The sequence below is a fragment of the Dipteris shenzhenensis genome, chromosome 14 (assembly GCF_047967505.1).
Source record: "Dipteris shenzhenensis isolate YYH24624 ecotype China chromosome 14, Dip_SZ_1.0, whole genome shotgun sequence".
Lineage (NCBI taxonomy): Eukaryota > Viridiplantae > Streptophyta > Polypodiopsida > Gleicheniales > Dipteridaceae > Dipteris > Dipteris shenzhenensis.
In genome coordinates this window covers 47,665,344-47,737,432 of record NC_141609.1, presented here as the reverse complement: position 1 = coordinate 47,737,432, position 72,089 = coordinate 47,665,344, and the positions used below count along the sequence as shown (strand labels likewise).

General features: G+C 39.5%; 2 protein-coding genes across 2 annotated transcripts; both read right to left on the bottom strand.

The window, feature by feature from the left end:
* Positions 1-39,745: 39,745 nt before the first annotated feature.
* LOC147894741 (uncharacterized) lies at positions 39,746-41,136 on the bottom strand. The gene is made up of 5 exons (XM_087385162.1): positions 40,877-41,136; positions 40,505-40,785; positions 40,314-40,424; positions 40,055-40,222; positions 39,746-39,968 (listed from the first exon to the last, which is right to left on the bottom strand). The coding sequence occupies exons 1-5, from the start codon at positions 41,118-41,120 to the stop codon at positions 39,900-39,902; spliced, it is 873 nt and encodes a 290-aa protein (XP_087241288.1). The 5' UTR covers positions 41,121-41,136; the 3' UTR covers positions 39,746-39,899.
* A 1,307-nt stretch (positions 41,137-42,443) lies between these two features.
* On the bottom strand, positions 42,444-50,107 carry LOC147894740 (uncharacterized). The gene is made up of 5 exons (XM_087385362.1): positions 50,034-50,107; positions 48,634-48,777; positions 43,147-43,221; positions 42,893-42,955; positions 42,444-42,491 (listed from the first exon to the last, which is right to left on the bottom strand). Exons 2-5 carry the CDS (start codon positions 48,772-48,774, stop codon positions 42,444-42,446), a joined length of 327 nt encoding a protein of 108 aa, XP_087241488.1. The 5' UTR covers positions 48,775-48,777; positions 50,034-50,107.
* Between the last annotated feature and the right edge of the window lie 21,982 nt (positions 50,108-72,089).

Genomic DNA, 72,089 nt, shown 5'->3' with positions numbered 1-72,089 from the left:
TGAGCGTGAACTGTCAACATAGGTAGAATAGGTGGCATAGTATGCATTGGTGCTCACCTACATAAAAACTCAAAAATACTTAGAAATCACAAAATTCTATTAGCAACATAGCCAAATTGTGAGTCATTGCTTTAAGGATAACATAGTGGTATTAGTTGCACTACGCTTTATCACGCAACAGCCTAATACATGGACTGCCGGTTGGCCACCCACCCCTACCCACCTCACCTCACAACATGTGACATTTAATGAACTCACAATCATCACTTTAGAGGTGAATCCTTGCTTTAAGATTAATGCAATGAATCACAACCAATTTAACCCCTTGCACAAAGCATTCTGCTGCTTTACCAATCATCACCGGTATACCAATCATTGCTTTAATCACCTACTACATTAATTAGTCACTACTATAAGGAACCATCTTATTAAGACTCATTGTTATATTTCTAACGGAGTGACGCTAACAATGTAGTGACTTAGTGAATCACTGCTTTAAGGCTAATGCAGGCCAAAAACACACAATGAATAATTTTGACTAGGAAGCTAGGTTGAGTGGGCAACACATGCACCTGAGGTCTAGGAGGGTGATATTTATTGAACCTAAACCAAAAGATAGCACTTCAAACAATGTCCTAATTAATCCATTTAATGCTGTATTGTCCTTAAGTTCATATTGGATACACAGTCCCATGCACTTGGAGTCCTTGAGCTCAGAGGATGCCATGAGCTTTGATGCTAAAATGGGGGAAAACCTAAACTCAATTCTTGGGCCCGCCATGGCTCCTAATTCTAGCTCTATGAGGCCCCAATCCCCTACCTCTCTTCCACTACATCCTCGTGTTTGAGGGAGTCATTCTTCAATTTTATGGGATAGTTTGGCTTGTCCTAACCCCGACCTAGTCAATCCCTTTCCCAGAAAAACTAGAGTGGCTAAAGAATAACAAGACCCCCCCCCCCCCACCAACTTTCATACCAAGTAATGCTTAAAGCAATCCCTTGCTTGGTCTCAATAGCGAAGGAACATACATGGCTATGTGTTTAGTTCTATGAGGGTGAACCATCCTTCACAAGGATGTCTAAGTCATGGGTACCCAGGTTCTAGCCACCAAGTCTTGATGGGCAGAGGAATGATCAAATGGACTTTGGGGAAATACCTTACCACATTCATTGTCCCCTTATCTTAATTTGTATGCAACTTGGGGAGGGGCTCTAGAAGGTACTCCCTTCCCCATGGTCACATCTTATAGGCCCATGCCTAATGTAATATACTTATGTCAAGGCCCATACTAGTGAGGCCACTAGACCCAATCCCATCATGCATGCCAACCTTAGGTCCCACGAGGCTAGGACTAGCAAAAGCAATAGCCCTAGCAAACTTTTATAATCCACCCCAAGGACCACCCAACAATGGTACTGTGCCAGCCCCTCAAGCACCTCCACCTGCACCACAAACAACACTGATTGATGAGGCAATGATGATCCTAGTGCAAGCATTGGGAAGGGGGGCTGTGCCAAAAGTCATCATGAGAAGAGACACTAATGCTTCACAAAGTTGTCCAATCATAATCTCGAAGATTATTACCAAGTTCTTAGGAGAAGGATATCCCGTCTCGCACATTGAAAGGTTCGAGCATATTTGTGAGACCTTTGGAGATATCGGTGATGTGGATAAAGTGAATGCATTTGGGCTAAACCTTGATGCAAGACAAGCCAATGGTACAGAGCCTTAGGAGCTAAGGAAACATTAAGGAAGGCCTTAATAGTGGGATTCACTCCCACTCGGTCGAAATGCAATGTGATCAACCAGTTTTAAGGCAAGGTAAGACAATGGTACAGAGCCTTAGGAGCTAAGGAAACATTAAGGAAGGCCTTTATAGTGGGATTCACTCCCACTCGGTCGAAATGCAATGTGATCAACCAGTTTTAAGCAAAAGGAGAATGAAACCCTACATGAATACATTGATAAACATCTAAATTTGCACCGTGAACGACATGAGAGGATGAGCGATAAATGTCTTTTGCCTCAATTCCTCATTGGATTAAGGGATGCCATGTTGCATGATCTATTGTTCACCTTGAATCCAACACCCTTCAAACTGTATAGCAAGACTACCATGCTCTTGGATGACAATATAAAGCTCAACCAAAAAAATCACCTATTACTCCTTTTATAGTGTTTCATATTGGCAAGACAATTAGCACCATCAAGGCCAAGGATGCCATTCATGTGGCTAAGGGCACAAACATAGAGGAGGTAGCCATGGATTGCTAAATTGAGTGGCTCAATAGATCAAGGGTGGGTTGAGCAGAGAAGGCCCTAGCAATCCACACTTTTTTCCAAGATGAGACAATGTGTGGTGTGAATATGCATGGGAACCCACCCTACAAATGCATGCCCTCGCCTATGGGCAAGGCCAGCACTTTACTGTGCCCATTGTGCTAGATGGGGAAACCATGAGACTTCAGCATGTAGATACCCCAAGTCAATGCCTCTGCCAATGTACCAACAAAAGCCATTGTTGTCTCTACTTGCATAACCAAATTGATATAATCAAGGTCAGCTAGCCATACAAGGAGCCCCTCTGGCCAACCAAGGGCCTTTATGGGTACAAAACCTACCATTGTCATTGTCGATTCTAGTCCACAACCCTCATTGCCACAAATCACTCCCATAAACTAGGTGATCATTGAAGAGCCACCGAGCGAGTGGGAGGAACCTAGCTATGCCTTATTGGCACCCGATCCTTCCTCCTATGAAAGTCATATGTATTAAATAAGCTAGATAAGTCATTACATCATGTAGGATGAAAAATATGTTGTAGTGTATAAGATGGCTCCCACAATGCAACGAGCTAGGGACATGAACACAATGTGACATCTGCCTAATGACCCTCAGTCATGGTAGCCTCGATCCTGATTGTTTGTTCTTCCTAAGATGAAGGTCTAAAGGGAATGGCTCAGCATGTGCTAAGCTTTGAAGAAGAGCCAAAGGAGGTGGAGGTAGAGTAGTACTAGCCAATGTTGAACCACTTTTCTATTTCTCAATCTTTTGCAAAGGCTCAGCATCACCTTGTTCTACTTGAACTTTCGTCTTCTCTTGAGGTGTGACTTCTTTCTACTGCTTGATCATCCCATTGCACTTTGTGCCTTTGGTTGCTTCCATTTTTGCATCCCCGAAGGTGCCTTTCGGGCTGTTCCCCTCTGATTTTTTCTACTTTGGGTCATTGGAGGTACCCGCAGCACTGTTTCCCTGTGACACTTTATCTGGGGCCTTCTCACCCTCATCTTGCCATGTGGATTTCTCTTCTTGCTCTTGTCTAGCCTTGTCCTAGGCCTTGTGTGTATTCTGCTCGGTACCCTGGTCAGCATGTTTTGCTACACCTCCATGGTCACTCGGTCTTTGCCTGTGTTGGGACAAATTCATGTAATGGGACTATACCAAGGGTTACAAGGTGTATGTGTGCTTGTGTGTGACCACATGGTATGTATGTGCAGCTGGTATGACTAGGTTAGGTAGTAGAAGGTCCCAATGGGTGTGATTGAGAGAATCATGGACCTGATTGAGAAACCAGTGGTGGAGAGATTAGTGGATTTGGAAATGTTGTCTCTCTTAAGCACATGCATTGTACAACTTGCCTACTTAAGGAAACCTCTACTCATGAATAGATTACTATTATTCCATTATGCTTCCATTGAGTTTCCTTCATGTGGTATCAGAGCCTCATCACCCTCCTTGAGCCTTCATCCCTCACTATGCCATGTCATCATCTTCTTCCCTACCTCTGTTGTATCCATTCTTTCTTTCCCTTTGCCTGATTTTTCCTTAAGCTTGTTCTCCATCTCTATAGCACCATTCTCCAAGCACTTTGAGCTGAAGACTCCACTTGACTAGGCAAATCTCTAGTCTATAGAAATTAGGGAATGATCTCATCTACTGCCCATGCCCTCACTTTTACAAGTCATTGATATTTTACATAATTTTTCTAGCTAGAGTCACCATTCCAAAATTGGTTCAAGATACTATTGGGCAACACTATGAGGAGGTTGCTAATGAATTTTGAGCACCAATGCTCTAGTATTTGAGGCAAAATTGATGAAATAATAGTCAAAAGTGGCACAATTCATCCAAGCGATCTGACATGGCATTGCAAAAATCCTTGCTAGGGGGACCTTATTTGGCAATATATCTTCCAAATTGCTAAAAATGCCCTCTAATTGCTTCTCTCTATTGGTTGAATTTCACTCTCCAGGTATTTCTCTCATCTTTTGGTCTTTGACACTTGACCAGTCCAGCATAAATTTGGGGCTCTTGACCTTGACTACAAGTTTACTTTATCTTGACTGAGCTTGAGCATTGTAACTTAGTCATTGAGCTCATGGATGTCATACTTGTTTGAATTTATGGGGGTGATGTGCTCATTGCATATGGTACTTAATTGTGATCATTAATTTGCTTGCCTAAATGACTGCCTCTCGTGAGTCATCCAATCTTAAGTATATCAAAGTCAACAAGCCCATCAAGAAAAAGTCAAAGTTTGTTAATAGGAAGGTTACAAATCTTCAAGCCAAACCTCAAGTTCCCTACTACTATCAGTGTGCAAAGAACCTTGGATTCTTAGATTTTCTTTCTTGTAATATGCATTTGTATGGTGATGGTTCTTTCTAGGCTTTGTAAAGGGATTAGACACTACCATTATTGGTAAGACCTTCCTTATGGCTACTAAAACAAAGATAGACAAGTTTGAAGGTGAGGCGTTTCACACATGGAAAACAAAATTCAAGTTTGTTCTCATGAAAAAGGGGATTTGGAAAATTGCTAATGGGAAAGAGAAGAAGGCTACCACTAGGGAAGGAGAAGCATTATGGTTACCTAAGATGAAAAGACATTGGCTATAATTGAACTCTAGGTTTGAGTGATTCCTTCATTGATCACATTGGTGGATGTGAAACTGCACATCCTACATGGAAGCATCTTGAGATTGTCTTTGGAGAATAGGGGAAATGTTCCAAGTATAGTCTAGTCATTAAGTTCCTTGACCTGAAACTTGACAAGGGAGAGTCACTATCCTGTCACCTAAAAAAAAGTATACTAACTAAAAAGCATCAAATTTGACCTTGATGATGATATTGTGATTGTTATATTGCTTAAGAGTCTACCTGATATAATACCATTATGACTACTCTTACAAATGTACCATAATCTAGTTTGGTAGATATAGAGGCATCTCTCTTGGAAGAAGAAAGAAAGATCAAGAAAATGTTGAGAGACCACTCTCAACATCATGTGATTACATGTGCATAGCACACTATATAGAGTGCTATAAAGGAAAGGGTTAGATGTCCTAACCCTAACCCTAAATGGGTATATATATATTCTACATTTTCAACTAGATATAGTTTACAATTAGTCATTTGTGGTGTGCTCTCTAGCTATGCCCTCTCTCCTCATCTCCACTTTTCTCCCCTCCCCTCTTCATATTTTGTAATGGTATCAAAGCATGGTTCTGCCTTCCACTGAGGCGCCATCCTTGTGTGAGAGATCGAGAGATCGAGTGATTGAGTTTCCATTCTTTCATTTTGTTGATGAAAGATATCCATGTTGGCTACCACATTTCAGCCCAAGGAAGCGTTGGGTGTGGGGGTCCCAATCCCTACCCCATAGCCACGCAAGCCTCTACCACATCCACCAAAAGAGCCAGCTAGGATATGAGAGAGGGGCTATCTTCTTTTATTATATGCCAAGTACCACAGGTGAATGCTTATGGGATAATCTTATACACGTGTACATTGTGCATCAAGGGCCTCCTTGCCCCCCTTTTTAATTTCCATACTACCAAGGTACCATGAGGGAGTTAGGGCCACACCAAGTCCCTTTATAAGCCAATATTGCTAACCCCCCCATGGGCCTAACCCACAAATCGAATCAAATCAAGAACTACCAGTCATCAACAAATGTTGTCCACCCACATAGGGCCCGAATAGCCAATCATGAGGTCTCCCACAAAGAGCCCTCAAATCAAGTAATGGTAGTTCCCACTGACACAAGCCATTAATCCATGCACTAGCCACCACTCTAAGAGATGTGTCGCATGTCGCCTTTGCACACACAATAGTCATAACATTCCAGAGCACACAGGGTCGCCACTCCCCACATGCAATTGCTTTCAACATAGCCACCGCCGCACAATCCACATATTTCCATTGCACAATCCATAGGCAATCGGCCTACTCTTATACCATATGTTGTCTACTACATGGTAGCCCAAGGAAGCATTGGGTGTAGGGGTCCCAATCCCTGCCCCATAACCACACAAGCCTCTCCCACATCCACCAAAAGAGTCGGCTAGGATATGAGATAGTTTGCAACAAATATCTTGTAGGAGCCTACATTATGCATGGCAGTTGTCTTCACTATTGGCAAAATAATTGCATCATTCATGACAAGATGGATTAAATGATGACTTGCATTCCAAGGCTATAGCCTATACTAAAATCATTGAATCGTATAATGCAACTTCTTGTAACCTTAATACAGATGGTCAATCATAGGCATGGAAAATTGGCATATGGAAACTTCTCTTTTCAGTATTGGAAGAAAGACCTTGACTTCTAATTCATTGTCACTATGTTTGCAAAATCTTGAGAGGTTAGACAAGCACATGTATGGTGATATTTCTAATAAGCACGGTACAAAAAGGTAGGATTTATTCTTTGCATTAATGTCAAGGGATGTATTACATTACCAGGTGTGTGAAGATGGACTTGTGAAAGGAGAACTAAATAAATTTGACAATGAGGCCACAATAAGCTCATGGTGGAGAGCTTCATTGAGTAGAGAGTAAAAGCAACTTTGATGAGTGTTGGTCTAACAAGTAGACCAATGGTTCTAGGGAATAAAATTTAGATACTTGTTTGCATTAATTATACTTTCTTGTTGCACCTAGAGTCTTTCAAATGATCCAACTAGGGTTCTTGCTGGTGGGACATACAGCTTTGAGGACATCGATGCATTGTTTAGTAGATTCTTAGAGAAATTAGAAGGAGTTGTACTTTCATATATTTTGATTTGATGTTATCCTTGAATGAATGCCAAAGCTCTCACCCATCTTTGTTTGGAATTCATAAGGTTTGTGATTTCAAAAAATATGTGAAGTGATACTTATGCAAAGGAAAAGAAGCATTAGTGATGAGTCATTAAAAATCATTGCAATTTTGATATGCAAATTGCTAGAATAGAAAATGATGATATATGGGGGATGAGGACCAGAGCATGTGGATTCAATAGTATGGAATTGGGTACAAATAAAAGAATAAAGGTTAGAATACCACAAAATCCACTCTTGAAAGCACAATATGGTGGAGAACAAGAGTGGGAAGATATCGATGACTTTTTGGATGATTAGTGAAAGAAAAAGTCTATTTGAGCAAAAGGCCAAATATTATATGCGAAGACAATTTGTAAGTATTAGATTATCTCTTTCTTTATAGTCCAAGTGTAATCAATCTTCATTCATGAATGTTAATTTAGACTCATCTTTGGCATTTTTATTTTTTGTGTTTGTTCATTCAAACTTAGTATTTTTTGATCATGCAAATTTGAAATAATATGTTATTTAAACGAAAATTTTTAGCTATCTTTATTAATAATACCGATGTTAATTAATCATAATTATTATTAATTACCTTTATTAAGAAAATCAATATACAATGTGCTCTCTAATCAACTATAGTAATGAAGTTGCTTACAAAGCTAAAACTCATTGTCTAAGTAAATAAATTCAAATTCGTGATTTAAAAAATGCGAGAAATTCACAGGAATGATTCAAAGGGAGAAAAAATTTGAGCAAAAATCAATAACACGTCATGTTTTTTCCATAAATTGACATGTCATCCATTAATTTTCGTACGAATAAACCTGTAGTAGGACAATTATGTGGCTCTGCTCTTGTATTTAAGCTCATAGTTTGCCAATTTCTCTTATCTCACGCTTGGTTCCCTAGTCGAGCATAAGAGATCAAACAAGGAAAACAAAGAAGAAAGGTCCTTGAAGGTTGCGAAAGTAATCTAGAAGGTTTGAAATAAGATGGATTTTGTTTATGAGAGCTTTAGGATCTCTTCTTTGGGTCCCTGAGATCTCTTGTGAGAATTTTGGTTTTGGTCTTTGTGTCTTTATTTGTGGGAGTTCTAGGTTCTCTTTGTTGAGTGCCTTTGATCTCTTGTGAGAAATGTGTTTGGTGTTTTTGTGTCTATGAAATTTGTTTGTGGGAGTTCTAGGATCTCCTTGTTGAGTTCCTTAGATCTCTTGTGAGAAATATGATTTTGTTTTGTGTTTGTCTATGATGTTAAAGTGAATTTATTTCTTTGTGTCTTAGTTTAATAGAACACCTAGAGTCTCATTCTCACACTTTCTTTGAATGAATATTTAATATTCTTTGAATAGAATGTGAAAATACAAAGATTTTCAAAGGTGTATATGAATTTAAAGTTTTAAAGGTTATTAGAACACTTGTCTCATTCTTACAAATCAATCCATGTCTCTCAATTTTCATTACTCATTCTTACACTTTCTTTTGAATGAATATTTAAGATTCTTTCAATAGAATGTGAATGAATGATTTACAATTCGAGTATATTCTTTGAATAGAAATGAATCCATGTCTCTCAATTTTTATTACTCATTATTACACTTTCTTTTGAATGAATATTTAATATTCTTTCAATAGAATGTGAATGAATGATTTACAGTTTGAGTATATTATTTCAATAGAAATGGATCCATGTCTCTCAATTTTCATTACTCATTCTTACACTTTCTTTTGAATGAATATTTAATCTTATTTCAATAGAATGTGAATGAATGATTTAAAGTTTGAGTATATTCTTTCAATAGAAATGAATCCATGTCTCTCAATTTTCAATACTCATTCTTACTTTTTCTTTTGAATGAATATTTAATATTCTTTCAATAGAATGTGAATGAAGAATGTGAATGAATGATTTATAGTTTGAATATATTCTTTCAAAAGAATATGAGTCGATGTTTGTGAATGAATGAAATACAATTTGCATTTACATTTTTTTTGAAAGAATATTTTATATTCTTTTAAAAAAATATTTAAAATGAATTATCATATTCTAGTGAGGATATAATATAATGTGAATGAAATATAACAACTTGATGAATGAAAATAATCTTGTTTCTTTATGAATGACAATTAATATATTGCATTCTTGAAAGTGTTTTTTAAAGTATATGTGTTGCTTTCGACAAAATGTGTATTGCAGTATATGTTTCTATTGCATACACAAATTAATATTTTTGGATTTTTTTTAAAGGCAACTTCAAAAGCATGGTACATGGCAAGATTTGGTCATATGTGACAGAGATATGAAAAGTGCATGCCTCAGTCTCTTTCGTGCAATGTAAATATTGTGGACACAAGATCAGGGTTCTACTCGCATCAAGCAACATTTTCTCAAGATTGGCAATGATGTTGAAGCTTGCTCATGCACTCCATGCACTCCATCTGTTGTTATTCCATTATGCAATTCATATTTAGAGAAAGTGAAAAAAGTGCTTAATACGACCCTGATAAGGAATCATCCAAGTCCTAATGTGAGCGATGAGGTTGATGAGACTGTTGAAGGAGAAGTACCAATAAATGTGAGGGATGTATCAATACATGAAGGTGATATAGATTTGCTAGCAAGTGGGTCGCAGTTAAGTTTTGATGTAACTAATGTCTGTCCAGGAAAGCATAAAAAAAAGGGAGAACAATCATCTATGGAGGATGGTTTTCTTCGACAACAAGTGCATGAAGAGCACTTAAGATGGATGGAAGCATTTGTAAAAAATGGTATACCATTCAATGTCATGAGAGATGAGACGTTTTGTAATGCCTTGAAGTCATGTGCTAGACCAGGATTTGTTTTGTTGGATTATTATAAAATGCATATAGATCATCTTGATAGATTTAAGCAAACTATGGTGGGCTGCTTGAAAAAAAGATAGTGGATTTTATTCCTACATATGGGTGCACTCTTGCTTTTGATGGATGGACTAGCAAGTAGGCTAGACCCTTGATAAATGTAATGTGCATTACTCCCAAGAAAAGAATGTGTTTGGAGAGTATTGATATGTCTCTAAACGAAAAAACTTCAGCATATTATAAAAATATGCAAAATAGCAATTCATGAAGTTGGTGGCAGTGAAAATTTTACTGCATTAGTAATAGATAATACATTGAATTCTAAGACCGCGGGTGAGATGATCATGGGGAAAAGTATCCCACTCTGACGTGGCACTCATACTCTCAACTTATTGTTGAAAGATTGGACAGTTTTCATTTTGCACAACTAGTGCTACAAGATGCTAACGTTGTCATGAGTTTTATAAAGATCCATCAACACTTGCATGCAGTATTCAAAGAGCACTCTATGAAGCAACTAAGGCAATTTTGTCAAATTAGATTTGCCACTTCTTTCTTATTTCTAGCTAGATTGTTGAAAGTGCGCCAAGCTTTAGTTGAGACTCTTACTGTGATAGAAAATGGGTGAATTGGCTCGAGAAAAAGATGCAATATGCAATACCATGTAGTAAATGTTGTGTACATCTTGTACAATCATCAAAATGCTAGAAAAATGTAGAAATAATAAAAGAAGGTGTGGAGCCATTGGTGATAGTGTTGAGGATGGTCAACACTGATGCCTTTGTTAGGGTAAAGTGTATTGGAAGATGTCCAAAGCAATGGGCTCTATGTTCTCTATTGTTGCTTGCTTGTGCTCTGCAGGATGTCCCTTTCCTGTTCTTGATGAGTGATGCTTGTCATTCTAATCCACACATCGATGCAAGACGTTGCAGACACACCTGCTAAATGAAGAACATGGGTATCTGTTGGTTGTTGGGGATACTTCCTTCCACCTCTATGAATCACTGGAGAAGGATATGGGTAAGGTTTTTGTGCTGCAAGTCTGACAACTTAGGCTATGCGTATTTGTTTCTGGCATTTTTGGATCGAAGAAAAAAGGTGTTTCTTTATGAACTCTGATGGACAAAGCCTTTGTACTTGTCGAGTCGCCTTGCATGGTGTCGACATCCATTGGACCAGTGGCAAAAATACCCAGTCCCTCCCTTCCCAGCATCTCTGTTTGCACCTACAACATAGCTTGAGCCTCGGCGTGATTTAGCTGGTTCGATAAATCAGCCTCTTGACGCACAAAAGCGGCTTTTGGACCCTCATGAAGTAAAGGTTCCTTTGGTTGGGGAGGATCCTGTGGGAGAACGTTCTCTCCCTCCGTGCTCATACTTAACCTAAAAAATGACAACAAGATAGAATTATTTTATAACCCTAAACAATTAAATTCAACATGGATACTTATTGCATAATTCACTTATACAAACAATATTTAAACATTTATTATTGTATCATTTATCATCTCATGACATTGTACCAATTAAACTTGAATCATGTAGTGGAGACTTGGATGATATATAAAAATAGCAATGTTACAAGTATTCATGTTCAAAAATTCATATTACACCGCAAGAAGCAACACAAAAACCAACCCCTAGAAAGGGGATAGTTACACAAGAACCTTCCTCAAGGCTCATATGCATGCCATCAACGGATGTCTTACTCACGAGGTCACCTACAGTGCTACCAGGACATAACCCACCTACTACAATAAGGGTCGCAGTACCACAAGAACCTGTTTTCGCATCGGTTATAGCCACAGAGGAACCTGCATACCCTACCTCAAAGGAGTTCCATCCGAGTGAATGCCACGGTGCACCCCTACCAACCAGGATGAGGAACAAACTCAGCACGTGCTGGGAGGTATCAAGCTAAGGGTATCCACTTCTGGACCACTTTCAGGTGAGTGTGACACCCGCTCAAGTGAAAATACAAAGGTTTTGCTTCGGTCTGCAATACCTCGATCGAGGTATTATCTCCAATGAAAATCACACACGAGGACAACTGAGCCAAGCCAATACCTCGATCGAGGTCCTAGACTTTTTTCACCGAACCGAGCCTATACCTTGATCGAGGTCTCGTGGCATGCCACCTATACCTCATTCGAGGTATCGTGGCAATCCTGCTATACCTCGATCGAGGTATTGTGGCAAGTCCACATACCTCGATCGAGGTATCGTGGATAGATGTCTACGATCATGTCAAATACCTCGATCGAGGTATGTGCCATCCGACAGGGCAGTTGACATACCTCGATCGAGGTATGCTAGACCGATGACTTGGCCGCAAGTCCGATACCACGATCGAGGTATGTGGTATCTGGCTGGCAGCTGACATACCTCGATCGAGGTATCGTGGCAGGTCCATACCTCAATCGAGGTAGATGGACCGATGTGTATGGGGCATGTCAAATACCTCGATCGAGGTATGCTGGACCGATGACTTGGCCGCAAGTCCGATACCACGATCGAGGTATGTGGCATCCGGCTAGCAGTTGACATACCTCGATCGAGGTATCGTGGCAGGTCCATACCTCAATCGAGGTAGATGGACCGATGTGTATGGGGCATGTCCAATACCTCGATCGAGGTATCAAGGTATGACGGAGCAATGTATATGTGGCATGTAAAATACCTCGATCGAGGTATCATGGCATGTCTATACCTCGATCGAGGTATGATGGATCGATATGTTTGTGGCATGTGAAATACCTCGATCGAGGTAGCGAAACCCTAAATTTTCGTATATAAAGAGAGGGACCCCCCTCATTCTTCATACCTTGATCGAGCTCCTCCTCATCGAAATCGACGGATTTGCGGGAGCTCGACGGAATTACGGCAGCGACGGAGAACGACCGACGGACAACGACGGAGATGGACAGAGCGAGAGATTCCAGGTAAGGTTTTTTTTATGTAGCATTTTTTTTTTCGAAAATTTATTTAAATTTTAGTTTATAGGAATAATTATAAAATATTTCTAAATTTCAAATGCATTTTAAAGTTTTTTAAAATTATTTTTTGAATTACATAATTTTTTATTCAAAATGTGAAAATGTATATATTTTGTTTTTAAAAATCATCTTTAAAAAAAAAGAGATTAAAGTTATTTTTTAAATTAGTGCTATTTTTATTTAAATAAAAAAACATTTAAATTTTATTTTTAAAAATCATCTTTAAAAAAAAAAAGAAAATAAGAGTTTAAGGTAGCTTTTATGTTATTTAAGTTAGTGAAGTTTTTATTTAAATGTCAAAAAGTATATAATTTATTTTTTAAAATCATCTATTAAAATATATATATATAACTGAAATTTTTAAATTACTGAAGTTTTGAATTAAATATAACGTTTAATTTTGTTTTTAGAAATCATCTATTTAAAAAAAGAAAATAAGAGTTTAAAGTAGCTTTTATATTATTTTAGTTTATAGGAATATGTAATTTAATTATAAAATATTTCAAAATTTCAAATGCATTTTAAAGTTTTTTAAAATAAATTTTTTAAATTACTTAATTTTTTATTTAAAATGTGAATTGTTAATAGATTATATAGTTGGTTAAGAGTTGTTTCATAATTTAGGTAGAGTAAGTAGGCTGAGTTAACAAGCTAGAGCAAGATGATCTAGTTAAGGCCTAGTCAAAAAGTTGTTTAGGGCTAGCTATTCCCAACTAGCTAGGAGCCAGTCATGCCAACCAATCATTCAATAGATGCTCCAAGTCAAGCAGTATAACCAGGGTTATCTCAATGACCATAACCTATCTCTATCCTATAAATATTGTCATTTCCTATATATTCTATACATTTCAAAATGCTATTCTACTTTAGTTTGGCATATGTTTAGAGGTGCAATTTGACTTCCACTTGCAATTATTGAGAGGTGCATTTGTCCACCTTCATGTGGAATATTCTAGTATGCAGGTCTTGTCATGGACATCCGTAAAAAAACATGCTGCTAGGTATGTTATCCGATCAAGCACTTATGGGATGGGCGTGCCACCTTGCATGTAAGTCAATTCCACCTAGTTGAAGGTGTGTGCAAAGTATTGTACCCATCGGATATGCTTTGCATTGTCGATCAAGCATAAAACACCATTTTTGCCTTAGTGTCATGCACAATCATTAAAAAACACGGTCCTAGGTGTGTTATTCAAATAAGTACTTATCGGATGGGGGATCCACTTTGCATGCAAGTCCTTTTAACTAGGTTGAGGTGCATGCAAAGTATTGTCACCATCGGATATGCTTTGCATGGTCAATAATGCATTATACAACATTTTTCCGATAGTGATATGCACATCCGCAAAACAACACACCCTTAGGTATGTTATCTGACCAAGTACTTATTGGATGGGTGTGCCTCTTTGAGAACATTTCAATACCACCTAGGTTAAGGTGTAGGAAAAGTATTCTGCCCATCGGATATGCTTTGCATGGTCGATCGAGCATTAAATACCATTTTTGCCTTAGTGTCATGCACATCTGTAAAAAAACACACTGCTAGGTGTGTTATCCGATCAAGTACTTATGTGATGGGAATGCCACTTTGCATGTAAGTCAATTCCACCTAGTTGAAGGTGTGTGCAAAACCATAAAGAAAACCATTGTATTGTGCCCATCGGATATGCTTTGCATGGTCGATCGAGCATTAAATACCATTTTTGCCTTAGTGTCATGCACAACCATAAAAAAACACAGTGCTAGGTGTGTTATTCGTACTTATCGGATGGGGGCTCCACTTTGTATGCAAGTCCTTTTCAACTAGATTGAGGTGCGTGCAAAGTATTATCACCATCGGATATGCTTTGCATGGTCGATCACACATTATACAACGTTTTTCCTGTAGTGATATGCACATCCGTAAAAAAACACGCCCTTAGGTATGTTATTTGACCAAGTACTTATAAGATGGGTGTGCCCCTTTGAGAACATTTCAATACCACCCAGGTTAAGTGTAGGAAAAGTATTATGCCCATCGGATATCCTTTGCATGGTCGATCGAGCATTAAATACCATTTTTGCCTTAGTGTCATGCACATCTGTAAAAAAACACCATGCTAGGTGTGTTATCCGATCAAGTACTTATGGGATGGGAATGACACTTTGCATGTAAGTCAATTCCACCTAGTTGAAGGTGTGTGCAAAGTATTTTGCCCATCGGATATGCTTTGCATTGTTGATCAAGCATAAAACACTGTTTTTGCCTTAGTGTCATGCACAACCATAAAAAAACACGGTCCCAAATTATGCGTGGATGTACGTCTAGGGTATCCTAAGAGCCGTGCAAAGTTTAATCCCCAACTGATAAGTCCACATGCGTATTTCATTAGTACGTGCGCCATTTTTCATACGTAGTCATGCTAGTAGGGATTGTAAAAATGTACACATTATACCTTCCACGTGGCGCATACCAAATCAGTTGGAGACCAAATCTTGCGTGGATGTACGTATAGGGTAGCCTAAGAGCCTTGCAAATTTTAATCTCCAACAGATAAGTCCACATGCATATTTCATTAGTACGTGCGCCATTTTTCATACGTAGTCGTGCTAGTAGGGATTGTAAAAATGTACGCATTATACCTTCCACGTGGCGCATACCAAATCGGTTGGAGACCGAATCTTGCATGAATGTACGTCTAGGGTAGCCTAAGAGCCGTGCGAAGTTTCATCCCCAACAGATAAGTCCACATGCATATTTCGTTAGTACGTGCACCATTTTTCATACGGAGTCATGCTAGTAGGGACCAACAGATAAGTCCACATGCATATTTCGTTAGTACGTGCGTGAATTTTCTTAGTCACATTTTTAAAATGTCCTAAAGCACAAAACACAATTACAACATTACTACTAATAAACAATTTTTTGTTTTATAGACATAACAAATCCCATTGAGAAGACAACAGACATCATGTATAAAATAGAATCTAATACAATGATGTGTATGAACGTGTATACAACCATCATAGTGAAATACAAAATATGAGTCCATGGAAATTACAATGGTACGGTCACACAGTGAGCCTATACATATCGAATACAAAAATATGTAATCAACTAGTGATACCCAATAAAAATCAATCTGATCAACTGATGATCCCAAAAAATATGATATGTAATGTGCTACTCCTCAGGATCAGCTCTCATGCCAATAGTTGCAAGTATGCTCTTGTGATCTGCCACTGCAAGGTGCCATCATGGAGTGGATGTCGCCTTGCGAGTGCGAACACGACTCAAAGTAATCTTGATCGCAACAACAAGATGAGAATACATGTATGCCTCCTGATCCGCCATGTACTCCTGGAACTCAATATAGCGACCACGCCTCTGTATCTGCTGAAAATAGTGGCCACCTACGATCATGCTATGAGCATTGAAGTGCATCCCATGCCCATCCACTGTATCCTCATTCAGCACTCTTCACCATAGAGCATTGCAACAAGTAGTAATCCACACCCTCCTCATTGCCCTCAGAAGCAATAACTGCGAAGATATCACCAATACGCAACATATCTGTAAGCTGGTCATAATCTCTAGAGGAACTGAATCCCGCATCCTGATCATCATGTACCTCCTCCCAAGGCTGGAAGGGAGAAAGCACTCATCGTACCCATGGATCGGCCCATGGTATCATGGAGCACCCTCCCCAATCATCATCAATGCATGCAGAGCAAAAACATGCAAACCGTCGAGAAAAGATTGCGGGGTGAGACTCACCTATGCTCCTGATGAAATGGAAATCAAGAGTGCCAGACACTGAACGACAATCAAAAGGCCTAGACCGATCAAGACTCCCAATGTCCATGCACCAAAAATACCGGCTCACCACCCTATCATCACACGACTCAAATGAGGAGATAGCACTAGTGGCTGCACCACCGCACCACATCATGTGCATCCTTGAAGTGATTGGCACTATGACGCAACTGATATCGACGCAAAGCATGCTTCATGCAAGCACCTGCACCATCGTGCTCTCCCTTACCATGCCCTGTCTCGAAGTAGCTCCATGTGATTGGAATGCCTGTCTCACGGTACCATCTGTAGAACCAATAAAACTGTCTAGCAGATTTGAACTAACCCACCACAGCCATCTAACCAGATCCAGTGCCGTTGCCATGTGACACATGATCCCTCAAGAAACTATCATGCAAAGTGAAGCAATGCTACACAAAATGGGCATCATGCAATCGATCATCACTAATGTAGAAGTGATACTCTCGCACAATGACGCGTGAGTCCATGGTGCTATCAATGCCATCCACATCAGCCTGTGCATGACGATAGCTAATGTGCACAAATATAGCAACCTGCAATATGGCATTGAAAAAAAATATGACTATTGAAATAATTCAATAGAATGAGGCCATAAAAAAACCAATAACTCAATCACACATCACCTGTTCAGAGAAATAATACTCCGATTGGATCTCATGCTGTGGTGCAAAGGTATAATTCTCTGCAAAGTCCACCATTGAGACAACCACCCCTATAGGAAATGTCCTCAAACATGCATGGAACTGATGATCCTCCCATTTCACAGTGTGTGAGTGGCGTATGTAGCGGTACAGCTTCCCTCGAAAACTGTCAATGAATACAACACGTGGTGTCTCCTTCCCCACAAGCTGCAACCTCCTCAACTGTGCACCACCATCTAATGTCAAGGTACTATACTCATACTACTGCCAACGAACCATTTGCACATCACAAGTATCTAGTGCAACTCGTGGCACTCTAGCAAAGTCACCACATCAAGTACACCTGCCTTTCACACAATCAAGGGAGTGGAATAAAGCATCACCATCTCGTGTACACAATATGGAATGAATGAAGTCACGAGGGCTAGTAGGAACCACTCCCCTATGACCATCAAGGGAACGGAATACATCATACATCAATCCAAAATCCACATGGTAGCGACAACAGCATGTGTCACGCTCCTGAGAGCATCACACAAACCATGGCTTGCATCGCTCAAATGACCTCTGCCCAATCCTAAACTCCGGGTGTGTCTCTACAAACTGAGTGTACAACTCAGTCTAGGTACACTCCAAAAAACATGCACCATGCTCAATGTACACACCGCGTGACACCCTCTTCCATAATGCCTTCTTGAACACCGGGGATGCTCTGCAATGCTCTTCCCAAAATTGTTGTATGAAGGACCTAGTGGAATCATCCAACAATCGATCACTGTGATGTGCATGACCACTCAAAGCCCAAAGAGCATCAGTCTCACTATCCTCTAGACTCTGCCTCCTAATCATGCCTACTCGCAATGTGCGCGGTGCAATCTGAAGAAGATGTGAATTGGTATGCACATGGCCTATCATATGAGGTCTACTAATGGCAGCCACAATAGCACGACGTGCTGCCAAGGCATCACTGGAGTTCCTATGCTTAATACAAGCATAGGAACGTCGAACACTACTAAGGACCTCGCTACATACAACCCTATCTCTACGTGCACCAAGACCAGCAAGCCTTCTACACTCTACCAAGTCAGGGTGATCAATAAGGGACGTGAGAAGAGCAGACTACGAAGTTGGCGTGAGGTCACTAAAAAAATACTGCACAATCTTGCTAGTATGACGATGGATAGTGGACTTCGGCAAGTCACGTCGTGAAGCAACACTGCTGCTGCAAGGTGGGGTAAGGGGATCAATGGGAGATGGTAGGGTGGAGGGGGGAAGGGAGGCGCCAAGGGGAACAGGGGGAGGGGGAGGGGGAGGGGGAGGGGGGAGGGTGGAGGGGGAAGAGGCAGAGGTGGAGGCCAAAATGTAGGTGGCTAGGGGAAGGGCGGAGGCTGGAGGTAGGGGAGCAGATGAGGATCGGGGGACAATGGAGGTGGGGGTGGGGGTGGGGGTGGGGGTGGAGGTGGACGTGGAGGTGGAGGTGGGATGTAGAGGTGGAGGTGGATCGGTGGTGCCAACGCGAGCTCTAGCTCTAGAGGCTCTCTTGCACTCACGAGCCTTCCGCTTGCGCTCCTCGTTAATGAGATTTGGGGGGGGGTTCCTACATCTTTCATGTCTACTAGCTCTATGGTTTTGAGAACCCATTCTCAATGAAAGTAGGATGGAAGGTGTGACAAAGTGATGAGGAGGCAAGAATGGCTAAGAATGGGTGAAATGAACCAAAACGTGGTGTCTTATAGAGAGCCTCAACTCATCCACTAGATTGCTCTTAGATTGCTCTTGATTATTATTGGTGGAGAAGGTGCTAAGATTGAAACTAATTGGCTGGTATCCAATGTTAATTTCGAATATTTGCATCGTTTGATTTTATTCCAGTTTTGTACCTCCAAATACCTCGATCGTGGTCATAAACCTCGATCGAGGTATGCTATGCCTAGGTCATATACCTCGATTGAGGTATTCAATGCCTCACACAGGTCATAAACCTCGATCGAGGTACATACCCCACGGTCATATACCTCGATCGAGGTATTCTATGCCTCACACAGGTCATAAACCTCGATCGAGGTATTCTATGCCTCACACATCACGGTCATAAACCTCGATCGAGGTATTCTATGCCTTGTGCACATCGTGATGTGTATACATGTGGCTGATGTGGCACCATGCATGGTCATGATGTGGCAATATGGTGTGGAATATATGAGTCTCTTCGATGACGTGGAAATGTGATGTGGCATGATGAGTTGGCATTCATGAGGTGGTAGATTGACATGGCAAATTGAGGTGGAGGGATTGGTGACATGGCAAGGTTGATGAGGTATGCCAAGGTGGCAAGGTGTGATGACATGGCTCCAAGAGTTCCTATGATGTGGAATGATGAGGTGGCACATGTGGCTAATGTGGTAGCACGTGTGGCAATGTAAGGTGACATGGCAAGGAGTGATGTCACATCTTCTTGATGACATGGCACCACGCGGTCTAACAATGTGGCATGGTTGCAAGGCAAAAATAGATGACTCAGCCTTCCACATGGGCAGCATGCTCTTGCAACTAGGGTCGGTGATGCTCCTAGCCTACCTCACCAAGCCTAATACCAAGCCTACCTTATCTTGGTATTAGGCTTGGGTGGCCCTTTTTCCCCCACAAAAGGGAGATTTCACTCTTGGAGGCCATATCATACGTTTCCCTTATTCAAATTTAACCAAAATTTTTTCCTCTTATTCATCATGCGGAGAACTAAAAATATTGACATTTTTGAAATGTTTGGTCATGTGTGAGAATTACTAGATTTATTTTTAATATTCTTTGTTGATCCTCTAAGGAGTAAAAGTAAAAATTAAACTTCAATCTTCCTAAATCTAACCGTTGGATTTGGGATTTGATGATTTAACCACACACCCTTATGTGCCTACTAACCTTCCACTGAATTGGATTTGCTTAATTATTCAAAATACTAAAAAAATGTGGTGTACTACTAAAATGCATGTATTTTATGACTTTATTTATTATAAATAATTATTTATAATTAGATAAATCATTCAAAAAATTACCAATAAATCAAGTTAAGCTCTACATAATGTAAAGAGACCACCTACAAAGTTTCAATAAAATGAGTGAGAAATTTAGAATTTAATATGACACTCTCTGGTCATGTGACCACCCTGGAACCATGCCGTGTGACAGAAAGAAATTTTTTGTGTGTGCATCGAATTTTCGATCAGACTATATGATTGTGTGCACAATACCATGTGTGATGTTGTGTCTGAAGACTTCAAAGACTAGATCCATAGGGAAGTAGGTGAGATTTGCATTTTTGTGTGCTAAAAAGCTTTTTTTTCCACCTCCTAAGGATTGGGGAGTGAACAAAAAGTGGACACCCTTAGCTTGCTACTTCCCTACTCTACTTTTTGGCTGGTCTAAGTCCTTGGTTTGGACTAAGCTGTATGCCGCATCTAGGAGCAATATCAAAAACCCCACAAAGATCAATAGTGCTTGGATGTTTGTTCGGTTGTGTAAACTTTCCGTAAACTGCAAATTGTTGTAGACACCCAATAAGAGCTTCTGTGGGTTCAGTACAAGTAGTTGCTGGTGCACAAATGTCTATGATCTTCAAGATGTGATGATACATTGTGTACACATCTTGTGCAATGTCAAAAGGTGGGGGATTGTGCATTGAAGGCTAAAGCCTTGGAGGAAGCCACGTGCCTGGGCGACGGAAGGGAGGACAAGGCAGCTCCTTTGCCTTTGAAACCTCACCATGCATTCTTGATGTACGTGACCCTAGCTTCTACAATGGGACCCTCCCACTTTGTGTCACAGGAGATGATGTCTCGATCTATTTGACTAAGGCATCGTTGACTCTTTAAGGTGAAGTGGTGCATAAATTGCTCTATAGACTCTACTAGAAATACATATGGATATCATTCATGCAAGGTTCTCACTCCACGCTCTGCCACTGTCCTAACCAAATTTTGTACACCACTTTTACCATTGGTGAAAGATGTCTTAATGATGTCCTGATCGACATTCATTAAGAAGTGTACATTCTCGTTTTTTAGCACCTTCCTCTGAGTCTTACTGAGATCAGGTTGCTAAAACTTCGTCTTCTCACCTGCGTGAGGCATCTAATATGCAATAAGCCGCAACACAAAATTTCAAAAAAGAATTTGGTGCCAAGTGTGATAAGAAACTGATTTAGCCATAACAATTAACAATGCAAGCAGTTTCAAAAATGACCTAGGTATAACCTCTCAACTCAAGCTCAACTCATGTAACAGACTACATAAAATCAAAACACAAAAAATAAGCATGTAACCTTGACTAACCATGGCCTTTACATCTAACAGTAGGCTTCAACTACGCTTCAACTACAACACACAACTATCAAGGGACAATTGAGTGCCAAACTAAGTGCCTAAGAGCACATCACGTGATATCAAACTTAGATTGCATGACACAACTCTCAAGAGAGAGATGAGTGCCAGAATAAGTGTGCTTAAAAACATCTCTAAACTTAGACTGCAACACATAACTCTTAAGGGAGAGATGAGTGCCACAATAAGCATCTATGAAAACATCATTAAGTTTAGACTACAACACACACAAATCTCTTAAGAGAGATGAGTGGCAATCCCAAGAGTTCCTACAAACAAACATGCCTATACAAACTGAGACTGCAACACACAACTCTCTTAAGAGAGATGAGTGCCAGCCTTAGGTAAAAAATAATTATTTATTTTAAAATTAAAACTGCAACACACAACTCTTGTAGGAGAGGTGAGTGACAATCTCAAACATAAATTAAAAAAACATTAAAAAGGCTACATTACAAAAAAACCATTAATTAACAAAAACAGACCCTAGCACACAACTCTCGCAAGAGAGATGAGTGCCCGTCTACACACTAAAATACAATACAAAACAAACATGTAATAATTTAAAAGATTGCAGCACACAACTCTCATAAGAGAGATGAGTGCTAGTCTAAAACGAAACAAAACAAACATTAATTTATAACGAAAGACTGCAACACACATCTTTTGCAAGAGAGATGAGTGCCAGTCGTAAACAAGGGTGAAGAAGGTACCTATGAAAGGTGGGTGAGCTGGTAGGTACCACAAGTAAGCAAGAGGTAGTAGTAGGGCTAGCAAGAAAGTGGCTGAGGTGGCAAGGAAGGCAAGTAGCTGTATTCGTACGAATACCAAAAATGAGAGGCTGGCTTTTTATACTAGTTTTATTCATTTGAATAAACTGTGTTATTCGTACGAATAGCTAGCTATTGTATAACGAAAGACTGCAACACACATCTTTTGCAAGAGAGATGAGTGCCAGTCGTAAACAAGGGTGAAGAAGGTACCTATGAAAGGTGGGTGAGCTGGTAGGTACCACAAGTAAGCAAGAGGTAGTAGTAGGGCTAGCAAGAAAGTGGCTGAGGTGGCAAGGAAGGCAAGTAGCTGTATTCATACGAATACCAAAAATGAGAGGCTGGCTTTTTATACTAGTTTTATTCATTTGAATAAACTGTGTTATTCGTACGAATAGCTAGCTATTGTATGAATAACTTATTCGTACAAATAAAATGGGAAAGAATGTTTGAAACATTGTAAATCGTAAAAAATGTGAACTTAAGCATTTTTTACGAGTTAAAAAGAAATGCTCGAATTAATGCGACTTAACTCATTGTAGTCATCATACAATAATATTTCATGCATGTAAGGCTTTGTAAGGGATGTATCTATCACATACACATTGAGTATATAGCACATCATAAATAAGGAAACTAATCACAAAAGGATTCACAATTGTGAGTAGTATTATGCAATCCAAATCGACCTTAGTTCATTTGAATGCATACAAATGCCTTCAATTAAATTTAGTCATAAACATTCCACAACAGAGACATGCAGAATGCCATTAACATAAAAGAAACAAAAGTTGATAATTTCAAGCAATCTCCATTGAGAAAAATAGATATAAAAGTGCATAATTTGCTTGCTTCTTATCTAATTAGGAGAGTTCCAATTTCATAGGGTTTTCCCACTTTTCCTTATATAATTTTTACATGTAACTTGCATCAAAGAATCTTAACATCTCTTGTAAACATATATTAATGTATGATTACAAGCACAGCTCTTGCTATTATTTGGACTAAGAAAGAGTGTTTCAAGTTCCTTCTCTATAAAGTAACTTATGATTTTTATATGTAAAATATAAAATTAGTCCATGTGAATCTTTTAAGTAATTTTAAAGTTCCTCTTCTCATTTGGAAATGAACCATGGGCTGATTCATGAAAGTTGACATCTCCATTTCTCTTTAGTCTTTTTTAGTGAATCTTTCTCTTCCCTGGCCCTAACAATGCCTATTCACAAATCTTGAACAAGGATGGAAAAACTCATTTAACATTTGGTGATCCCATTATATGGACTTAGATAGATGCTTTTTGGTAGGGCAAGATTGACTTTAGAGAGTAAGGATAGATAGTTTGGATAGGAAAAGTTATAGAGAGGAAGTTTTGCAAGTTATCCTTCATGCATTAGCCACACACCATTCTACCTTCTTGACTCCACCATTGGAAAGAGAGTATGGACTGATTCATGGAAACCAAGGTCTCCATTTCTCTTTGTCTCATTTAGTCATATCATTCTCTTTCTCTAACCTTAGCGATGCCTATCAAGACGAATCTCAAATAGGGGTAGAAAGACCTGGTTCACCAAGGATTCTATATTTTAATCATGCAACTTTTTATGTGATTTACATTTGTGAATAATGCTTTCATGAAATCATATATGCAATGATGACATAAAATTTCCAGTCAAAAAAATGGGAAAGTAACTATTTACAAATGGTACTTTTCTATTTACCATTGGTACTTCCTCAAAATATTGCCTATAACATAAATCTTGCAGCTAATAACATACCAATACCGCTGGCAAAAGACATAGTATAATTGACATATTTAGGGAATATTTTTTCCGATGGTACTAGGAATTATACCACGAATTTCATGACTATTGTTGTTGGTAAATGATCATTTGTCAGCAATACTGAATCTAGGATTTTGACCAATGGTAGTATCTTTCTACTAGTGATAAAGTACTATGTACCACAATAATATAAGAATGATGCTAGTTCATTTGTATTTTGATAGGTATATTCCTCTCCTATCTTGATCCCCATGCTAGGGCCTAATCTTGAGGGTAGTCCTTGGACTCTATGCTCATAAGGCGTAGGAGCTAGATTGGAGCACTCCTTGGGTGCATGTGACTAGGCTCTCCCAAAGAGGCACCCTAGTTTGCTCTCAGGTTTTTATTTATTTGGTAGCATGTGTGTTTTCTTTTGCAATGCAATATGATACATATTTCATGCATGTAATTTACCTATAAAAAGAAAGCATGAAATATTTACATCAAAGTGTATGGGAAAGAGCCTCATCATAGGAATGTCCCTCTCTACTTTGCAAAGGTGCTATTTGGAACTTTGTGAAAGAAATCCCCACATATTTATCCTCACATAGTGACAAATGTGTAAGGCCTCACATTGACATCTCATAGTAGCACAAGAGATGTGCTCAAATTCATTGGTCACAGCATGAGAGACAATCATTGAGAAGTAGTTGCAGAGACTTTGTGATGAAAACAAAGCACACTTTGAGGAGATTTAGTGGCTAAAAATCACAATGACCACGGAATGTGGTCACGGCTCAAGTTGTACAGCTAGCAATCTTAACTGAATTGAACATGTAGTTAAGGAAAGAATGCATGGACCAAAGAGCCTCATTTCAAGGGGTATAGTCACATGATATATAGAGCCACATATCTAGGGGCATAGTCACATGATATAGAGAGTAGAATATGTCACCATATGTTTCCACACTGCAAACCAATCATGCCCTATGCAGACATTTCTCAAAGCTAGTGAAGATGCACTTATATGTCTAGCTTGTCATGCAGTTTTTAATGCATCTATTATATTCTATCACACCTTGTAGACATAGAATTCATCTTATCATCTTATTACAAGCCATGTGAACAACTTTGTCGAGTTGAGTTCCCAGCTTCTTTTGTATATGGTTTTCAGGCTTGGCAATTTAATGCCCCCACAGTAGCTTTAAGCTCTTGAGTCTTGCAAACTACAAACTCTCATATCTTGCATTTTCCATCTATATTAATATATGCAATCCACATCTCTTTTAGGTTCTTAAATTAACTCTTGATATTTTAATATTGAAGTTTTTGTGCAACATATTTCAATTTCTTAATATATTTAAATGCCCACACAATGTAAGCATACTTGACTCTCAAAATACTATTTTCAAGTTATATATGTAATTTTGCAAAAAGAAAACCCATTGCAGCAACCCACGAAATGCAAAACAACAAACAAACCTGGTAGAAAAACCTATTCAAGTTTTTACACGCTATTCAAATCACAATTTCATGTGTATATGTGTGTCTCTAGATTTGGATTCATGGGTCTACATTTGTATGGATGGCTCCTCACAGAATGGCTACAACTATCTTGGCTCTTGGTCCCTACATGTTTTGTATTGTAGCTGCCCCTCACCTCAAAAGTGCTTACTCATTCTTATGACTGGCCCCCTATCCTCTTCTCCACAAATTTTACATCTCCACTTTCGACAAACTAACATCATAAAAAATCCTATGGCTTTGCAAGATATTGACTTTGTCCATGAGCCTCATTATGGGATTTTGGGTGTGCTATTCCATCATTCGGGGTGGCTCCTTGTAGAATGGCCCAAACTCTCCAAGCCCATGGTTCCCTACACTTTTCCATGAACTTTTTCTCATCACTTAAGAAGTGCTTACTTATTCTTGTCAGTGCTCGGAGTGCCAACTCAATATGCATTATGTTACTACCCTCGTCCAAAATCCAAGGTATGGGGGGACAAGGTCCATATAGAATATGCATGGATTTCCTTAAATTTTTCAAGTACAAGGGGGTGTGAGGCCCAAGGGGAGGGGGCCACGGGGGTGGGGTGGGGGGGGGGGGATTCTTTTGGATGAGGGGGGGGTAACACAAAAAATCCACTAAAATATGAAAACCTATCTCCTTTCAAATTAATGTGACTTTTTCATGTGTTACTTAAATTTCAAGGTGTAAAGACATATTTGAAGCTCTTTTAGTGTAGAACACAATCATGCTAAGATTTGACTAATTTCTAATCATTGTATATAATTGTTAAATTCATCTCATACTCAAGATGTTGATAGGTATTCTTACTAAAGGGAGTTGGAACCCTAGGTGTCAATGGTCCTCCTAGCCCTTGGCTGTGCAAATGTTACATCTCTAATTTCCATCAACTGACATCATTGTGTAATCCAATGCCTTTGCAAGATCTTGAACTTGTCATAAAGAAAAACATAAACAATTTCACTCCTACTATTCTATTTCTTGTCTCCATACTTGAAGGCTATAGATCTTCAAGAAAGAAGTCCTAAATTTTAGACATGTATGAACACAATCTCTCCAATACAAATAGTATTTCACACATGACACAAATATAAGATAGCATTTCAATCCAAAAACATGTGCAATTGGAAATCATAATGCCTCACATAAACCCCTTTGCATTCATTGCCTTGCTATTATGGTTGACCTTTACCCATAAGATATTGGAGTAGTTAGCCACTTTAGCATCACAATGAACACACACTCTCTCACTTCTCATGACTCAATTGTGGTGCACTGTACCCCAACATGCTAAGTGCAAGAGCTATGGACTACAATCTTGCTGAATTAAGATTCTTATGGCTCTTGCAAGATTTCTGTAAGCATGAAATGTGTGCAAAAGTCAATCAAAACTACCGCTGGTATAAGCCTTGATACTGTAATATGTGCAATTATATTATCGGTAATAGTACATGTGCCATTGGGTTTTTTTAATGAGATGAAGTGTTTTGAGTTATCCATGACATAGTACTAGCCACACACCATTTGATGTGCCTGAGTACACCTCTAAAAAAATTATAGAAGCCACAAGGTGCTCTTCATACTCAAGGAGACAAATCAATAGAGAAAAGAAAGGAAGTGCAATCTATAAAAAACTAAAGAAAATGAACCAAAGAGTAGTAGTACAATGAAGCATAGATGAAGAAGTAGACAAGTGCAAGTTGAAGCGCAAAAGTCCAATCCAATGCAAAAGTGAGCAGAAGAGACAAACCGCTAGAATGCAACAAGAAACAAAAATAAATAAAAATTTTCTCATGTGTCTTGATTGCTTGAAATCTACCATGCTTGCAACGTCTGCTTTGACTCATCGCTTGCCTTCCTAGCTTCCTCACTAATTATAGCTTCTGCAAGCAACAATGTAACATCTAATTCTAGAGCTGTAACCTCAAATAGAGAAATCTAGGGGAATCTCCTTTTTCCATGTGAATTTCATGTTTTTTGGAAAAGGAATGGCATTTTACGTGATCTTTTGAAAAAACACTTAAAAACCATGATTTTTTGAAATTTTGCTTATAATCTTTTTTGGGAAAATGAGTAGAAAAACCTTCATCTAGAATACCAAAATTGCATGAAATACATTAATTTCTCAAAACCATGACAATATGGGCCTATGCATTCAATGATGATAAAAGGGGCATGGCAAAGCACATTTCAAAATCCTAAAAAACTACACATTGTTGCACAAACATGCATTCCATTGATCCTATGACAAACAATACTTATCCTCTAATCTTACACCTTCAAATGCACTAGAGCCAAAGCTTTGTGGGGTAGAGGTTGTAGAGCCTTCCTCCTTTAGGCTGTCCATACTAGAACATTCTTTGAGTTGACCTAGGCAAGTTTAGCCACACCTTGTAGAGCCTTCCTCCTCCAGGCTGTCCATACTAGAACATTCTCTAAGTTAATGCATGTCTTGGATTCCATTTGTGCAATACATCCAAGCAATTTCTTTAGAATCTTTTGGTATTATGTATTGTTTCTCCTTTGCTAGCTTGTGTTAATTAATATGTATATACCAAAATATCTACCTCATCCAACTGTAGAGTATCTAGTCTTGGTCAATTATTTGTCACCCTCTTCCCTTTTTGGCCATGCTTCCTTGTTACCATCTTTGGTTTATATCGACTTGTGAAAGCATCTGTGGACTTGGTGAAAAACCAATGTACTTCTATTTGGTTTTTTAATATTCCTTTTCACCTTTCACAACTTTAGAAATCCTAAAAGGAAATCCACCAAGATTATCTATTGTTGCTAGCACATCAACCATCACACCCACCACTGCCAAGTCCTCGATGCTACTACATATTTCTTGAAACCTTTCCCTAGAATTTTTTGGACTTTCTTGCACCAAGGTACATTTCCCTCTCCTTCCCATGGTAATTCTTCTTTGGTAGTGCAAGCAAATGCATACTTGCAAAATTCTGCATTCATACGTGCACCTACAAAACTTTCTTCAATGCATTGTGGCCAACTAAAATCTAATATATCTCGAGGCTCATCGAGCCACTCTCATAAACATGTAACATAGCACGTTCGTGCATAGAGGGGTATTTTTTTAATAGGGGGACTTACATGACATTTACATACATGAGGGGATTTATAAAATAGGGACTTAATGTAATTCATATGTGTATATTTATGGAGGGGTGTCTAAATTTTAAGATGGAAAAATGTATACATGCAAGAGGGGATTAATGAATTTCATGAAAAAATGTATTTAATACATGCTTGCTCGCACATGCTATATGGGTTTTATGAAGAGTGACCCCCCTGGGGGGCTCATTCACGTGGTCATTGATGAAAAATTGGCTGCAAATATTGGATTCCACCCTATCCACACCACATCTTTAAAATATGTTGCAACATGTTGGACTGTGTCTCTAATTTCAATGTTGACTGAACTTGCAGAGTTTACATCTCTTCCCTCCATCATGACTCGTTGTGCCTCCTTCACTGATTGTAAAGGTTGTAAGGGTGCAACAAACAACTCACCCTTAGAACATAGTTCAAGAAATTTAATCTTTTGGTTGGAATCCAAGCCGATGATATGGAGTCGGAACTTCCCCCACAACAATGTTGCACATTCCAAATATTTCTTCATTCAAAATTGATGTTGAAAGATGAGCTTGTTTAGCTTCTCAATACATCGATTAGTTTGATCATAATCACCAAACAAAAAGTGCATGAAATCAGTTGTTTTTTCATGTTTGTAATTATTGATTTTGGCACATGTGCATCCTATAAAATGCAGATCATTGCATCTCCATCCCATGCTTCTTTCCTTCTTAGCTTTACTAAGAATTGGCTAAACATCTTATCAATATGGTCATGTGTGACCCACCAGAAGAAATCCTAATTCCCTTTCTAAAATATGCCTTTTCCAAAATCATACAAAGATATGCCAACATAACTTGATTCTTATTTGCTATCTATGTGTTGTCAAGCTGGACATTTAACACTTTCAGAAGAGGTTGTGTGTGATTCCTCAATGCATCATCTAAACCTGAAATTGTGAGATTAGGATCATTTCTTAGATTTGGTGTTGTTAGATAAACCTTGGGGATTAATTCACCATGGTAGATCATGCAACCAATCATGTGTTCTCATGTTTCAAGTTCCTGGGCACTCACTTGAAGTGAGGAAAATTGGTCTTCTTTTGATCCATCCCATCAATAATGATGGCTAGGTATTTATTAGGCTCTTGATAGCTCTTCTTACAAATGCTTTGCTAACTTCTTTCTTTCTGAAGCTTGCATTTCTTGATGCTTTTGCAACTCTACAACTACTTCTTCTGCAAATATGTAATAATGTTAGCAGTTTTAAGCAAACTATTTCTGACAAAAAGAAGAAAATTTCATGACATCGTTATACAAACCTCTCTCCTACCCTTGAATTTGATTATGTAAGGCCTTCAAGTCCATGCATGTGGCACACACAACAAGGAAAAAAAGCATTGGTATCTTCACGTTATTGAAATCATTCTTCCAAATCTTGCAGAAGTGTTGCTAGGCATGTACTCATCACCCGCATGAACCATGGCCTCCTTGTACATGGAATGGATCTCGCACTTAGAGAAATTGTCTGGTAAGAGAAATTGGTAATTATTGGGAAGAGCCTTGGCATGTTTTTGTACAAACTCTTGTGGTAAAGAGCATAACATGTTGCCATGTGGTCAAGGCACTCTCATTTGTTTAGGTATACAAATGCAAGGTTCTTATGGAGGCCAGCCTATAATCTTCTCAGTCTCTCATTGTTGCCAAGATAATGTGTGAGTCTATATGCTTTGTGATAAACTATCCTTGAATCGAATGATATTGAAACCTAGTTTTGTTCATCTTGTTTTCCCTAGGTCTTACAGACCATGCAAAATATCTGAAGTTTTGATAATCTTTATTCATTTGAATATATTTTTTATGTAACTCTCATAAATTTGCAACCCCAAGTGTGACCAAGCACATTCTACTACAACAAATAGTAATGTAGGTCTCATTAATATGTTCAGTTTCCAACAATGTATGAACTCTCCCTCTTGTGTAACTAGACCTTTGGAGGTCCATGGGTGGAAGCATGGTATAATGGCACCAAAAAGTGAGGTCCGAGACATTACTATTTTGAACATGTAATAGTTGAAAACTACTAAACCTTAGACATATTTAAAACCTTGAAGAATGTTCTCCCACTCTCTTGAAACCATTTATGTTGTAAGTGTCTATGCCAGCTCCTCTCTCTCTCTCTCTCTCTCTCTCTCTCTCTCATCCCTCCCTTGACCTCTCTGTTTCCTAATCTAGTAGAGGCTTGTGTTTTTCTCGTGACAGAGATAAGCAGCAAGGTGCATTGACATAGATGACTCCATGTTGCAAGAAGTGGGAAGATTCATGGAGCGCACTTGAAATTGGGTTCTTGCATACATTTTTTGCAAGTTGAGCTGCATAAAAATAGAGGGCATTGAAAACCAGAGTTTTTGACAAAGATTACTCCTCTCATAAATCAGATTTAGTGCAAAAAGGGAGACTTGAACTACATTTGTGGTGATGTTCTAGTGCTAACAGAACAAATCAACAATCAATTGTTGCCACTCTACTTGCTTGTTGCTCATTTGGGCACCAAACTTGCCCACGGTACATTGCACAGAGGATAGCATAGGACCAACAGTGCATGTGTAACCTTAGTAATGCTTTCAATCCAAGCAATGAACTTGGCCTTCTTATTAAGGTAGGAGAGATCCTATGGATGAATGCTAGATAACAAGCTTAGTCCTTTGACCAGTCTTGTTAACAAAACTATGATACCAAAAGCAAATTAGTTCCACCAACAGCAAGATGCTTGCAAAATAGATATCCATGAACCATAAGGACATGATAAAGCCATTGAGCACCATTGTCGAGGCCCGAGGGAGAGCGAATAGCCCCAAAAATCATGTGAGATTTAGTAATCCCAAAAGGGGGAGAGTTGCATACTTCATTTCTTTTAGCTGCTTCTTGTATGTTTCACAAATTTTTATCTAAAATCCCACTTGGGGTGAGGAGAGCTCTCATGTCAGTGGGCATGGAGATATTGTAATCATGCAAGCTTTGAGCCTCCTTCCATCACTTCTACTAATGATCCTAGTAGATTGCTGTAAGACAAATGGCTTGCTATAAGACACTGGTAGTACAGGGCCTATCATATTGAGTTGATCGGTGCCTTTAATGAGATTATTGTATTCAGGGAACAAGGAAAAAGACAATCAAGAAAAAAGCTAAATGTACAATGCCCCTTAAGGATGCAGACCCAACCCTTAAACCATGGACATGAGAACTTCTACATATGTTTTGTCCCATCATCCTCAGATTGTTTGTCATGTTCAAGTTCTAAGAAAACCACCATAAGGGAGTAGAGGCCATGAGGAAAAGAAAGCAAAGCGAGACAACCAAATCGAAGGATTCAATTATGTAGGAGCCAAATGGGCAACTTAACAATCAAGAATGACAAAAGATAAGTAGTGATGGATGACAAAGACCTCTGGGATGCTCTTACTATAAACGACATATTTAATTGTTTGTGCTCTCATCTATCCCTTAGATGTTTACAAGATAAAAGGGGGACATATGAAGCTCAATTCCATGAAGCAATTATGCGTAGAGTTTAGAACAACTTGAGCGTGGTGAAATAACCAAAGTCCGACAATGAGTTTTTGGTCTAGCATGGTTATGTTAATGAATACAGGGTCAAGTAAGCTACTTGAGTTCAATGTTTGTGCAGCATCAAAAGCATTAAACATTCATCAAAGGAGCTTCTATGCAGCCCAACGTAGGCTTATTGGATTTGTAGGTGATTCATCGCCTTTGGATACATGTCAAAGAAGGAAGGGCTGGATCAGCTGAATCACAATAGAGATTTTTGAGCTTGTATTTTCATTCTAGGCTTCCTATACTCTTGTCTCTCCAAATAAAAATGATGTGTTGAAGGGAATAGGGTTGAAATCATTTGTGAATCGTCCAGTACATCTCCTTGAAATATCTCAAGTTTAGTCTTCATGCCTATCATCTTGGCACTACCTTATCTACTATTGCAAATTTATTCTTTTATTTGTAGATTACATACTACTTGTTGCACTGTACTTAGGTGGATTCATTCTACGAGTTGCATAATACGTGACTGCAAAGTCCTCATATTGACTAGCTCTAATTAGCTTTCTTGAAATTAGGTTGTTGCATAGTAGTATACAAGCTAGGCCTCTACAATCTAGATAGCTATACAAAGTAGATTTCACAGTCCTAGGTAGCTCTAAACCACACAATAGATAGCTACAAACTAGCTTTCTCTTACATAGGTCTTTGCAATTTAGGTTGCCGATAGCTGCTGGTAATGTACAACCTAGCCAACTGCAAACTAGCCATCTACAAACTAGGAATCTCCAATCTAGGTACCTGCTAACTAGATATCTCTTGACTAGCTACTTGCAAACTAGGTACATGAAAACTTGCTGCATGTAAATGCAAGGTAGCTATTTGCAAACTAGGTTTTGTCCAACTATAGCTAGATCCAAACTATGTACCTTCAAACTAGCTACCTGCAAACTTGCTAGCTCCAAACTACACTAGCTAATTGCAAATTAAGTCCAAACTAGTATGCAGTTAGCTAGCTCCAAACTAGAGGTAGCTCCAAACTAGCTATTTGCAAACTAGCTAGCTCCAAATTATCTATATGGGCACTAGCAAACTAAGTACAAACTAGTATGTCATTAGCTAGCTCCAAACTACCTAACTGCGAACTAAGTCCAAACTAGTATGTCATTAGCTAGCTCCAAACTACCTAACTACAGACTAGGTTCAAGCTAGCTAGCTTCAAACTACCTAATTGTTGATATGGCCCTTGAGGGGTCCCCTTTAGAGGTAATGGCCATATCGACATGCATTGGACATATATGGCATGTCAATATGGACCTTGCCCCTAAAGGGGACCGCTTGAGGGCCATATCAACATGAAAGGGGACCCATCAAGGAAAATGTGGGGGTTAAAGGTCACCGTGCCTTTACCTCGGTTATGTATAATACTCAAACACATATATAAATGAATGAAACGGGAAGGCATCCCTTGACTGACTGCACTGAGTGTAGATGGAGCATTTCTCACGGCAGCCCACTCTTGGGTATTGGGGCCCCCTATTTGGAGCCTCAGATGATCCCGGATGGCTCTGGGCCGAACGGTTTTGCACACCAATTCTATCGTATGGTTGGTGGCCTATTTCGGGACCGACCCCCAGTCGACTGTTTTGGGTGGACTGGGTCGGTCACCCAATTGAGCCTAACCGACTACGACTGGTGGCTATATAAGAGTAAGCCCGTAAAGCTCATTTCATCACTAGCTACAGCAACCCTGATTCCTTAGCATCCAGCCTCCGTCTTCTACTGTTTCCAGCATGCCATCGAAGCTTCTTTCACAGGAGCGCAGGGTTGGGAGGCAGTGCCATCTATTGTATCAGTTCTACAGTAATCAAATTTTTAATTCTCCATACTATCTTGTTTTCTCTCTTGCGTACGAGATCCTATTATATGTTGAGCATAGATGTATTATTTTCTTACACATACCCCTTGACAACTAATCTTGCCTTGTATCTGTTCACAGAACCATCTACATTGTGCTTCACCTTATAAACCCACTTACAGCCAATTGCATTCTTGTCTTTAGGCAAAGGCACCAATTCCCATGTAGCATTTGCTTCCAAGGCATCCATTTCTTCATCCATGGCTTTCTTCCATTTTTCTTTTCCCATGGCTTGCTCAAAAGAAGTGGGTTCTGGTTCCTGTATCACTTTGACCATATAGGCATAGTGAATGGCTATAAATCCATCATATTTCAGCCTATCCACAGGATACCTACCATGGTAGACCTGCGCAAAATAGGCTCACTTCCAGGTGCTCTCAAAACATCCCTGGTCTTCCTTACTCCAGGTATAATAACAGAAGGAATACCCAACTCATCATCAATGCTCTGTTCTGAGCCACTGGATTCACCATCCACATAAGAGTGACCTGCATTCACATCAAACATGGGTTAATCTATCTTCTCTTTTCCTTTTCGTGATACCTGCATACCACTATCTACATTGCTTTGAGGAGATTCTCCTGATCTCAATCTACCTATCCATGGTGAAGTATGTGAACCACTGCTAGAGGACACTGCAGGTCCACTAATATTTTGTGCTTGCTGCAATGAATTCTGTGCAGCATTACCATTTTGTGCATCTACATCATCAATCACATTTACTGGTTTATACCAGCTGCTCATCTCATAAAAAAACAACATCTTTGCTCACTGTAAACTTCGGAGTAGAAGGGTTATAGCATCTATATCCTTTTTGCTACAGAGAATAACCAATAAAGATGCACTTCTCAGCTTTTGGATCCAACTTGGATCTCAACTCATCTGGCACATGAACATAGGCAATGCAACCAAAAACTTTCAAATGAGAAATATCTGGTTTCCTACCAGTATACCTCTCCTCTGGCGTCATGCCATGTATTACTGTAGTGGGAGTCCTATTCATTATGTAGACTGCTGTAGCAACTGCTTTGAATAGCCCAATAATAATTTTGCATGTCTTTTTCGTTGAGCATGGCATGAGATACCTCTCCAATATACCTATTTTTCCTTTCTACAGGTCCATTTTGCTGTGGAGTATGACTGCATGAATATTGCTGCTTTATGCCATCCTCCTGCAGGAAACTTGCAAACTCATTTGAGAGGTACTCTCCCCCTCCATCTGACCTTAGGTATTTTATTTGCAGGCCTGTTTCTTTTTCAACCATAGATTTAAAAGCTTTGAAATGCCCAAACACTTCACTTTTCTTTTTCATAAAATACACCCAAACTTTTCTGCTGTAGTCATCAATAAAAGTGACAAAATAATGACAGCCTCCAATAGGTGCAGCTTTAGTAGTCCACATATCAGAGTGGATTAATTCCAATGGCCTCTTACTCTTTTGAACATGTCTAGGAAATGGTTTCCTTGCCTGTTTTCCAAATTGATAGGTTTCACATACCTTATACATTTTTGCAACCTTGGACTTAGGCAATCTTGCAACAATATTGTGGGCCTCGATTAATTTAAGTGGCTGTACATTAACATGACCAATGCGTTTATGCCAGATATCAATATCTACAACTACACTGATCCCATGTGCAAACATTGCTGCACTCAATTCAGGCATGTCCGCATCCAACGTAACTATCATGCCCTTCTTCTTCCCTTTTGCTATCATGCGACCTTTATTTTTCATATCCTCAACAAAGCATCCATGAGGATTAAATCTGACCTGCAAGCCCTGCTCAACCATTTGACCAACAGAAACCAGGTTCTTGGTGATATTCGGGACATGAAATACATCAGACACGTATTTCTTTTTCCCATCCTGCATAGACAAAGAAATTTTACCAATCTGGACAATAGGATGTGCAGTATCATCACTAGTCTCCACAAATCCTGGTCTTTCCATTTTCCTTGCATCCTGCATCCATTTTGCATGACTTGTCATGTGGTTTGATGCACCTGAGTCAACATACCACACATCATTACTTTCTTCTGCACTTGTCATGTGCTACACCATAAACAAATGCTCATTTCTGTCATCACCTTGTCTACTAGAGGATGCATAATTGCCTTGCTGCAATTTTCCAGTCATGATGTCATTCTGCTTTTTATAGCAGTCTTTAACCACATGACCCATTTTATTACAGTAGTAGCATTCAACATTACTGTTTGCATTTTGGCCTCTCTGCCATCCACCATGACCTCTTTGGCTCCCCCTGCCTCTAAGGTTACCACGATAGGACTAATTTTCTTGAATTTATTACATATTTCGATTTCTGCCACGGCCTCTAGATCGGCCTGCTCTACCTCTACCTCTACCTCTTCCAGCATTTGAGTAGAAGACAGTTTCTTTTGAAGTTCCTCCTAAAGAAGATGCCCCACATTTCTCTACTCTTCAAAAATTAGAAGAGCAATCAACTCCTCAAAATCAGGAAAATTCTCATGGATGGCAATGGATGTATGGAATTGTGCATAATCCTTTCCTAGACCATTCAAGGTCATAGAAACTAAATCATCATCTTCCACTAGTGACCCAATAGAAGTAAGTATATCTGCAATCTTCTTCACTTTCATGTCGTAGTCATTGATGCTCATATTTTCTCTCTGCATGTTATGCAACTCTTGCTTGAGCTGCATTTTCCTAGCTTGCATATTTGTGCTATACATTTTTGTCAAAGTATCCCACGCCTCCTTCGACGTGCTTGCATCCTAAATATGCACAATCATAGAATCTTTTGAAGTTCCTCCTAAAGAAGATGCACCACCATTTCTTTGCTCTTCAGAAATTAGAAGAGCAATCAACTCCCCAAAATCAGGAAAATTTTCGCGGACAGCAATGGATGCACTGAATTGTGCATAATCCTTTCCTAGACAATTCAAGGTCATAGAAACTAAATCGTCATCTTCCACTGGCGATCCAATAGAAGTGAGTATATCTGCAATCTTCTTCACTTTCATGTGGTAGTCATTGATGCTCATATTTTCTCTCTGCACATTAAGCAACTCTTGCTTGAGCTGCATTTTCTTGGCTTGCATATTTGTGCTATACATTTTTGTCAAAGTATCCCACGCCTCCTTTGGCGTGCTTGCATCCTAAATATGCACAATCATAGAATCTGAAATACTGATAGACAGCCAATACATAACTTTTCTGGCTCTCTCATGCCAGCCTTTAAATGCCCGCAACTCCTGTTGATTGGGAACATTAGGAATAACTGGTTCTTATTCAGCTCCAGTAATGAACTCCCAATAGCCTTTTCCCTTAAGAAAATTCGTCATTCTAAACTTCCATGCTTGGAAGTTGTTCTTGTCAAGCTTTTCAGTGACTATTTGTGAAAGAGCATCAGACGCCATTACAAAACACTACAAAAATATTATGTCACTGCAAAAAACACAACTTCTGCCTCACAAGGGCAAATCTGCAAAACTGATGAAAGTGGTATTTGACCACACAGTCACTTTCTAGTGAAGATTTTGCATTAATAGGCGATAAGAATGATTCTGTCACTCCCAATATCTCTGCGCATAGGCATATGATGCAATTTTTATGGCAACTTTTCACCAACCTGCAGAACAATGGTCGCACAGCAAAAACAGGGCATTTTTTGAGTGCTTGCAAAAAACTTCCACCACCAAAATGGGCCCCGAAATGACCTCTCACCACACCGTGAAGGGCGTCTCAATCTGAGGCAGTGCACTCTTGCACTTTTCGGCTGTGCTATCTGCAAAGATTTGCTCCCAAACTCTAAAAAGGAAAGTAACACTGATCCTCTTACCAAGACACCGCAAACTTGGTTTGCTTTCTTGAGCTCCTTACCACAAACCAAGCCATCCACAAAGGTTATGGGTATACAACATGCGATTGCAAATGCCATCCACAAAAAGTTGTGGGTACTTGTGTCTCTAGGAATCTGCGATAACCCCGCGCAATGCTAATGCCTTTACATGAGTGACCAATCTAGCAAATGCAAGCCACATACTTTGATTTGCCTGCAAACCACGTACCCTACTCTCTCTCTCTCTCTCTCTCTCTCTCTCTCTCTCTCTCTATCTATCTATCTCTCTCTCTCTCCCTCTCTCTCTCCCTCTACACAAACACACACACACACACATAACATACATACATGTCCATGCACACACACACACAGACATCCACGATGTTAGTTAATTAGAGGAGGTGTTTAGGCTATCTATGAGCAACATACCTAGTCCTGATTGTTCGCAGACAGAAACACTAAAAAAAGTTGAAAAACTCATAAAAAAAAGGTTTAGCAAGATAATTTTCAATTGACAAACTATCCGATGAATTATCGTAGAGCTATCTTTTATAAACTTTATTACCATGCAACATTCTCCCTTTTGACATATAGACACTATGAAAATCGAAGCTACTAAACTTTGAATGCTCAAGACTAATGTAAAGGATGAATCTTGCTACATGAGGAGAAAGTAGCTTTTGGCATTGGCATCATGTTGTGCCCTACCATAATGAGATGGATTTACTATAATTAACGGCACTCCTCCTTATGCAATGTCATAAATAAAAGATAGCTACGGGTTTTATAGGACATACTAACGCGTCCATGAAGAGGCCATCATCAACCCTTGCCTAACCACCTAGGGAGTGTGAATGAAAGAACAAACCATCATTATATGGGGTCCATAACCAACGGTTAATCATGGAAACCCATAAATGCCATGTTTAAGCCACACAATGTTCATAGAGTGTCATGGCATGCTTTCCAATATGGCTCCTTGCCTTAGATTCTACCAACATCCTTTTTTTCTCTAATAATATGCTAGAAAAATGACAAACAACACGACTATAATACATGATAGTAGGGTTGCAAAGAAACTCATGCAATATAGCCAGCCATAAAATGTCTAGTGAAAGAAGGGACAACCCCTTACTCCATGGATTCTATGACTAATTATCATTATGATGCCAACACCATAGCAGCTAATAAAAGAACAAAACTCTAACACAAGCTCCAAAGAAAACAAGTCAACATCGTTGTGCTACATAAAGGAAAACTAAAGAACAAACAAATGAGGGAATTAACTAATACGATCTACGTAGAAATGAAACTAAAGGACAAACAAAAAGGAGGAGCCAAAGGCTTAGCAGACCTTGTAGTACATAAGCAACATGATCCATTGAGTCAAACTAGTAGCTTAGTCTCTAAAAAATTATAACAAAAATAATGAAGAGCATCTAAGTTTATTAACACCTTGATTAAGGACATTTTGAAATTACTTTCAAAAAAGCACCATGTAATGAAATGAGAATATCTTTGAGAGTACAGATGCTTCTAGTGTGAATCTATGCTAATAATATGCTGACTGCTGATGTGGTGAATTATACAATATCCATAGACGAAGTTTTCAAGTTTAAAACAAACAAAAAAGGAACTAAGCATGCTCGATTATAAACCGAACACATGTTACTATTGTAATCGATAATGGTCTCGTTTAGTGTCCACGCATGCTTCTCAAGACGAGTTTTTGCACCATATCCGCGCACACACCACCTCCTCCAACCTGCAAAAATCATCGTCTTCGAAGTTAATGGTGCATCACTCTGAACAGTCTTAACCAGTGCTCTTAGGGTTTGCCTATTCACTTGCCTGCCTGCTAATCGCATCTAACGTGAAAGCTCTATGGTTTGACACGCTCACGTCTTCGAAAACCAGCCCCATGCCTTCTAATGCTCCCAGAAGTTCGGACATTAAACCGGGCCTTTTTTCGCAAGACACATAAATTCGTATTCCTGTTTCTACAGCTGTGACTTCAACCTGCATACAACATTAAAAAGGAACCTATTGTAGCCAAACAGAAAACGAATGTCGAATGCTAAAGGTTTCCAGGGAAATACATCAAGCTTACCTTAGGATAGCTGGAGAGATTCTGCAATGCTCTAGAACTGCGATCATAGACTTTTTCGGTGAATTGGCCTAAGTAACTCAACGCGTCGGCGATGACGCATGAATCATTGTTCTGTTAGATGTACAAACAATTCAGTCAAGGCTCTACAAAATCCCAAGACCCAGACGCTGTGTATAAGAGACATGGCATACCGGAGTACTATATGGTACGATTTTTCGTAAGGACTTAAGCTGTCTCAAAAGGGGTTCGGCAGTTCCACACTTGGCGCGGGGTCTCTTTCTCATGATCCTGCTTGTTCGTCTTAACAATAATTGGGCCTCGTTGCTGAGCACACCACTCCTAAATCTTTCAATCTTATCACACGATGCTTCCCTACTCAAAACTGCATCCACCGCCGCTGAGGAGCTGTCACTCGAGGTGACGCACTGGATCGTATGCTCATCCAAAGGCAACATACGTTTGACAGCCATATCTGAGGGCAAAATCAGTCAGCTGGAACCATTATGTCATGCACTGTGCAGGGACTCGAGCTTGCTATATATCCGAGAGTAACACTCACGTACCAAATAATTCTTGCAAAAGGAATAAAAGCAAATGCATCCAGAAAGAATCGTCCGTCGTGATTGTACAGTCTAATACTTTCCCTCTTTCTCCCACTCTCTCTCCCTCTTTTACTCTCTCTCTCTCTCTCGTTCTAACAGTTGAGGGGAGACGAAGTATGGAGGAGAACTGCAGGAGGGGGAAGATAATATGGAGAGAACGGTACGTGAGACCGACGTTGTAGCTGCATGAATGCCCAAAAGGCATTGCATTCACGTGGGTGCCTTCCTTTTATTCCATCCTTTCACATTTTCTTTTGGGGATGAACCCCTTTTTCTCAATATCAGTTACAACTCTATGAATCACATGTATCTCTCCTCATGCCATGCTATAAATGTGAGAGCAAATGTGGGCATAACGTCATGGAAAACGTGAGAGCAAGACAAAGAACCTTTACCTTCCTCTCTCCTTTACACCTCTAGCTTTATATATATTGACATAAGAAACACTATGGGTATGAATTGCACACAAATTGTGCCACTTATTCAATGACTTGATAATTTAATATTGGGAAAGGCACAGTTGTGTTCCCTTTTCCCCTATACCACACCCCATGCCCCCCCCCCCTTTATACGATAGACAGGCTAGTAGCATGTTTTAATTTTGTGAGCCTCCTTGAGCCACGAGTAAGATTCTAAGCCCTTCATCTAAATCACAAGGAGCTTCTACTTGTTCACCATATAGGAAAAAAAAGACCTTTTCCTAGTTCCAAATGAGAGGAACTAGGAAAAGTCCTAACTAGAGAAAATGGGCTACTTCCTAGATACTCTTCCTAGGAAAAGGAAGGAATCCTTTGCACATCCAATTTCCTATATAGGAGTTTAATCCTATATAGGATTTTTCTCCTATATAGTAATTTTTTCCTATATAGGGGTTTTTTTCCTACATAGTTAATTTTCCCTCTATATCAACTTTAGAATATAGAGAAAACTAGGAAAAGAAAATTAAAACAAAGTAGTTTTGTCTTTAGAGCAACTTTTCATTTAAATAAAAGTATTTATTTTACTTCAATCTTGAAATTTAATTATTTCAACAAAGTTCAATCTATAAAATATATAAGCTATATAAGTTTACTTGAAAATCATTGTCAATGAAAGAATCATAATTTATCAACTTTACTATATAAAGAGACCTTGGAAAAGAAAAGTAAAACAAAGTAGTTTTTTTATAGTAACTTCTTATTTAAACAAAAGTTATTTTTTTATTTCAATCTTGAAAAATAATTATTTGAGCAAAGTTTAATCTACAAAACATATAACTTGTATGAGTTTAATTAAAAATTATTATCAATGGAAAAATAATTGTTTAAAATGTTATAATTATACCAATTCTACATCATCAAGATGCAAAATTAGTGCTCCATGATTTTAAATGGCTATTTTGCCTTCCTGCAAAAGCCATTCTACTACATCCTCTCTCATGGAATGATAATCCTTGTCACTTCCAATGACATTTGAACCTTTTGCCTTACTCTTTACGCAATTCCAAACAAGTTTTAATTGGCTATACATCTCATCTACAATTCTAGCTCTAATGAATTTCATGACTATTGTTTCTTGATTCACTACACTCCAGCCCCTGCAACAAATGACAAAGCAAAGTAAATCAAAATTTAATGCAAGTCTAAATATCTTAATTTATCACTTGTATTGAGAAGAATAATAATGTCAATTAAAAAATATTAAGTAATAAAATGGAACTTTTAAAAACTTCATGAGTAATTATGCTTTATCTCACCTTAATAAGCTATGCAAAATCTTTAGTTTTCAACATTGGATCTTCTCCATTCACAATCCAAACATTTAATCGAATTCATAACCATAATAAAATTAAATCATCTTTACAAATATCTTTGTTAAGAAAATTATGAAATCATGCAATGAAAATACACATTCAAAATCGATCAAAATTTAAACATGCAAAAACAGAATTAAATTTTAAAAACTCTTGGATTCAACATGACATAAGTTACTAAGTACCTCATTCACAAAAGATCCATCCATGTCGCTCTTGTGATCCATATGGGTAAGTATCTCATCATCCTATAAAAATTTATGTCCATCCAACTCAGAATAACGAAACTCTAATTCTTTAAAATCATCATGGGAATTCAAATGTATGTGTTAAGAAATTAAATGACTATGAGCTTTATCCTATTAAACTAGAAGCAAATATAAGATTATAACTTTCTTTGCCACTTTTTTATTCACACCATAAGACTAGATGGCAATACCTTATCCATGTAAAAAGAGTCCACAACTCTAATGTTGTCATGATCCTCCATGTAAATTGATTCATTATGCACCTCCTTCACAAAGATAAATACAAATATGATGAGTAAATAAATAAGAGTTAACACAACAGAATCTTAAAAAATCAAGGATTCAAAATGATAAAAGCTACTAGGTCGCACATATATGAAGAATGCAAAATTTCAACACCAAACATTGAAGATATCTTACATACTAGAACACTTCAAAAAATTAAAATAGATTATATACTACATACATTGGAATAAAACTAAGCATGTTTAATAATTAAATCATGATTATTACAAAACCATAGGATATGAAAAGCACAATCAATGGAAGACATGATGCAATGGAGATGTTGAAGACATCTTACACACTAGAACAATTCTGAAGATGATAATCAATTGTATGATCCATATAGTGGAATAAAACTAATCATATTTGATAAAACTAATTGCCACAAACATTCAACGCCAAATAATGAAGACATCATATGCACATGAAATCATGCTTATTAGAAAACAATAGGATATGAAAAGCACAATCAAGACTAATGGAAGACATGATGCAACAGATATGTTAAAGAAATTAATTGCCACAAACATTAAACACCAAACATTGAAGACATCGTATGCACATTAAATCATGCTTATTACAAAACCACAGGATATGGAGAGCACAACCAAGACTAATCAAAGACATGATGCAATGGAGAGATTGAAGACATCTTATACACTAGAACACTTCCGAAGATGATAATCAATCATACAATCCATGTAGTGGAATAAAACTGAGCATAGTGGATAACAATTTAATTGCCACAAACATTCAACACCAAAAATTGAAGACATCGTATAGACATTATATCACTCTTATTACAAAACCATCGGATACGAAAATCACAACCAAGGCTAATGGAAGACATGATGCAGTGAAGAGATTCAAGACATCTTATGCACTAGAACACTTCCGAAGATGATAATCAATCATACAATCCATGTAGTGGAATAAAACTGAGCATAGTTGTGATAAAAATTTAACTGCCACAAACATTCAATACCAAACATTGAAGACATTGTATGCACATTAAATCATGCTTATTACAAAACCATAGGATATGAAGAGCACAACCAAGGCTAATGAAAGACATGATATAATGGAGAGATTGAAGACATCTTACATCCTCATTAGGGGAGAATTGGGGTCTCCAAAGGGCCCCCAATTAGTGTTTCTTAATTTCAAGGGGTTAGTGTGGGATTTGAGGTGTACCAATGGGAGTGCTCCTTTTTGTGGGGCAATGCCATGTTGAGGTTGAAAAAAGCATTTAAGGGTGGGGAGACCTCTAACCTAGAGTTTGGATCCATGGTCTTTACTCCTAGCCCTTGATCTAATCTCTAATCCAAGGGATACACTCAAATTTTACATAGAGCACTCCTAGCCATTAGATCAAGGGGTAGATCTAAGGGATACCATCAAAGGATTAGAGGGATAAAAAATATAAGCCCTTGATCAAGCAATAGATTCAATGGAGGAGATTAAATAAGGAAGAGCCACAATATTAGCCATTGATTTGTAGGAGATCTAAGGGAGGACATTAAAGAAAAAGGCACCTCAATTGTAGCCATTGATTTGAAAGAGATCCAAGGGAGGAGATACACCAAAAAGGTTGTTGAGAGTTGTGGTGCCATGAGCACATAATTAGAGGCTAAGGTATGTGCAAAGGAAAGAATTAAAGTAGCCACCCTAGGATGTGGACTACATGATGTGGAGATGTGGATTGAGGATATCCACAAGGAGAGATGTGGATGAGAGGATCCCACATGGTTGACTATTCAAAGGGCACTCTCTATATAAGAGGCCTATCATGTATTGCTGAGTACATACATTGCAAAAGAAATGCACATCCACTCAAGATTCTGTGTATGAGTCCAAGCTAATCTATCTTGGAACCTAATTGACTTGAGGTACATGTCATGAGCATTCTCTTCATCATGTTTCCACATAGGTTCCATCCACCTTAGAATGCTCCATAGATCCTGAGGCATGCATATTTTGTCATGGTATCAGAGCATAGGTTTAGCTCTCCTAATTTAGCTCATTAGTAGTTCACTAGGATTGCTCCCATTCCTAGATTAGTTTCAAAATGTAAGATTAGGTTCAGATCTCGAAAGTTCTTCATTTAGAGAGATTCATTCTAAGTGAGATTTTTGAAATCAGAGGGACATACTATTTTGGGGACTAACTATGTGTTCGAGTTCCTTCCCATGGCACTCACATTTTGAAATCTATGCCAAAGATGCTGAGAGAGGCTTTCCTAGGTGTGTGTGTAAGTGTTTGTTGCTGAGGGTGTGTCCTTGTTTCTTGTTCAAGTTGCTAAGTGAGGGATGTAGAGTGTTTGAATGCTTGGGTTTTAGTGAGAAGCTCTTCATCAAGTTGCTAAGTGAGGGATGTAGAGTGTTTGAATGCTTGGATTTTAGTGAGAAGCTCTTCATCAATAGCACACGGGCTCACAACAACTCTAGCAGCCACTCCAACAGCTGTACCTCCATGAAGTTGCTCTCCCTATAGCTACTCAGGTTATCGATTGAGGGCAGGGCACTCATCGACTAAGGCTGCTAAGCATCCCGCTAAGCAAGGTGGTAGTAGCAGCCGACTTGCTACTCACAAGCAAGGCTTCAAAGCCTTCATCGCAACACTAGCTGCTAAAAGTCTACAACCGACACTTCTCACCGACTCCCAAAGCAGCGCTCGAGTCCCTACAGCACAGTGAGGTCTCCAACGCTGCTAGCACACAGAGCAAAATGATTGCTATTCTAGCAAGCAAGCCAAATTTGCTCTGCCCAAGCATAAGCTCCAACTAACAAACTACAAATTGGGTGCCCACAGCCTCTTCAACTAGCAGAAACTCTAGCAGAAGCAACCTATGTCCACCTCAGACTGAAGAACTACAAGGCAAGGCTTGCAAAAGCCTCAGAATCCTCCAATAATGAGTCTGCTCCAGTGCCAGCAACTGCGCACTTACTTTGCTCATGGGGTTGTCGCGCTACTCAAAGAAGGATGGCCTATTACCAGAAAAGTGTCTGTGTTTGAGGACTGTCGGCTGAGTTAGTGCGTTCCAAATGACTTCTCCTGTGAGCAGTCAAAGTGTGAATCTCCCACAAGGAAAATCCCTTGCAAGCCAGCACTTGAGCTTCTTACATAGCCACTGACACACCCGATCCCCTCTGCAATCAAACGATCCATTGGTTATCAGAGAGCAAGGTGGGACGAAGCGGCGATCGATTCAGAGAAGCCTTCTGCATCACCATGTTCTTCCAAAAAAGACACATGGCAGATAAGGCTTTACCTTGGTTAAGCTCAGTTAACCTTGGTTAGCCAAGGTGTGGTCACACTAGGGTTAGTTTAACCTCGGTCATTGATCAAGTAACTCAAAACAACCATGGTTAGGTAAATTAGGGTTAGGATTGGTTAATATGCCACATCACTTATAGTACCACCTAAGCACATAGCCCCTACCAAGCACAGTTTGGAATTCAGCATGTGAATCCCTATGCCACATCATCAAAGGCCCTCTTCTTCACACAAATTTCAACAAGCCGTAACTCACAATCTAGAAAGAATTTGGACACGCTTCAAAAAGGAAAAATAATCAATTTTTTGAGCTCTACACGCTTGTCAACTCAAATTTTCTGTATGCAATTAGACATTTCCATCGAAGCAAAAACACTCATGGTAAGACCTTTGCAACAAATGGAAAAGTGACACATGAATGCAAAAAGCATGCCAAAAGCACAAGTGCATGAGATGACCATAGCACGAAGCATGGCATCCACACATAAAGCATCAAGGCACATGGAAGAACAAAGCATGCATGAAGCTACACAATGAAGAAGATTGCAGATTGAAGCAGGTCAACTACATAGCATCGTCATCAAGCCATGAGCCAAAAGGTGACATCAATGGAATGTATTGAGAAACAAAAAAAAAACCCTTGCCAACCTTGCCTATATTTTGTAATCAAACCTGACCACCTGAGAATAGCTATGAAAGCACCCAGGGGAGGTATTGACATGTAAAAACCGAGTAAAAACCACACTTTACCACCTTAAGTGGCAATGTATGCACTAAGGAGAGGTGATGGAATGTAACTCACATCTGATCACCTTGCAGTAGCCAAAGGATCATGGCACCAAGGGGAGGTGTTGAGAGTTGTGGTGCCATGAGCACATAATTAGAGGCTAAGGTATGTGCAAAGGAAAGAATTAAAGTAGCCACCCTAGGATGTGGACTACATATGATGTGGAGATGTGGATTGAGGATATCCACAAGCAGAGATGTGGATGAGAGGATCCCACATGGTTGACTATTCAAAGGGCACTCTCTATATAAGAGGCCTATCATGTATTGCTGAGTACACACATTGCAAAAGAAATGCACATCCACTCAAGATTCTGTTTATGAGTCCAAGCTAATCTATCTTGGAACCTAATTGACTTGAGGTACATGTCATGAGCATTCTCTTCATCATGTTTCCACATAGGTTCCATCCACCTTAGAATGCTCCATAGATCCTGAGGCATGCATATTTTGTCAAAGGTGCTTGAATCCGAGCCATCCATTTAATTTGAAGGAGATCCATTGGAGGAGATCCAAGGGTAGAGATGCACCAAAAAGGCGCTTCAATCCTAGCCATCCATTCAAGAAAATGCATCTCCACCCTCCAACATGCACCTCAATCTCCACCCTTCATTGTCTAATCCATCTCCACCATAGATCTAGCCAAGATCCAATGGTCCACAACTAAAGGCCCCTTCTCCCTCTTAAATGCCCCCCTAAAGTCAAAGTTTTCCAGTTTGGAGCCCACCAAAGGTGCCTCCTTCAGCTGCCTACCATTTTGAGCCTTTGATCCATCCACCATCCACCTCCATCCAAAGGCTAAGGTTTCCTAAATTCAAAATAAAGGTTCCTATGTCAGTTTAGTTAATGCTAGGGGGTAGTTAGTCCATGGGTTACCATAGTGGGCTCAATTCTAAGTAACTTAATCTATTTCTTAATCCATTCCTTATGAGGCCCTTTTGAGACCCCATTTCTCCCTTGTGATGAGTGCACTTTTGAAGATGATAATCAATCATACAGTCCATGTAGTGGAATAAAACTGAGCATATTTGATAAAAATATAATTTCCACAAACATTCAACACCAAACATTGAAGACATCGTATGCGCATTAAATCATGCTTATTACAAAACCACAGGATACGAAAAGCACAATCAAGGCTAATGAAAGACATGATGCAATGGAGACATTGAAGATATCTTATACACGAACACTTCCAAAGATGATAATCAATCGTACAATCCATATAATGGAAAAAAATTGAGCATATTTGACAAAAAGTTAATTGCCACAAACATTCAATACCAAACTATGCCACTTTTGTATTCACAGCATAGATTACTAGATAGTACCTTCTCCATGTGAGAAGACTCGACAACTATGTTGTCAAGATCTTGCATGTGCGTAGATTCATGAAGCATCTCCTTCATGTTGAAAGGCTCGACAACTCTTATGGTGTCATGATTTTGCATGTGCATAGATTCACGAAGCATCTCCTTCAAATAGATAAATACAAATATCATCTTAAATAAATTTGAGTAAACACAATCTCATCTTAAATAATTTTGAGTATATTTGTTGATACATGCAATTAAGGTCTCGGGGGGGTCACTTAGTGTATTATGTCTACATCACGTGCGTTGAAGGCTTCTTTTGTAAACCCCCTATGTAACCTATTTTTTGTATTTCCCTATACCTCTTCTGTAAAATTTTGCAAATTTTATAAATCCCATAATGTAAATATATTTTTTCCCTAGAGGAATTTAAAGAGTCCTTATGTGAGAGATACATTGTGACTTTTGATGTCACTTTGGAGGCAATATGAGGGACCTAGGATATGAGATATCTAGATCATGTGCACTATTTAAATCTGCATATATTAAGGAGAGGAGTTCACCACTGCACTCAATAGCACCCAACAAGCCCATGTTCAACTCCTAGCAGTGCCAAAAGACTCAGAGGAAAAAAAACAAAAAAATAAATTATGAATCACAATCTAGGTATTGGCTGACAGACAAGCTCCCAAAGAAGCAGCTAGACTATAGTGAGTAGCAACCATTAGTATATTAAATATTCAATCCATCCCAATTTGAACAAGCCAACCATCTATATTAGATAAATATAATCATTTATGCCCATTTTGAATAGGCTGACATAACCCTTCCTGAGTCGACTTGCAATCTAGCAACCTATATATGCACACCTCAGCCTCAATCATTCCTCATCCATCAGATTAGTGGATCATCAATTCAAATAGGTAGAAAAGAAGATTGTCAAGTGTCTTAAAGCTTTTGCAAGTGGACCACCTATCCACCAAAGCATTGGTAACTATAATACCTACCAATGGCTTTCAAGGTGAAAAAATATTTACTGCATTCAGAGAGACTTGTGTTGAACCATTCAAGAGAGAATATTGCTTCCTCACCATGCCAATGTTGTTCATATCATGTGATCAGTATAGAAACTAGGAGACAACATTCTACACAAGAACCTTATCAAGGACTTGTGCCCTTATCAACTACTCTATGTAACCATAGGTTTCAGAATGCAAAACATCCACTTATATTATTTAAAAGACACTCCTCATCATAAAAATCATCATATACTAGAGCTACACTCTAATACATAAAAAATAACGCATGAACATCACTGATATCTCTAACATCATGTAAGAATACATTTTCCTCCTACCACAGGGTCAATACCAAATCATCGCATACAAGTATGCTGCATCCAAGGTATGAGATCTTACATTTGGACAATCTAGATCTATGGAGTGCACCTTGATGTCCTTTTTATGTGCAAGCAAGCAATCTCAACAACTCTACAAGATAGCAAACACATCAATCAAGCTAGGAGAGAGCTAGACGTTCATCAAACACTTGGCATATATATCCACCAACATTGTAGGCAAGCAAACTCCTCTCTTGAAATTTGTGGTCATTCTTAGCTTTCTCCTTTGCTACCATGTAAGCTGTCTTTTTTTTTTTGGAAACCATGGAAATTTTTCTAAAAGTTCAATTTTTAATGCCCATGAGTCTTCTAGATCCTAATTTATGATTCAAAATCTTGAATTAACATTATAAAAGACATCCTGCACTTGAGATAATAGAATAAGTTCATTATTACACTAGTAATTTGAGATCTAAAAAGCTTGCTTGTAATTAGCTTGTTAATGAGGTATACTAAATCTTCACATCGAATAAAGAAAAGTAATTTTTTCTTCTCATCACACCTCAATCTAAGCCCTACATGGTCCCAACAAACACCTTTTCTAGCTCCATTACTGGCAATAATCACATGCAAACAAGTTGTTTCTTTGCTCTAGGTATTATGCCTCTGTTCTAAATTTGTTCTAGTACCTCAACCCAACCTAGGCCCTATATGGTGTTAGGAGGGTGTTAGTCAAAGTCTTTTCTAGCTTTATTACTAGCCAAAATCCCATGCAAAACAAGTCATTTCTTTGCTCCAGGTATTCTACCTCTGTTTCGGATCTGTTCTAGCTTCTGTAACATGTACCTCCAAGTCTTGTAGCCTCTTGCAGACCTCTGTACCTACCTGTACACTTGCACAAGCATTCTGTACACTCCCTACAACATCTTGGGATGCAACGCCATGTTCCAAGCCTCCAATCCACTCTAGAATATGATGAACTACTGCTTTTTCTAGATGTGGATATTTTGTACATTTTTGTCCACCAAGGAGACCCAGCCTTGCCATGTAATTTCCTAGATGTGCTACCCACATGATACCCTCCCTATATGCTACCCATGTGGCAACCCCTTTTCTTGTCTTTTCAATATTTGTTTGCTACCCACATGACAACCAATGTGCTCCCCATGTGGCAGCCCAATCCTACCCTCGTCCACCTCCCCATGCTCTCCTCATATGGGAGATTACAGAGTGACCATACAATCTCCAATTCTTTTCAATGGTCTCTAGAACATATTTGTCAATGGTGTCAACAAATGGACCACAAGAAGGACAATGCCTATTGGTTAGCCTAGTTCCACATTAACCTGCCTACAATTTAGCATTAGTTGTTGGTAACCAACATTGGATGCTTGCAAATGTAGCCCATACATTTAGGTGCATCTTGATTGGTCGCAAGAGTCACAAGAGAGTAAACATTTGTTCCCACAGTTTCCAAAAACATTGCAGTAAGGAATACCATAAGAGATGATTCATGCACATTCATAAATTCACAAAAGATAGACATAAAATGTGTTTCAACAACCCACAAATCGGAGGTATTTATACAAAATATAGATCTTTTTTTAGAGGCCATCTATTAGATGCCTTGAGTGCCTTCACTTTGTAGCTTTGAGATAGCTTATGCAATAATCCATACATATATATTATATTGTAAACATAGCAATCGATCATGTTTCTCATTTTTCATGAAAATTTCATCAAAATTTGAGTCCATTCTTGGTTTGAATGACCACATTGCTAGTTACCAAGTCTTGTTCTTGAAAAAAATGTAGGAGACACAATTTACATCAAGCACAAAAAATGTTGGAAATGTAGCCTTAAAATCATTCATCTTGCTTTACAAAATAGTAGAAACTTTAAACATGCTCCACCCATTAAAATCAGCCCACAAGCTTCACTTCTTTGATTTCATATAGAAACAATAATTATAAGATTAGTAGATCCAAAAAAAAACCCCAAAAAACTCAACACCTATGACCTATTGAATCTACATAATATAAGATAACAATATTGAATGATTTAATATGGGGGCTCACGAGTTAGGAGTTGACCCATTACTGCAACATCCATTGCTACAACTTACCTGGGGCCAAGTATATACATGGATTAGGCTCCCCACTCTCTGATGCTGCTTATGTTGGTCTTTAATCAGCCATTGGGCAATAAGTATGGCCCCATGGCAGGCCTCTTTCTAGCCCCATAGTCTACCTTGACTGTGGGCTGACAGTCAACCCATGATGTTGACAAGGGCCGCCCATCTATTAGAGGTCAACATCTCATGATGTCACCTAGTGAGAAAGGGCCTTGCTTTTGGGTGTGCCCACCCAGTGAGTGAGGCTAGGGTAGATGAGTGAGGGGTTGTGTTGTGGGTGTGCCTGCCCCCTATGATCGTAGAGTAGGATAGGCTCTCATGGAGGCCTATGTTGTGGGTGTGCCCGCACCTTATGAGGGTAGAGTAGGATAGGCTCTTTTGGAGGTTGTGTTGTGGGTGTGCCTGCCCCCTATGATCGTAGAGTAGGATAGGCTCTCATGGAGGCCTATGTTGTGGGTGTGCCCGCACCTTATGAGGGTAGAGTAGGATAGGCTCTTTTGGAGGCCTATGTTAGGGCAATAGGTGTCATCTCTTGGAGAGGGGTAGTGAAGCCATGGGGCAGAGCCTACATCTCTTGGAGAGGGGCAGTGAAGCCATGGGGCAGAGCCTACAGTCTTGGAGAGGGGCAGTGAAGCCATGGGGCAGAGGTCTGCAGTAGCCTTTAGAGAGGCCAAAAGGGGTTGGCCCATTAGTTGCCAAGTCATCCGCCTCTTGTATGCAGGCCTTTTGTTAGCTGAAGGGAACCAGCCATATAGGCCGTTGGGTCAGCCACCTTGCAAGCTAGTCAGATAGCTTGACCTACCCCACTTGTGAGGGGCTAGGAGGCTATATATAGGCCCCCCCTTTAGCCCTCTTTTCATCACCTGGTGGAGGAGCATAGCCAGCTCAGTCGAGCAGTTATGGAGCGGCTTTGCCTGCCTTGTAGAGGAGTTCTAGGGCAAGGTTGTGGAGCAGTTCATCCACTCTTTGTGCCTCCAATTAGTGAGGTTGTTGAGTTGTCCAGTGGAGCTCTTAAGTAGCCTATTTGCACAGAGGATTTCCCCCAATTGTAATGGGGCTTTTTCCAGAGATCACTTGTAGTTCTTTTGTTCTTTCCTCTCCTTCCCAATGTGGTATGTGTGAGGCATGCTCTCTCTCTCTCTCTCTCTCTCTCTCTCTCTCTCTCTTCTATTCATTTCCGCTACACTTCTCACATGGTATCAAAGCAATGGTTGGCTTGAGACCCGAGGAGCAGAGGGAATGTTAAGCCAAGATACAGAGAGGAGGTTTAGGGTGCTATTTAGTGGTGTCTTTGAGGAGGAGCATGTGCGAGGAGTGGACTATTTAGGTGTCCATTAACTTGGGTGACTAAAGGGTGTTCTTAGATCAGAGAAGACGTGCTACTGAGGGATGAATAGTGAGGTGTGAAGGTACATTGGGCTGCTAGCCCCTTCATCCTCTTCCCTAGCCCTCTGCTTTCCTCAACCTTATGTTCCCTTCTATCCCATCCATCTTATCTTTTCGTATAGCTTCCTCTTCCCTCCGTCATGGCGACTTTGTCCGAAATGGCAGAGAACAAAACTAGAATTCTAGTGTTACCCACGTTCCTAATTGATCGGGCAATTGGATGGGCTCAATCATTGTGTCTAGCGGGTGATGATGGAGTCTGTGTTACAGTTGTATGACCTGGCAGATTTCACCTTGATAGGTGTTGCCAGATTGCGGAGGACCTTGGCATCCTATAGCAACAGGAGGCCAAGACTGTGTCTCAGCACTAGAACTGTGTCAATGCCCTTGGGTAAGGTCGTTACGACGCTATGACATATACTCTAACCTTCTAGCAGCACATAGCAAGATGCATTGCTACCTGACTTTTTGGATCCATCATGAGGATTGTTGGCTTGTTTGTGGCAATGATACTTGCCAATTAGGTGCAAAGGGTGGGATCATTTGATAAGTTCATGTTAGTGGCTTGTGTGCAAACCCAAGAGCTAAAATCCATGCTTATATCGGTCCATTTACACTAACCAATAGGTAAAACTACCTAGGTTACCCTCTCCCCTTCATGGACAAAGTTTGTATTGTTTAAAAAATAATCAACGACAAGAATCTCAAGGGCTATGGTTGAGGCATGGTTTATAAACTGACATTTTGGGAGTCCATTAGAGACAAGATGTCTTCTTTTAGACAATGGATTCTCAATTTCATTTCCTACTGTCAGGCACAATCGTTGAGTTTGTATTCAGTAGGCCCATCCTTGCCCTCCAAGATCTTTGATCAAGGAGAGTTGATACTAGGCCCTCATAAAGGGTTGTGTGTACCCTACATATAGGGATGTGTGCCCCATGAGTGGGTGGGTGGGTCGGCCACTATGCAGGCTAGTTGGCCAGCTTGTTGCACCTGATTAGGGAGGGGCTGGGTGTTAAATATGTGCACACAAGTAGGTAATAATTCCACGCACAGAACTGAAGTAGACAGCAATGTGTAGCAACCAAGTACATACTAGAAAGGTTCATAGATAGGACCATGATATGGATACAAACGTGCACTCACAACCTACACCACGTGGACAACGGATGCTGCTCCACTGGCACATGTACCATAAATAAATCAGTTGAAAAATGACATAAATGGAAGAAGTGTCCATGGGAAAAGTGAAGATATGTTACAATATAGGAGAGTGCAACTTTTATACACAAACTGACCCATTTTGATGCAGTTTAGTAGATGGTATTTTGGCTGTCTGATATGATATACATAGCTCTTCAGATTTGCATTTTTGCTTCAAGTTTACTTGTGCATATGTCATCCATAATGTACCTGAGCTTTGGTAGAGTTTGGAAAAGTTTCCCGCTATAGGGTTTTACCTGTAAGAAGCTAGATCCCCATTATGCTTAACACTTTCTTCAGACAATATATGGTAATTCTTTGACTAACAAAAAGATGTGCTAGGCAAAAGCATGCATAGGGATAGCAGAAATAGTCTTTACACTTACTATATGCAATGTAAATCACACATTATATTATCATGTCAATCACTCATCTTAATTACAATGACACAAATCATCATTGATCATTACAGATGTGCATTTATGTGTTGTGTTGTCATGCTAGTCATTGCGATAAGAATGGGTTGGCCTCCTGTTGGAGAATAGGATTAGGTGGGATAGCATTATGTTGGAGAATAGGATAGCGCACCTCACTATCCTCATAACAAAATGATAACTTCCACAGGCCCTTACTGACGCTTAGATCTCACTCCAAACATGTGCACACAAGTACATAATATAGACCAAAGAATATCTAGAACAAGATAGGCAAACCAAAATGCATGACCTAGCCCTTATTCACCCAAGCAAACCTGTTGCTATTGTGCCAGGGCTGGGAATTGCGCAATAGCTCTAATGGCCAAAGGCCCACAACTATAGGCCCGTAGGTGGCGGGAGAGCAGACTGCCAGTCAGCAGTACTATTTCCATGTTGGCAGTCCTGCAACAGAGGCGGGCTAATAGATGTATCTCACATGGCAGACCGGGCCGGAAGCAGCAGCAGACAGCAGGTGCATGTCTAGCCCAAAGATAGGGCCAGACCAGGTCAGTTGGCAAGTCGGCCTATTTACTGTTAGGTTGGCTGATCTGGGTGGCCAGATCAGAGTATATAAAGGCCAAGCTGTGGGCACTCCAAGCAGTCAGTTCTGCAGTAAATTTGCACAGTCCAAGAGGACACAACGAGGCAGATCTACTCACAGTAGCAAAGCCAGATTGTGCTACACAGGGGAAGTAGCCACTGAAGTTTGTAGGAGAGGTGCGGTGATATAGGACAGGTCTACAGCAGTAGGAAAAGCAAACAGCGTCTATTTTTGGTGCCCTACCTCAGTGGATGTTTGCTGAATGTCAATATAAATTTGAAAAGATTTTGTAGTTGGATTTGTGACCTGTTTGAGATTGTTTGGCTGTACCTCTGTGTTACTCTCCGTTTATCTAAAATGTTCTCTCTCTATGAATACAAGCACACAGAGTGAGTTGGCATCTGAAGTTTTCATTGTGAGATCTTGAAACATCCTTCATTCCACTGCGTAGGGGTTTGCTGTAGCAAACGACTCCTTTCTCTAACAAAAGGCCTGGAGTAGCAAAGTTGCTGATTTCAGTCGTTGCAAAGTTGACAAAAATGATGTTGATGGCTGAAGCATTGTAGAAGTAACACACTAGCACAGGCAGATTGCGAAACACAGTCCGGGCGAGGAAGATATGCTAAAAAAAGGAATCCCGTTTGGGACAGCTCGAAGCAGCAGCTACATGGCCGCAGATTTCATGATAGAGCATCAAAATGATTTACAACTTTTATAAGAGGATGATACTGGGCTCTAAGGCCAACACAATAAAGCCAACAGTTAAGGCAAGGACCTTTGGATGAAAGAGTCGTAACCAATTTCGAAATTCAGCTTGAAGGATGCAAGAAAACAAGGTGGAATTGGGAGTTAATAATAAGGTGCAAGAACTCATAAACATGCAGTAAGCAAGAATGAACAAGAAGCAGACAGACATCCACTGGGAAAACAAACACCACACATTTTATCAATAAACATGTGCACAAAGAATAAATAAATGAGAAAAATATATCTGGCTAACCATGGAGTAAGTAGGACAGTCACATCCTCCTGTATAGAGCAGCAGTTTCTTGACAGCCTACAGCCCACTTGGGAGAGAATCTACACAGCCATTTAAACGGATCCTGCTACAGCCAGCAGAGGATTCACACTCAGATCAAGGGGATCCTCCTATAGCCAGCCTACTTGTCATGGGCCTCAGTCAACTCCTTCACCATGGCCCCCAAGATTAGATCCAGTCACAGGAGACATGGCAGCCATTGCAGCAGCAAGGAGGAAGGACCCTACAGAAAGGAGCAGGCATGTGGCAGCGGCCAAACCCTCTGCCAAGATACATGATAAAAAAGCTAGCATATTTGTCACAGGCATCGAACAGCCAACTCCTTCACCACTCCCCCCAAGATTAGAAACAGTCACAGAAAGCATGGCAACCGTTCAGCGAAGAGAAAGGCCCCAACAGCAAGGAGCAGGCATGCCAAACCCTCTGCCAAGATCCAGGATAAAAAAGGATTGCAAGCCCTATTTATAGGCCAGCGGGTCTGTCACAAACAGACCCGACCCTGTAGCAGTTCTAAACTCACACAACGGATTTGTTACAGCAACATTCTCTCTCTCTCTCTCTCTCTCTCTCCCCCCCAGCTGGCTGATCCTCGTCCTGCAGTAAACCAGTCCCTAGGCAATCAGATCTGGCCCCTTGGCCAAGTCTTCCAATAGGCCTTCTCTAGCCCATGAAACTCCATGAGCCAGACCATCAGCCTTCCATGGCTGGGCATTCATCTGCCAAGTCATGCTTGTTGCCCATATGACAGACCATAGGTAGCCCTTAGGCAGACAGCCATGTGGCCGTCCCGTGTGGACTCCAAGTGATAAATGTGGGCTACGTGCAATGCCCGTGTGGCATCTGTAGCAGTCTTCAAAATAAATCCAAGGAGCATCCAAGGGTGTCAAGCCCTTGTGCTACCCCTTTGCAGACTGATAGCTAGGGCATGGACCCTTTTGTCATGACACCCCCAGTCAATGACCACCAGTGGACCCACACCCTCATGGCCAAGATATCCTATAGCTGCTCCCTTGGAAAAAACGGGTTGTTAGAAAGATTACTTATCATCTAGCCCCACCTAGGAATCTTACTTTCCCACATAACAAAAATTGCATAGGTATAACCTAACATAACATACGTGCATATCATAAGCATCACATAACTTCATATACACACACAACAAACATGAATTCGGTGTTTAATGACAAACAAACCCTATACTCCTCTAGTTCCTTAGCACGTGTTTCCTTTTCCTTGCTCAATCAAACTTTTTATCACGATGTTTATTCACTGCCTAAATAATTGTTTTCCTTGACCTTAGGTTGTGATTAGCTTGAGAAAAATCATGTTGTCCTAGATTTTCAAAATCATACTGTAGTGGTAAGTCCATTCCATGGCAAAGTTGGGGAACATTTAAGTATGTTGTGTGCTCTCAATTAGCCGAAGTTATGTCTGTATCAACCCGTGTCCAGAAAATACGTAACCTTCTAGCAGAGTTTCCCAATGTTGTGGCTGACCCATCAATTCCCTCCCAAACAACTACTCATGTACACCATTCAATCCGAACAAAGGCTGCTTTTCCAATCAATATGGCTCGTCGTCGACGTCGATCACCAAAGCAAATTGAGTGCATTAATAAAGCTGTTCAGGAGATGCTCCAAAAGAAGATAATCAGTCCATCTTCCAGTCCTTGGGCAGCTAAGCATCATCTTATATAGACATAGGCATACATAAATAGAAAAGAGCAGATGGAGTGAGTTGTTGGTTGTGTGCATAAGCCATATATATATGTTCTAGCTTTAGAGTTACAACAAAGAGAAAATCTTCATCAAGGAGGAGGCGGTAGAAGTCTTGCTCGAAGGCGGTGACAAATCAGCCTACAATGGCATTTTGGGAGTATGTGAAAGGCATTGTGAAGCCATATGCCCGAACTTCTTGCTTTTAAAGCAAGCACCTGCAAAGAGACCCCATTATGTATATATGAGATACTTAAAAGATATATATGATACCTATATAGAATCATATAGTGTCTCTCGAACCTATCTTCTTCCTAAATGCATCCTATCTTCTTCTCAAATGCCTAAGATAATTGTAATTGCCATCTTACTTAGAAATCTCAATGAAGAATATGGCACTATTGTAACCACACTCACCAATATTCTCTAGATAAGTCTGGTAGAAATTGAAGCATCACTCTTGGAGGAGGAGAGAAAGATCAAACAAAGAAGTGATTACAAAGGAGGGGCATATTACAAAGAAGGGGCATATTTGGCCAGAAGCAACTTAAGCAACTTCAAGGGAAAGAGGAAAATGAAATGTAACTTTTGTGGCAAACCTGGACACTTTGAAAAGGAATGTTATGCCAAAAAGAGATGTTCAGCCAATCTTGTTGAGGAAGCAGAAATAGAAGAAGAAGAAGAAGAACCAGAGAATGTCAAAACTTAAGCTCTCACTGCTTACAACACCCAAGTCAAATCTGACAAGGGTAAGGATCCATATGTTTTTTGAGTTATGTGTGTATGAGGTCAATAATGGTTCTTTGCCATGGATAGTCCATCCTTAAATGATTGTTAGTCTTTTGAGATTTTTCCTTGTTGGATTCATTGGGCTTTACGTACATAGTCTGTGTCCATCTCCTAGTTGTAAACCAAGAATCCTATGAGTGAGTCATAGGTTGGGGCCATGAGTGTTGCCACATGATAGTGGGCAAGCCATGGAGCATCCCATGTACTACTGCTAAGGGATGAGGTCATCAATTTGTGCGGGGGGATGAAGGGGCAAATTGTTGTGTTTGTGTGTGTGCCTATGGGATTGGAGTCCTATGCAAGAAGTGTGTGAGTGTAGGTGTGCTAGAAGGTTCCAGTTAGGTGTGTCAGGTTGGTGTGATGAGTGAGTGATCATTGATTAAGATAATCAGGGAGATGATTGTGGATCTGGGATCTACCTACACGGAGGCAGTTGCCTATATATGTAACCACTCTTGGAATAAAGATTTACATTTGTGTCTCATTGTTTCTATATGGATTCACAATTTCATCTACTGTCTTAGCTTTGATGAGTTCGGCTTGTGTGCAATGCAAAGGGCGGGATCATTTGAGAAGTTCATGTTAGTGGTTTGTGCGCAAACCAAAGAGTCGAATCATTTGATGAGTTCATGTTAGTGGTTTGTGTGCAATACAAAAGGGCATGATCATTTCATGAGTTCATGATAGTGGTTTTTGTGCAAACCAAAGAGTTGGATCATTTGATGGATTCATGTTCGTGGTTTGTGTGCAATGCAAAGGGCATGATCATTTGATAATTTCATGGTAGTGGCTTGTGTGTGAACCAAAGAGTCAGATCATTTGATGAGTTCATGTGTGTGCCTTGTGTGCAATGCAAAGGGTGGGATCATTTGATAAGTTCATGTTAGTGGCTTGTGTGCAAACCCACCAAAATGTGGGATCATTTGATAAGTTTCATGTATGGGTTCATTTGATAAGTCCCTTGCATACACCCAACAAAATGTGTGTGTGATGGTATGTCTTCCACACACCAAAATAGACCCTTGCATTAGTCCCTTCGATCATGTAAGTGTGATAGTATGCCTTCCACACACCAAAATGTGGGATAATTTACTAAGTTCATGTATCCCAACTTCATAATGTGTGCTCATATGCTTCATAGGCCACTATAAACTAAAGTAAAGTTCTCCTTCATGGAGTACAAATGGCATTTGAAAACCCACTACACAATGCATACATATAAAGTCTCCCCTCCATTGCACAAGTACATATATAATAATTATCCCCTTTGCATTCCCAAAACATGACAAAGTATCTAAGTGGCATTACAAGTTTCAATGTAGTGCCACAACATACCGAGCAAGAGCAATTTGTTGTGCACTTGCTCAAGCTAATGCAGCCCTATGAGAATGAGCAATAGGTTCAACTAATCAATGGCATACATCCTCATCATGCATGTTTTTATCGAAGTTATGTTTATATATTAATATAAAATCTTGGGGAAATTTTATCAAGCTAGTTTTTTTAGTTTCACAATATTGATAGAATATAGTACACTTTTGTATATTTTCTTTTAAATTTTGAAGTAATCCTAGCAAAACTTCAAAAATTTTCACATAAAAGTTTCAAATCCTGGTGAATGTTTCAAAGATTTTTTTACATTAGGACATACAAACTTTCGACACCAATATTAAAGTTTCACTCTGAAATAACAAAACTAACATTAAAAAATCATCTTTGATCCTCATCATGTGGTCCGTCAAAGCAATCCTCATCTTATGGCACATCCCCAACTATTGCTAGTAGCATATTGTGCAAAATGCAACATGCCACTATACTCGTTGCTCTAGCTTGGGCTTTGGGTTTAGGAACTTCTTATTGAGGTATTTCCATCAGACTTTAAATCAACCAAATACTTGAAAGGGTCTTAAAGTTTTCGTTTTAATGTCCTTCTAAAGTTTTAGGTGGATCGGATGTGGTATGTGCCAGGTGCCAGGAAGCAAGAATGCACATATTCACATGTGGATGCTATGCGATATGACAGGAAAATGTGCAACGGACACCGACATCCATATAGCCCACCGTTGGATCAGCACCAAACTTTGAAAGGGTCTTACAACAAGTTGTTTTAATGTCCTTGCAAAGTATAAGGTGCATCGGATGCCGGATGTGATACCGGGGAGCAAGAATGCTCATATTTGCGTGTGGATGCTATGTATATGAAGGAAACAAGCGCAACAGACACCGAGATCCGTATACCACACCCTCAGATCAGCACAAACTTTGCAAGGGTCTGAAAACAAGTTGTTTTAATGTCCTTGCAAAGTGTAAGATGCATCAGATGCCGGATGTGACACTGGGGAGCAAGAATTCCCATATTTGCATGTGGATGCTATCTTACATGTATGTGAAGGAAGAATGCACAATGGAAATCCATATCCGAATATCCCACCATTAGATAAGCACCAAACTTTGCAAGGGTCTTAAAACAAGTGGTTTTAATGTCCTTGCAAGAACGCCCATATTTGCTGGGGATGCTATGTTACATGTATGTGAAGGAAGAATGCACAATGGAAATCCGCATCCAAATACCCCACCGTCAGATCACCACCAAACTTTTCAAGGGTCTTAAAACAAGTGGTTTTAATTTCCTTGCAAAAAATTAGGTTCATCAGATGCCGAATGTGCCACTGGGGAATAAGAATGCTCATATTCGCATGTGGATGCTATATATATGAAGGAACAAGCGCAACAGACACCGAGATTCGTATACCACACCGTCAGATCAGCACCACCAAACTTTGCATGGGTCTTAAAACAAGTTGTTTTAATGTCCTTGCAAAGTGTAAGGTGCATCGGATGCTGTATGTGACACCGGGGAACAAGAATGCCCATATTTGCATGTGGATGCTATGTATGTGAAGGAAGAATGCACAATGGAAATCCACATCCGAATATCCCACCATCAGATCAGTACCAAACTTTTCAAGGGTCTTAAAACGAGTTTTTTTAATGTCCTTGCAAAGGATTAGGTGCATTGGATGCCGGATCTGCCACCGGGGAACAAGAACGCTCACATTAACATGTGGATGCTATGTATATGAAGGAAACAATTGCAACAGACACTGAGATCCATATACCAAACCGTCAGATCAGCACCAAACTTTGCAGAGGTCTTAAAAGAAGTTGCCTTAATGCCCTTGCAAAGTGTAAGGTGCATCAGATGCCAGATGTGACACCGGGGAGCAAGGATGCAGGTATTTGCATGTGGATGCTATTGATGTGAAGGAAGAATGCACAATGGAAATCCGCATCTGAATATCCCACCATCGGATAAGCACCAAAATTTGCAAGGCTCTTACAACAAGTAGTTTTAATGTCCTTGCAAAATATCATGTGGATCGAATGCCATATGTGCCTCTAGGGAACAAGAAGGCAGATATTCACATGTGGATGCTACGCGATATGAAGGAAACAAGCGCAACGGACACCGATATCTATTTATCCCACTGTCGGATCAGCACAAAACTTTTCAAGGGTCTTAAAACAAGTTGTTTTAATGTCCCTACAAAGGATTACGTTCATCGCGGATGCCACCAGGGAACAAGAATGCTCATATTCGCATGTGGATGCTATGTATGTGAAGGAAACAATCGCAAACGGACACTAAGATCCGTATACCATACCATCAGATCAGCACCAATCTTTGCACGAGTCTTAAAACAAGTTGTTTTAATGTCCTTGCAAAGTGTAAGGTGCATCGAATATGACATAGCCTTTATTGTCCTCACCTCCTAGACAACCTGCTCTTGCCATCTTCCACAAACCTCCAATGGCCACACCCTGCGAGGCATACCATGACTTCATCGCTTCTACTCATCATTCGAGTAGAGAGGCAGAGTTGTATGACATTTTTCATCGTCAAATAGATGTCATCGGCACATTCCACAAGCATCTAGATCTCTTTAGAGATGTGGTAGATTACGTGAGAGAGAAAATCAAGCCTTAATTGATCCGGCTAGACATAGATAGAGTACAGTGGGTTCCTGTGAATCTCCTCATTGACTGTCGCCGAGTTGATAGCACTTTCAAGTTTAGGTTGCAAAGAATCTGCAAATCCCTTAGTCCAAAAAGTTTTAGAAGGATTTTCAAGGATGAAGAGTTGGATCTGCAAGCGGGTCCTATAGGAACTAAGCACATAGGCGAGATAAAACTCTCAAACCTTGTTTGTTACAAAATATCCCTTGTGGAAGGGATGATACAAAATCGCTCAAACGAGGTGAGAGACAGAAGCATATACATGCCAAAGTATATACAACTTTGTTAGCTACAAAATTTCCCTTTCAAAAGGGGTGATACAAAATCGCTCAAACGAGTCGACATACAAAATCATATACATGCCGAAGTATATACAAACTACTACTACTACTGCTGCTCATCTGAATGGTCATCATCATCGCACTAGCCTGAGATCCCTGGCCCTCACGAGGTACATATAATCCCTAGCCCTCGTCGAAGTCGTGTAAGCCAAATCCCTCGAGAGTTGCCTCCTCGTTCATCACCGCTCACCTCTGCCAATGATGGGACATTCGAGCTTGCACCCTAAGAGTGAAACCATATTAATTGGAAATTACATTGGAACTTAAAGAATAAAACAATTTAAAAAGTGAGATTACAAGTAGGAGTAAACTTATACTGTGCGAGCGGCCACCTCAGCCCAATCGATTGTTGCTCCCAGTGCCTCCATCTCAATAAGCTACGACTTTGCTCCTATGTGGAATGCGTGTCTCATCTCTTTGTTTGTGGGAAGGCAACCCATCGTAGCTTGCTATGGGGCCAATTTACGAGATTTAGATAAAGTGCATGCAATATGTAATAAAACAAATAGAACAATAAATTAAATGAGATGAAGTAGACTTACCATCCATGCCTCGAATGCCAACCATCTGCCTGCACCAAAGTGCGAAGCACCTACAGTGTCTAGCCATCTCCTCACAGCCCTCCTCTGACTGTTGAACTTTTAGGGTTGGTCCCTGTACTCCTTCGAAAAATTCCAGTCATCTTTGTTTGCCCAGCTAGGTTTAGCCTTCCCCTTTGTGATGGAAGTTCTCAAGGTTAACCTATGATGCTTCAAGATAGCACATATGTGCTCTCGCATGTAATCCTCATTGAACTCCCAATTTATGGGGTTAGGGTATTGTCTTTTCAATCCCTTGATGACTTCCTTCTTCTTTTTATCATCCTGGTACTGCCAGTCAATAGCTATGCCACTCTTGAAGTGGTGGCTCATCAACCACCTCATGGTGGCCAATAGTTCTGAGCCTTTTTTATTTTCTATTATCTCTCCACCCCTAGTGACTTCATATTACAGGTCCTTGGGTAGGAAAGGAGGAGTCATGGGAGTAACAGAGCTAGAGCGAGGGGTGGTACTGTGAGTGCTTCTGGAGCGAGGAGTAGCAGAGGGAGTGGGAGAGGGCAAGGGACCTGACTGGTACTGGGTCTCATGAGACCAAGTAAAGACCTGTAGGGATGTGAGTGCACGCTAACTCGTCTACATCTCCCCAATCACCATAGCAGCCTTGACCCTTCCTATTCCTTCCCTTATGATGGGTATGCCTAGTCGGTCGAAGGGGCTAGAGGGGATGACTATTGAGTAGGTCTAGCCATTGGTGTAGGAGAGGGAATAGCTGAGGTCCTCTAGGATAGTAGAGAGAAGAATCTCACTGCCTCCGCATCGATCATCTATGCGACAAACTCATCAGGACTCCCAATGAAGCCATGGGCTACTAGTAGCAAAGGAGTTCCTTGAGGGGTAGTTGTAGTGCTAGGCCCGAGAGGAGTCACAGGGGAAGGTCCCTGAGGAGTCGGATGAGTGGAATCAAAGTCCTCTAGAGAGTACAGATCATGGTGTCTCCTCCTACGAGGGCTTTCATACTCATTGGATGTGCGACACGATCCCATGTCTAATTTGATGGGATTGGACAAACACAGACACAAACATAAAAACAAAAACAGACACAAGAGCAGGTAAGAAGCGGAAAGATTAAGACAATTATGAAAAGGCAATTTTGAAAGGACAAATATTTATGAAAGACAAGTGGAATTCAAGAAGGTTTTCATATATAAAAAATATCGCAAAGAATACTATTGTTAAACAAGAGTTCTCATATACAAAAAGAGAGCAAAAAATTTGTCTCCAAAAGTATGCTTAAGCAAAATTTGTCTCCAAAAGAGGCATTTCTCCAAAAATGCCAAAATAGTAGAGGAGGTCTACTGCTCTGCATTACTGTCCGAGGTACTTTCCTCCTTTGAGTTGCTAGGCAAGTCACTTGGGACCTCATCTTCCACTTCTTCTTATATGAGGTCATACTCTTCAAGGATTATATATTGGCTCTCCATGAAGGCCTCTACACAACCCATTATGTCCTTTATACATTCATCTTTGGTGCTCCAACGGTTGTGGCAGTCTCTCCAAAACCTACAGAGATCCCATAGGTTGTGTCATGCGTTCCTCAGTCGCCCCTGCTCCATGCGTCTTCGGGAGGCCTTCGGTGAGGACCCCACCCAAGCGCAGGCACTTGGACGTTGTACTTCACCCAGTCCGAGTCGTGTGCAATCTTCTCTGCTACATGTAATAGCAGAGAAGAGATGTCCTGAATCACTCCAACATGGGAAACCATGTTGGGGTTTTGGGAGGACAGCCGCTGTGGGTGAGGGCATGGCTGTTCCATTTAGAACTTGTTTGAAAAAAAAAGAACCAAATATGGCTAAGGAGCAAACGAAAAAATAGGAAAAGGTTCTTGCGAAAAGAGAGGGAAAAGAGAGGGAAAAAGAGAGGAAAAAAGAGGAGAAAAAAGAGAAAAAAAGAGAGGGGAAAAGAGAGGGAAAAGGAGGAGAATAAAGAAAGAAGAAGAGAGGAAAAAAAGAGAAAAAGAGAGAAAAAAAGAGAAGGAAAGAGAGGATGAAAAAAGTGAGAAAAGAGGATGAAATAGAGGGGAAAAGAGATGGAAAAAGAAGAGAACACTATATTAGAGAATCTGGGAAAATCCCAATTCCCACGAAATAATATAGTCACTTCAAAAGTAAAATTTGATGTTTTTTATTGAAACATTAGCTCTATTGAGAACCCAAGTTTCAATTATGTTGGGGGAGACTAGACCATGCACAATACTTTCCCAATTCCTACAACCCAAGCAACAAGCTTCCGTATGTTGCTATGGCAAAAGGCCTTAATAGATGTGAACATGGATCCATGGCCAAAACGTCTGTTGATTTGCTAGTGAAAGAAAGATGTTTGTTGTTTCATATGCATCGAAACCACAAACAAAAGCCAATTTATAGATGTTGCATTAGGAAGATTCATTGGAGTAAATTAAATTACAGTATTGATATATGCAATAGGATTGTTATAGATCTTTGACATCCATCATATAAATGTAGTGTTCAAAAATAAAATTAAACTTGCAACAACTGTCAATTTTTATTTGGTATATTAGATGTATCAAATTAATGCCAAATGCATATGTTTCTATGTTGATAAATTGTAGTATTGACATATGCAATAGGATTATGGTAGAGCTTTGACATCCATCATATAAATGTGGTGTTCAAAAACACCGTTCCATCACAATAGAGCTCGTGAAACTCTCCATCACAATAGAGCTCATGAAACTCAGAGACGTGGTCTTGATAAAAACCTTTTTTTTAAATGCTTTCTTGTGCTAAATATAATCAAAACCATTGACACATAGCCAATTTTGCACCACATCGTTTAACATAGTCATTAACAATTCCATACTAGTATTCATACTCACAAAGTAACTCATCTCCGAAGGAGATATCCTTTATGGTTTGCACAGTAATGTAGCCATGGGCACTCAAATCTCCTTGTGACTTTTGAGCCCAAGGTGGTAGTTTAGGGATGTATACAAATATAACATTTGTTCTTTCTTTATAATACATTGAGCTATTTATATATCCAGCAATGTTTCCATACAATACATCTCCCACAATACATTTCACATCTGTCAATGGCTCAATGAATGGATCTTCAAACATTCCATAAGTCTTCATCCTTGGGAAAAACTTGAGGAGAGATCTTCAAGTATTATAATCATACTTTGGACCATTATATACCATCAAATCTTGTTTCTTCTTGATGCTCGTATGTACAAAAAGACCATATCCTGCCCGAGGTATTGTTGATTTCTTTACTTCATAATGGATGCCATTCATTTCAAACATGTGCTCAATGGGTATGGGCAATTCATGTTTCCATAGACCATTGGATGCAGGATCAAATTTTGTAATAAGATAGCTCTTCAACTTTTCAGGACAATTTGCAACACCTATCATATGTTTAAAATCAAAGAATCATTCTTTTAGTGGAGGAATACAAACTCACATCACAAAGCACAGAGCATTTTTTGGAAAAGCTACTAAATGTCTATTAATTCTTTCACAAAACAAATTGAAACATAATGTTTTGCAAATCGAATCTAACCAAATAGTGTCCAAATATAATTCAAAATGTAGGTACAAATGTTTTAGCTGAGCATTTGTGTCTGTAACTCTAATTAACAAGATCACTCAGATTCACTAAGGGTTGTCTATGTAATAAAATCGAATCAAGTTGGCTAAGAATGCCCTTGTAGCATCGGCAGTGATTCTCCTTTCCTTGCATCCAAGAACCATAGCAAAGCGTTTTGCCTCACTATCTTTCAATGGCCCCATTTTGGCAATTTTTCCTAGCATGCATTCTTCCTCTTCATTCAATGTAACATGTTGAGTATGCACCATACTTTTTGTAGTCAGACAAGTCCCTCTCACTCTAGTTTTGGTTACAGGTGAAGTAATACCTTTCTCTGTGTCTTTTTTTGAACTACGAGTAGACATATGAGATTCGACATTCATCCTTTCGAGCACTTCTTTGTTTTTGGTTGAAAATAATAGAACATATCATGCCCTTCGACAATCGGAGCTTGACCAAATCTATTAGAAGAGATGGCACTGCGCACATCTACTGCATCATCTAGCATTTGTACGTATGGTAATAACTCATGAAGCAAACTAGAATCACCACAATCTATATCAAATTTTGTACGAAAAATGCAATTTTCTGCTGGATTAACACAACCCGTGTAAGGCGAAACATCAATGAACACTGTTCTTGCGGGTTTGCATTCCTCTTTAAAACAACACCACACTCTCATTAATGGTTTAAACTCCGCTTCCACATTCATCCTATCTAGTTGAATGATTCTACTCTTTGTATGTTTGTGGCATGCCATCGCACCCCAAACCATGAAGAAATGTAACTTTCTGTTAACATGATGCTCCAAAGTATCCAGCATGTGTTGCACCGTGCCCTTTTCTCCCTCTAGTGGACCAAATGCCAACATGGCAGTGATCGAGCAACCATTGTAGAAACTCTAAACACCCAAGATGGAGAACAAGCCAATGCTTCCCATTGTGCAAGCTCATATGTTTGTTCAACTTCGAAAAACAATGCTCAAGCAATAACCCTTTCAAATCTATTATCACTGCTAGTCTTATTTTTGTTATCACCTCTTTTGACATTATTTCTGAGGGTGACATTATGTCTTCTCCTTTACCTTCTAAGATTTCTTCCTGCACCTTGGCTTCATATAATGACATTGCATCTTCTCCTTTACCTTCTAAGCTTGCATCCACATTTGTCAATGGAACATTAACTCCAGACATTGCATCCTCAACATTTTCAATCAAACATGTTGAGCTTGGAACTTGCATGCTAATGTTCAAATTAGGCACATAACAAATCATTGGATCAGGTGTCACATGTACAGGCAATGCTTCTAGCGATGTGAAATTGAGATGGCCAAGATCTATTGATAAACAAGGAAATGAAATTCATAAGTAGAAACAAACTGAAGATTGAGATGGAAAACCAAATTTTCAAACTTTAGGTTGTGTGCTCTCAATGCAATTTGTTTGTGTGAAAGCATTCATGTTTTTCTTTTTCAAAACAAAATTGGATTACTAAAAAAAAGAAAGCATTCATGTTCATATGCTTAGTATACCCCCTAAAGTTGTTGAATCTATACCCTTTCAAGTTATTTTAATCCCCAAAACTATATATCCTTACAATGCCAAAAACCTTTGGATAATAGATAGAGTGGAGTCCAACATTATCTAGCATTGCCCGAGTGTTCCCACTAAGAAAAGATTTAGCCAAGCGGCCAAAACATATTTGAGCATTCATATGAAGTGAATAAGGATAGAAACAACAATTTACACTAATTCATTCATCATGATCAAGACTCAACACACTTTTTAACATTTATGAACTCATAAATAAATTTGGATGTGTATCACACTCCGAAGGTATTACAACATGCAAAAACATCTTTTCATGAAATATAGAAAATTAAACATATTCAAGAATACATATGAATGTTTGAATTATGGCAATGAGATAGAAGAAATTTCCAAGTAATATTAAAAGATCTTTGGAACGAAATTAATACATCATATGGAGAATATAGCAAGATAACATATGGAAAACACGAACACCATATAAAAGGACAATTTCAAGGACCTGTTGCTTCCTCTTCTATTTCCCAAAACTTTGAAGCGTGTTTTTGTAAATGCTCACACTGCTCTTCATTGAAGGGTTGAAGCTCTTTTTGTCCTGGTATGGTATCAATTTCTTTATCCCCTCCACCTTCAATTGTATCATCTTCTTTTGGTACCCCCTCTATTGCCAATATTGGTTCTTGCAAGCCAGCCCATTGTCGAATTTCATGATTACTGTAAGCATACGTGCAACATATACTTTCAACCTTTGCCAACTCCTCATAAGTCTCAACAGCTGAAACAACACGCCTCTTACAAGAAAGAGACTCTATTGCAGTAAGCCCCTCAGAGAACAAGTCCAATACATACTCATCTTCTCAGCAGAAACCCATGATCATGTCTTTCATGATACTTGAATGTTTTCTTTTCAAGGACAATTCAATGTCAAATTCATCATCATCATCCTGGTCATCATCATCCTCGTCACCTGATTCTTCTGCACCACTTGATTTTTCATATTTTTCATCTGCAACATATATTGATGGCTTACATTGTGCATTGGTATAGCTTTTCCTTTCTTACCAGTACACAGGCAATTAAGCCATCCATAGATCCAGTGATAAATATATCTGCAGTTTCAAAATTAAGGCAACTGAAGTGTATTTTATATTGTCCGCATGTCTTATTTAATGCATTCTTCAAACATGATACATGATCCATGGTCAAGAACACCACAAGAAGGAATTGCACTGGGGGAGAAGCGATTGTCATCAAGCTTTTCAACAAACACTCAAAGTGATCCTCGTTCCAATTTCTACTTCTGCTTGGTCCATACATTACATCCAAAAAAGCAACCCCTATTGCCATTGGCTCTTGGTACACATTATGTATAAATTCCATTCCCTCCATGTTTGATTCGACTGTGTAGAACCTCCAAGGCTAGGTGGAATTCGGTCCATGACTTGCACCTTCACTTTGTCCCATAATCCACCTTAGATACCCCTTTGCAGCATCAGGCAATGGTGGAGTTTCCTTGCCCTGTTGAAGCTTCAATTTTAACCATGAGTCAGAGCAACCACGAATCTGATGATACAATTCTGGAGTAATTTTAAAATGTAATCTGCACTCATCCCAATTTTTTAACATTAAAGAAGGTCGTTCTGCCGATATAAACATATAAAGTTCTTCTTGTAGTGCAGCATCTCTCTTGATCTGCATAGCTCATCCTTCAATATCAAGAATCATGGCATCAGTCTTTGTTTTAGCTATGACTACTCTACCTTCCTTAATGTCATTTTGAATTTGACCAATTTGATCATCTCTCAATCCACGCAAGCATCTAAACATTGAGACTGTGGGTTGCCTACGGCATTTTCCATCTTGTGAATATTTGCCTGCAATGTAATCCTCAAGGATGGAGATCCAGCCATCATAAATGGCATCGCTTGTGATTATCATATGTATATCCTTCGTGGCAAAGCTATTGCTAAATGTTACCTTGCCAGTGTCAATGAAAGCCTACAAAATATATGAATCCATTAGAATGCAATAATTAAGAAAATAGACTTGTAAAAAATGATTCATAATTAAAATTTGTACTTACATCCCAATTCGAATCCATTAGAATGCAATAATTAAGAAAACAGACTTGTAAAAAATGATTCATAATTAAAATTTGTACTTACATCCCAATTCTCACAATCTGGATGTCCTTTTGCAAGCCCTTGCTGTGCTTTCTTGGGTATGTTAAAGAGAATCCATTGTCCCCTCACCTGCTTAAGTATATCAATGTATGGAGATTGTCTCAAGATATTTTGAGACTCCAGGTTTGCCATCTTTGATATCTCCACACAAAAGCGTGAGGAAATTGACTACAATCCTCGCCTGGCAGGTGCGGTAGTAGTTCTTTCTTTGGGCCGTGCTGTTATCATCATTAGATGTGAATATTTTAGCAGCATATATTGAATGTTGTCCAGATAGTATCCAGTAGTGGCACTTGGTTAAATCCTTTTTATCTACCCTTTCTAGGGGCTGCTTTGTTTCAGGATTGAGTTTGCATTAAATCTGCTACAGCAGTAGGAGGCCTAGAGTTATAACCGAAGTCTGCAGCAAGCTTCTCCACATGCTCTTTGTTCAACCCTCTATATACATAGCTTGGAGGAGCTTTTTGACATCTTGCAACTGGAATTGGAAATGTTGCATCATGCAACCCGAATGGGTAGTATTTTTCATATTCCACCAAGCCTGATGGTTTCTTTTGCCCTTTTTTTCCTATGACCTTTCCACTTGGCTCCAATTCACTACCACTGCTTCTTT

Coding starts and splice junctions, on each gene's coding strand:
- LOC147894740 (XM_087385362.1), bottom strand. CDS start 48,774: ATGCTTCGTGAATCTATGCACATGCAAAATCATGACACCATAAGAGTT. Junction 43,222..48,633: donor AGTCTTCTCACATGGAGAAG/GTACTATCTAGT, acceptor ATCTTTGTGAAG/GAGGTGCATAATGAATCAAT. Junction 42,492..42,892: donor ATGGATCTTTTGTGAATGAG/GTACTTAGTAAC, acceptor CATTTGTTGCAG/GGGCTGGAGTGTAGTGAATC.
- LOC147894741 (XM_087385162.1), bottom strand. CDS start 41,120: ATGCCTTTTGGGCATTCATGCAGCTACAACGTCGGTCTCACGTACCGT. Junction 40,425..40,504: donor TCGTACCATATAGTACTCCG/GTATGCCATGTC, acceptor TACATCTAACAG/AACAATGATTCATGCGTCAT. Junction 40,223..40,313: donor ATCTCTCCAGCTATCCTAAG/GTAAGCTTGATG, acceptor TGTTGTATGCAG/GTTGAAGTCACAGCTGTAGA.